The sequence below is a fragment of the Colossoma macropomum genome, unplaced genomic scaffold (assembly GCF_904425465.1).
Source record: "Colossoma macropomum unplaced genomic scaffold, Colossoma_macropomum, whole genome shotgun sequence".
NCBI lineage: Eukaryota > Metazoa > Chordata > Actinopteri > Characiformes > Serrasalmidae > Colossoma > Colossoma macropomum.
In genome coordinates, this window is record NW_023495855.1 from 49,419 (window position 1) to 121,507 (window position 72,089).

A 72,089-nucleotide genomic window follows, 5' to 3' on the forward strand; every position below is an offset into this window, starting at 1 on the left:
TTATTTAATGTGTAAATACTTTTGGAAAAGTTTTGCAATAGTAGCAGAACCCATTTTGGTGCTATATAGGACCATTTTCAAAAAGGTTCTATATAGAACCATATACAACACATTCTCCATCAATCTGAAGAACGATTTCACCATACAATGAGCCATTTAAGCATGGAATGGTTCTATATAGAACTTATGGTTCTGAACAGAACCATTCACTTGAAGAACCATTATTTTAAAGGGTGTACACTCTCCTCTCTGATGTCCTGCTAACAGAGGAACAGTTCATCTACAGTTTTTATACATTTTAAAAGCTAAACAGTCATTCAGTAAAACTTTTCTGGCCTAAAATTAAACAAGAAACAACATTTGAAACATTAAAGATCCGCTGAAACAGCGCATTCCATCCGGGTCATTTAGTGTCCTGATAAACATTGTTCGAGGTCAGCAGGGCGACCCGAGCCCGACTGAATATCAGATAAACATGTTTTTCCTGGACAGCAGCTGCTCGGGTTGGGCTGGATTTAAATCAGTGACTTTTACGCACACTGTAAGAACTAATTTGGAGTTAGTAAAAACTATCCATCCATCCATCCATCATCTAAACCGCTTATCCTTCTGGGTCACGGTGGGGTGCTGAAGCCTATCCCAGCTGTCATTGGGCAGATAGTAAAAACTAGGTAAAATTAAAAAAAAAAAAATCACCTGTTTTACAGAAATTTCAGGCACTCGTGGATTTTTTACATTGTAATCTCATAGCTTTCTCTCTCTCTCTCTTTCTCTCTCTCTCTCTCTCTCACTATCGCACCAAGAGTGAGAGAGAGTGTGTGTGTGTGAGAGGTAGAGTGAGAGAGAAAAGCACAATCACAGGGCTAGAACTGCACTTCACCCACTTTAACAAATGAATACATGTAGATTTTATCAATTTATCATTCTTTGTCACACACACACGCACACACACACACACACACATGCACACACACACACACACACACGCACACACACATGCACGCACACGCACACATACATGCACACACACACACACACACACGCACACACACACACACACACGCACACATACATGCACGCACACGCACACACACACGCACCCTTCCTGTAACATTTTCATCTCTTTTATTTCTTATTTATTATTTATATGCTACACTGAAATAACCAAGATTGCTAGCTAGTGATGAAATGCTACAGGCTATTGTTAGCTAAGTAAAGTAATTTCTTACTGCCCACCTGCTCGGATATGTCCTCATCCTCCTTTAGTGTCTTTTTCATCCTGGTATTCTCCATGTCCCCTTGTTTTTTTGTTGTTCTTGGGATTGTCCATCTTCAGGATTCACAAATGAAAATCGCTGTATTGGTAATAAAAGAAAGGAATGAACTCTGTAGAGCTGCCTGTCTGTCAGCCAGCACCGGATTCACAACGTCACACTGAATTTGATATGCTAATGTTAGCTTCTCATTTGAATTTCCCTCAATCTTATATAGAGCAGCAGTTCTACGCTAGTGCCAGTACAGGCATCTCAATGTAATACTGCATCATTTAAGGTGGAGCAAGAAAGAGAATAAGAACAGGTCGCTCATTTTTAACCATCATTATCAGTGCTGAACATTAGAAAAGGCTCAGTGTGCTACAGTAAAGGAACATGAACGGTGCTAACTGTATACAGACTGCATTTCTCATGAGTCTGTGCGCAGGGACAGTTGAAAAGGATATGACTTGATTGAATTATTTCAGAGGAAAAAAATGCTAATTGAGTAAAGGGGACAACATCGTTATTTTTCCTACTTTTGACATTCAAAGACTGATGACCTGAAAACAGAAGATGAGTGATGTGGCAACGTTCTTCATCAATGCTTAATGCATTATGCTTTTGTAATCTGAACCCCACTGTGTGTACAGCACAGTTGTCAATCATGAAAGATTTAAATGTTCAAATGACTTTGTAACAATAAAGGCAATAATGTTACTTTGCATTTTTTTATTCACAGTGTTTATTTTTTTAACAAATGAATTTTAAAACCAGAATCTTTTTATTACACAGAGCTTAAAATAGGACATCAGATAAGTCCCAAAATCCCTGAAGTAAAAGAAAGGTTAATTCTCAAAACAAATGAAAAAAAAAGCTGATTTAATATCTATTGACACAATAATCATAATAACTTCATAAATGTCTTTGCTTGTTTTGCACCATAAGAAGTGGAGTGAGTCTAATGAATGTAGTTGTTCTTCAATAAACAAGGTAACCTTACAGCCTCTGCTTTGTGCAACAAGTTGGCACAGAAAAAATAGAGAGAATCAACAGAGAGGTCTCTTTTTTGCAGTCATGTTTAGATTTTATTTATTTTACATCTGATGTCTTCATGTGCAGTATGATAGAGATGATTATTAATTCCATAAATAAAACGTTTTATTACAAACTTCTATAACCTAAGAAGAGCTAAGCCAGTTTGCACTGAAGTCTCTGCAGTTGTGAAATAATAAGCCGTAGTATGTAATAAGCCTGTGATTTTAAGGAGTTAAACCTCTCTTTAAAAACATTGATTAACAGGATGTAAAGTAAAAACAGCTTTTTTTTTTACATTAATCTTAATGAATATATATGCATTTATTGTGCTTTAAATTGCCAGCTAACCATCTGAAGACATGTAGCTGAGAAATAATCTGCCGTTGTAGTCTCTGTTCCTGCATGCATGAACAGAAAGTAAGTTTTATGGAAATATCGTTGATGTTCGGCTTTGACACCTGTTCTCTGAGTTGATCAAAATATAGCATCTTGCTTTTCAGGCTCTCTTTCACTTCCTGTTTGTGCTCACAGCAGCAGAACAGATCAGTTTACGACTTTTCTAGAAAGGCCGCACCCGTTTTCTTGCCTTTAAAAAGTATGAAGTGATACAATTCATTGAGAAGTACAGTCATATGCTAAAGTTTGATAACCCCTCTCAAATTATATGCTTTGTTAATATGCTAAGTGAAAATAAGTTAACATATCCTCTGCAGGGAATTTGTTTGGGAGTTTGAAAAACAAAATGTAGCATAACTTTTGCATGGGCCACATTTCATGTTATATTTTCCCCACGTTATGCTGAATTTCAGTACATAAAAAATAATTTTACATAAAAATGTGCAGAAGTGTGTTATCTGTAGAGGATGTGAAAACTTATTTGCACTTAGATAATTAAAAAAAAAAGTACATTGACCAGAGCCACCCAAACTTCCTATATAACTGTTTATTTTACATTTAGATTAAATTTGTAATGTTTTTTTTACCTCATTATAATATTTTCTTATGTTAACCTATAACATCACAACTATAATCATTACAAATAATTTCATTTTCTATTTAGCAAATTAAACATTATCCTGTTAAACTAAAATTGAAATTGAATTCAAACAAAAGTTTCAAACATTTTCTCGAATAAAAAAAAAAAGGTGTTTAATTCATAAATAAGTTATGTTATTTTTTTATTGAGATTGAACATCATCAAATGGTCTGATTGTGCCTTAACTTGGAACAACTATATACTACAACTACAACAACTATATATTTAACTATTGGAAAAAAATAAAACATAAAATATAAAATGTGCCTTAACTCTTGTACAGACCACATTTTATGTTTAATTTTTTCCCAATATATTTCAGCTAAATAAACAGGGGTGCCCTAACTTTTACATAGGACTTTATGTCAGGTTTACTTTCCTCTGGTTTGTATTTATCTGTTTTATATATATATATATATATATATATATATATATATATATATATATATATATATATATATGATAAATTCAGTATTATCCATGAATATTTTATCGCTTTACTGAATCAATGCAAAAAAAGTTATTTTATATGCCATTTGTTTTATTCTTAAATTAGGATGAAAGGAAACACACTTTTCACACATTTAAAAACAGAAAAGATCAGCAGAAAACAGACAGAGTTTAGGAAATATGGAAGACAACATTCACTGAATTTCTTCATTTGTACATCATTCTTCATCTTTATTTTATCTGAAAAACATAGATAAGAAAGATGGACGTTACACACATGCAGTGGACACTTCAACTATTTAATCACCAGCAACCTTTAATGAAGTTCTTGAGGTTACTTTATAAAAGCGTTTAACAGAATGATGTTGATGGGATGGTGAACTCAGAAAGCAGTTTTGATGCAAACATATTAAGATGAATCATTATTTCGACAGAGCTGGTCACTTAAAGCGATACTTAATAAACATTTCCAGAAAATAAGTCCATATTTGCAGACACAAAGTCATACAGCCCCTGTACACATAATAAGTACACATCATTTTCTCAAAACATTATGACTGTCTTTACCTTAGAGAGGCTGAGGACAGTGCTGTAGACGAGAGAGAAGAGGAAGAGGAAGATAAAGGACGAGGCGGTGGACCACAAGCTGTTGTACTCATCCTCCTCCAAATTATCATTATTGCATTGAATATACAATCCTGGATCTGGCTTTGGAAGCTCATTTGAAACACACACCTTCTTCTCTGAAACACACAGCTCCTCTGAAACACACACATATTGGTAAAGGGTTCATCACATGACAACACTTTTACTTAAAGATAATAAACATGAAGGAGAAGGTGACAACATTAAAAAATAAACTAACAGGTATTGCACAAATACATCAGCATGTATGTAATGTGTTACTGAATGTTGTTTATGACTAGTGCCTATGACAGTATATAAAACGGTACAAGACAAACACTGGCTTATTTGGTGTGTTTAGTTCATGAGTGTCAGATCTGAGACATAGTAATGCTGGTGTGGTCAGATACCAGATAATATGGAACATTTTAATGTTCTAAAATGTTTTTTTCATGTTTTCTAAAAACAAACTGCACTCCTGTCCTTGTCTTAATGTTTATGCACCAGAAAAGTAGCCCGAACATGTGTTATTGTACTGACTCCTGTATATGTATAATGGCAAAGTTAAATTGAATTGAATACAAGTGAAATTTGTCATTTTGCTGTCTAATTCCTCTAGCCTGCCCACTCTAAGCTCACAACCTTCCATTTACTCTCCTCTCTTACTGCTCTAATAATGCTGATCTACATAGTCATATATGGATTGTTACATGAATGGATTCTTCTATGTTGCAAGATTTCCATCACAAAAGAATTTAAGTGAGAAATCAAGGCTTATAAAACTGTTTTAAATGAAAGATTATATTATGATTATATTATGTCAAATGCAATTATGCTGATTTATTGTTTCAAATGTTGCAATAATAATAATGATAGTAATATATGCAAATGTGAAAATAAGCTCTTATTTCCAAGGATCAATCCTGATCAACTAACAATTCTACATACACATTTCATAGCATTTAATCTTATTTAATCTAAATGCTTTACGCATATGTGAGCACTTAACATTGAACACAAGCAGATCATGAACAAAAACAGAGAAAGCAAAAGACAGAGCAGAACAATGACCATTCAAGACACAGAACACAGTGAAACATGCAGAGGCCAGGATGTAATGTATAAAGACAGATTTTATATATTTTTTTTTCAATCATTTTCAGTGTTGCATAATAGTCATGTGAACATGTGAATAATAACAGCATTTTAGGACTGATGGGATTAAGAACATGGCCCATGCAACAACGTACTGCAAACAAAAAGCACAAAAAAGAGTAAACACAGAGATACAAAACACAAAGAAGGCATCACAACAAACAGCATCTCAGACCATTCAGGTGCACTAGAGGAAGCATCTCAATCAGCCAGATACAGCTGCAGTGATGCTTCCTGACCATCTCAGTCTGAGAGGATGCTCAGCGACAATCAGGTGAAGGACATGGGGGACAATTGTTTTTACTCTTAGATGTTGAGACTTGTTTCGGCTGGGTGTCACTCGGCGTGTTGGCAACTTTGGCTGCACAAGTGAATGCTGCACTGTCATAATCCTTTCCAGGCACAGTTAAGTAGCTGAGGACAATTGATGTGCTGTCCTTTTTGAAGGTGGCTGTGCTGTTGCCTTCTGCGTACTGACCACTGTTCACTTGCCACATGATGTAGACATCCCCGAGATCAGGGCTGCCAACCTCACAAATCAGGGACACCTTGTCAGTGTCAGCCATATCAGGCTTGTAAATGATAAGAGACTGGGGTTCGTCTACATGAGAAAAGATCATATTTAAATTAGACGATACAAGAAAAAAAAAAAAACATTTCAGAAGAAGTGTTTTAATATGGTCTAAGAAGATTTGACTCCAGCAATAAAAGACTCACCTCCTTTTGTATATCTAATATTCTTTTGGTCTTTTGAGGTGGAGCAAATCACTTCTGTACCTGAAAACCAGGCGGACTCTTCAAGGGTCAGTGTGCTAGTTTTGGTAAATGATGATCCTGCCTGTTTAACACCACCATCATGAACGCCACTAGTTGGTCGGCTCCCTCCAACTGTCCATGACACCGTTGCTCCTTCCACCTGCTTCCTATTATCACCACTTATGACACATTTGATTACTGCTTTTCTGTTTACAAAAAGTTCCTTTGCTTGAGGTTGATTGATATTCAGAGTGAGCTGACCTACATAAAAAAGAGAACCAGACATTATTATCAATCATAATAAAAGCAAAATTAAATAGAATTATAGATCAATTGACTGTGTATTGATATCTGTACATATTGATGCACAAAAATAAGTTGCCTAATTTAACTGTTGTTAAACTCCAAGGATAAATAATTCAAAACTTGCACTTATTGCAGGAAATTCTTTCAGAAATATTCACTGCTGTGTCATCTATTCTGCATGTGTTTCTTCACTTTTTCACAGCAATGTGGCTAATTTTAAATCTGTTGTAATCTCCAGTTTTGTACAGCAGGATAACAAACAGTACTTTATTATTGATACACGATGTATAGTGCAGACCTTGGCCTAGAGCTCCATATCAACTCCCTACTCTAATAGAAGGTACAGGGGTAACACTTTACTTGAACTCTGCTACATAACATTGACATAACCATGCCAGAAACATGTCATGGAAGACGTTATATCCTGTCATGAGTTGTCAAGACAGATTTTCTTCAGTAATATAACAGTGTCATGTTATTATTACCGGTAATTGTTCTGACAGATGCTAAAATGTTTGATGTGTTTATGCAATGAATGTATCTTAGTAATGTTTCCTCTGTGCTGCAGTTACCTGTTATTACATCAAACATTATTACATTTGTTATGACAATTATCAGTAATGGTAACAAGACACTGTTTAATGACAACTAACCTGGTTCTGTAAATTTTAGTAAAGTGCATGTACACCAATAGCAGGCTTTTGAAAAAGACTATCACTGCTTAGATGTTGTGTTGTGTAACCCTCTCTGTTAAAATTGCAGACTACAAAAGTATTTACTATTGTTGATTATTAACTATTAATCAAAATTATTTATGTTATGATTGACTGCATGTGTAAAATCAAGGAAAATGGCCATATTGTAACAACTGATACACCATAAATGTGAAAAGATGAGATTTTCACTGTAGATTACTTTTTTTTTTTCAGGCAGCCCTGACTTTTGCCATTTGTAAAACATGTCCAATACTATTAAATCATGATGTATAAACCAAAAAGAAACATTCCTTTTCTTTATGACAAACATATAAAAAGTTTGCAAAATACCTTGGCTAGAAGTTCGCCGAGGTGGAACTGTGACAGGGTCAGGTTGTCTTGGTTGAGTCGGTTCTAGAGAAAATAGAGTAAAAAAAAAAGTTGTTCTCTTGGGTAATGTCACAATCTAGCTAAAGTTAGAGAGTTAGAATGACCTATTTGTGTAAGATGAGATCTTTGGCTTGCTTTTACTTTCACTCAGTGGACAAGACAAAGGAACCACTTGATGCCCCAACAAAAATAGCAGCATTCTATTTTAAATAGTGAATAAAACCCTGTGCTTGATTATACCACAGATTTTAACTGTTGTGAGCTCAAAATTTCAAGGCAACATGATTTATTTTGATTTTTGAGTTTGCTCAGCAGCTGCTTTGTGGTCATCTGTACTCAATTTCATGTGTTCAACCAATTTAGAACCTCCAATTTTAATAAATGCAGATTTGCATCTTTCTCTTCCTCACATCTTAACAGTTAACAAGTTATTTATGCTGTTTTTAGGTTAAAACAACAAATAATATCAAATCTACAGAAGTATTTATTGTTTTTGATTATAAACAATTAATTAAAATTATTTACATTCTGATTGATGATATGTGTAAAATTAAGCAAAAGGGTCATGTAATAACAATAAACCATAACTGTGAAAAATCAATATTTCACTGGAAATTACTTAATGTTTGTGAAAGTCATGATGTTTAAACCAAATAGATTTTTTGTGTTATAAAACTTGACAAATTGGCAAGTACTAGGAGTTCGCTGTGGTGGTGCTGTGATGATCTCAGGTGGTGGTGGTGGTGTTTGTACTGAAGGTCCTAGGGAAGATAAGAAAAAAAAGTTGTAAAAAAAAGCTTTGCTCTTAAGTAATGTCACAATCTAGCTAAAGTTAGAGTAAGAATGACTTGTTGTGTGAGATTAGATCTTTAGGTTGCTGTTTCTCTCTCAGTAGAAAAGAGAGCGAGAGAGGAACCATTTGATGCCGCAATAAAAATGGAAGGACACTAGTCTATTTTTTAATAGTAAATAAAGCGTTTTGATCATACAAAATATTTTAACTGTTGAAAGAAAAAAATTGAGCAAAATGATGCATTAAAATTTGCAGAAATGTCATATTTGAGTGTGTTATGTGTTCACTTAGTTTCACTTAGACTATCAACAAAACATTTGACCGCGGCGATTGAAACACTTGTGTCCATACAGTGCTGATCTCTGACCCCTACATGCACCTACTTTGCTTTTGCAAGGTGCTCTTAGTGGGTGTTGAACTTCCCGGATGTTCAGCCTGACACGTGAACGGCTTCTCCGCGTCCCAGTCAGTGGCCTTGACGCGCCCGTGGCTCACCGCTGTATAGGTGCCACCCTGCTGTACAGCCGGGTACTGCACCATGTCAGTGACGCCGCCGGTCCACTTGAACTTGAGCGGCTCGGCGGGAGAGAAACCGCTCGCGACGCAGCCGACAGTGAGGAAGCCATCAGAGGAGGGGGCGCACGCAGACACACTGAAGAGAGATTTGGGAGGGGTCGGAGTACCTGTAAAACACACACACAAAAAATGCTTTTGTTAACGTACTAAAAAGTAGTATACATACATACATACATACATACATTCATAACCCAGTGACAATAAGCATTTTAAATTAGGTGAAGGCAAAATAAATATGAATATGTCTTGTAAAAACTGAATGTAATATATTTCAATTGTTTCGTTTAAAAATCGTCGTCAGTCCAACATCTTTAAGATCCAGAAATTTAGTCTTTAAAAGTGATTTTGCAGAAAATGGAGCTAGGATGTGGTTTTCGGACGCTACAAGCGAATCTGTCCGAATCTAATGGTACATTTACAATAGTGCAATAAAACAGCAGAGCTATTTTAGATTTAGGTCTTTTACCCGCTCACTCAATCCTGACGACTGATCTTTATGTTAGAAACTAACATTAAAACGCAAAACAGATATTATAAGAAATGCAAACACTGCATAAAAAGATATCATTAGTTATTAGTTATGCGTGTCATATGCAAAAGTTTGGGCAACCCAATCATCACACCATGTAAATATATACAGCGCTGTTTTCTGGACATGTAAAAATCCGGGGGTCAGTCCAGTTCATTGTAGAACTGTTTTGGGAATCGCCCCCCAGAATTTTTTAGTGAACCTGTAAAATGTGCAGCTGCTACTTTTTTATTTAATGTGATGATTCACACATCAACAACAGCAGTGCTGTTTGGCGTGTCTTATAAACACAATCATAAAAAAGAAAATGAAAAGAATGAATCACTGTTTGTAACAGAAAATTAAAAATGTGTCTAAACCGCAATTTTTCCCCAATAATGACTTTATTGAAGTGCTCTGCTCATTTTCTCTCTCCACATCAGTCTATTCTACACTCTCCTCTCTGATGTCCTGCTAACAGAGGAACAGTTCATCTACAGTTTTTATACATTTTAAAAACTGAACAGTCATTCAGTAAAACTTTTCTGGCCTAAAATTAAACAAGAAACAACATTTGAAACATTAAAGATCCGCTGAAACAGCGCATTCCATCCGGGTCATTTAGTGTCCTGATAAACATTGTTCGAGGTCAGCAGGGCGACCCGAGCCCGACTGAATATCAGATAAACATGTTTTTCCCGGACAGCAGCTGCTCGGGTTGGGCTGGATTTAAATCGGTGAATTTTATGCAGACTGTAAAAACTAATTTGGAGTTAGTAAAATAAAATAAGTGACCTGCTGCCTTAAACTTTTCAATATGACTGAACTACAAATAATGAGTTCAGAGAAAATAACACACAGTAACGTTTCTGTTAACTGACTATTAGAGGTTCAATGAACTTTAACATTTAAAACCACCAGTTTACTCACTATTTTCTCACGTTAAAATGACTTTGTTGTTTTTTGTTTTGTTTTGTTTTGTTTTACAGTGGAGCAGATTTGCCTTTTTAAAAGAAATTTCGCGCACTCAGGCACATTCCCTTTCTTGTAAGAAGTGGGAGAACGTGCCCCTGTGTAACGCGAGAAGGTTCGGGGCTGGTTGAAAAAATATAATAAAAAATATCATATATTATTAATATTTTGAATAGTAGTCTGTTGGCATTCATAGGAAAAGAAAATGTTTACAGGACTAACCATCAAATAAGAAAAAAAAATGACTATAATATATATATATATATATATATATATATATATATATATATATATATATATATATATATATATATGTGAAGTTTAAGGCTTTCTGTAGTCGATATATATAGACTACAGAAAGCCTTCAACCGCCTAAACACAAAATTTACATCATTTATATAAAAAAAAAATTAGACCGTCGGACGAAAAACAATCAGTTATGTAAAATTTTAGATAACCTGAGGCCTTTTTATCAGTCCCTGTAGGTTTAGGCTGATATTTAACAATATAATATTCCCAAAAGCAGCACATAGCGAGGCGTGAACGAGCGGCTTTTTAAGCGGCGTTATTATGAATATTTTTCTTTTTTGTTTTTCAACATTAGTAAGTTTGATTTAAGGATCATTTTACCGCACTGCTCCCATCAGTAGAGTTACAATATACTAAATCTAGAAAGTCTTAGTTTAGTTTTCTGTTTGCACTCTGGTCGGTCTACATTTATGTTCGTTCTAAAAATAAAATACGCACACTTAAAAAAAAAATCATATTATTGCGTAAAGTGGTTGCACATAAAGAAACATGTTACAGCAACACAACTGCTTTCTTTAAATTAGCTTGTTTGGCATTTTATGCAATTCGTGTACTACATGTTATTCATGTGCAAACACGACACATTTGATCATATCGTTTCAGTTAAAAACATTTTGCAGCGCAGCGGCAGTTTAAAGAATCAATAACCTTTTAAAAACATCGAAATAATGAATGAATCTACAATTTTGCTGTACGGAATGAATAAGATGTTTTCTTACCAGATGAGACGGTGACCATCGTTCCTTTACCCCAGTAGTCAAAAGCACCGTCACATTGACTGATCACTATTCTAACATCGAACACAAACACTCGACAACGCCTGATCATCTATCACGATCTGATTAGGTTCAAATATTCTACACTTACATTAATATTTAATGCGAGTAACTTTCATTCACTCTATGAAATGAAGCAGAAGTTAACCCCAGCGTTACAAAATCATTTTATAAGGACCGTAATGCTGATCTGTGTTGATCTTAAGACGGTTCATTTTTTAATAACTTTAACTGTATAATTATTAATAATTAATTAAACTTTTTTTTGCGAACGAACCAGAAAGAAGCCTGGGCTCAGCGATATTATATACAATAAATAACACCAGCGATACAAAAACATCTTTATGAGGACCGTAATGCTGATCTGTGTTGATCTTCAGAGCGTTTCATTTTTAATAGTTTACTGTACTAATATGTTTATTGAATTTCTTAGTTGTAATTTGAGTTGTAGTTCACGTTAAACACAGTCACTGATCTTCATATTAATGTATCGTTTTGACTGCATTTTAAAGCGAAGACTGACAAACTAGGCTTAAACATTTAAAGTGCGATAGTCGCAAAATTACAAGATTGGATTGTTAGCGATTTGGATCATTTCTTACCTGAAGTCACGGTCACCGAGGTTCCTTTTCCCCAGTAGTCAAAAGCCCAGTCACAGTGACAAACTACCCAGCATTACCCGCACAATAAGCGCATACAGCAAAGTTCCGAGCTTTGCCTAATGTCCCATATAACTGTGCGTTTCTTGCACAAAATAAAGCAGTTTAAAAGCTGTGATTTAGACGTGTAGCGTCTGTTTCTACTGAATTCGCTCTTACCTGAAGAGACGGTCACCGAGGTTCCTTTTCCCCAGTAGTCAAAGTAGTAATCACTGTGAATAAACTAACCAATTCACTGTGCAAAAACGTGCAGAGATCGTAGTTTCTCGCAGGATAATATCTTTTTTGGTGGACTAGTGCAGTCTTTTCATACATTATTGCTCCCGCATCGAAATGAATTCTTGATTAAGGCGTTGATTAACTGATTTAGTGCAATAGGTCTATTAACGCAGAGAAATGATAAACTGGACTTACTTCCGAGAGGTAACAGTGAACTGAGCTGCTTTGCCACATTCAGAGATGTATTTTTCATAATAACCGTCTGGCAAGAAAATTTTAGGCGACGCAAGGAAAAAATAGACGATCTATTTCATGTGGCCTACTAAATGTGGAAACCTAAGACCATCTGACAAGAATATTGATTTATGGAAAAATGACGATTTGGCGACAAGTACAACTACAAAACTAAACGTTTTCGTTCCCTTTGTGCCTTTCCACATTGGTCAGGCTAGCTTTTGGCTCATCTTATAAATATAATACAGCAAGTGATGATATTTAAAATAATGAATCTACATTTTTGCTGAACGGAATGAATAAGATGTTTTCTTACCAGATGAGACGGTGACCATCGTTCCTTTACCCCAGTAGTCAAAAGCACCGTCACAGTGACAGACAACAACTCTAACATCGAGCACAAACACTGAACAACGCCTCATCATCTATCACGATATGATTAGGTTCGAATGTTTTATACTTACATTAACATTACACGCTCAGAACTTCCATTCACTGTATTAAATGAAGTAGAAGTTATTAATGAACGATCCTGAAAGGAGTCTGCTCACAGATAGTATATTAAATACGAAAATGAATATCAGCAGCATCTTTATGAAGACCGTAATGCTGCTGATTCATCTTCAGAGCGTTTCATTCTTAACTAGTTTAACGTGCGATTGTTGTAAAGTTGCCAAAATTGCAAAGTTGACATATTAGCGTTTAATGGAATTCGGATCAGTTTATTTCTTACCTGAGGTCACGGTCACTGAGGTCCCTTTACCCCAGTAGTCAAAACGACCGTCACAGTGACAGACAACAACTCTAACATCGAGCAAAAAGACTCGATAACGCCTGATCATCTATCACGATCTGATAACCTTCAAATATTCTACTTACATTAATATTTAATGCGAATAACATTCACGGTATGGAATGAAGTAGAATTATTTTTTTGCTAGCGAACCAAAAAGAAGCCTGCACACAGCGAAATTAAATACAACAAATAACACTGGCGTAACAAAAAACATCCTTAATGCTGACCTATGTTGGTCTTCAGAGCGTTTCATTTTTAATAGTTTAATGTTCTGATACGTATTTTTTGTTGTAATTTCAATTCAAGTTGACTGAGTATCACGTTAAACACACTTCAGTCACTGAACTTCATTTTAATATATCGTTTTGACTGCATTTTAAAGCGAAGACGGACAAACTAGGCTTAAACATTTAAAGTGCGATAGTCGCAAAATTACAAGATTGAATTATTAGCGATTTGGATCATTTCTTACCTGAACTCACGGTCACCATTGTTCCTTTTCCCCAGTAGTCAAAAGCGTAGTCACAGTGACAAACTATCCCGCACTGCCCGCACAATATACTGTTCTATAGAGCTGCAGCGCATTGACTAAAGTAGACTACAGCTTTGCGTTTTGGCGCAAAGAAATAGAATTCTGATTTATTGATTTTGCCGTTTATTGTCTGTTTCTAATAAAAGTGCCTTCTTACCTGAACTCACGGTCACCATTGTTCCTTTTCCCCAGTAGGCAAAAGCCTCGTCACAGTGGAAAACTACCCAGCATTACCCGCACAATAAGCTCATACAACAGAGTCCCGATCTTCGCCTAATATCACATATAACTGTACAATTATTGCGCAAAATAAAGCAGTTTGAACGTTTAAACGTGTAGCGTCTGTTTCTAATTATTTCTAACGGTCTTACCTGAAGTCACGGTCACCGATGTTCCTTTTCCCCAGTAGTCAAAGTAGACATCACTGTGAGTAACTGACCAATTCGCTGTACAATAACGCCCCAAGACGAAGTTTCTCGTAGAACAATAGTTTTTTGGTGGACTAGCGCAGCATTGTAGTTCGTTATAGCCTGTTCACGCAGAAATATGATGTACCAGACATACTTACCAGAGGTAACGGTGACCTGCGTTCCTTTCCCCCAGTAGTCAAAGTAGCCATAGCACGTTGGTTGATACTGCGGAGCAACCGAGCAAAAACTATGCAGAAATGTGGAATTTTCAATGATGTGGAATCTAACGGTGATGAAGCAGACAGGTGTTAGCTTAACTTACCAAAATCATCAGTTAGAGAATGTCATCAGTTAATATTGTCATAAAGTCGGCTTTTAAAATGATTATTCTACGATATTCACAACGTACGATTTCGTACAGTGTTCGTTCAGACAAATTTGAAAGGAGGAACAATCACCATCTTGAAAGTGAAATATTCTTTTTATATAAATTTCATATTCCATTGCAGTCATTTTACACGCATGTCACAATTATACAAGTACACCTGTAACACCATAGCAACTTCCTGGGACACCATATCAACCACCTGGCAACATCCTAGCAGCAAGTTAGAATAAAATGTGAATTGCTTAGCAACACAGCTAACATTCTGGATGTGTTGGATGGGGTTTGACTCTGTGTGAGTCATTTGAGTTCTTCTACACCAAACTGAGCAAACTGTTATTTGATGGACCTTCCATCACTGCATGCTTTTATCCATGTATAGGTCAATTTGACTTCACATGATTTTTTTTTTAAATATTTTGTTGTTGTCTTTCTAATTTGTTTTCAATAATTTACATGATGATGCTTGCAAGGGTGGAAATTTGTCAAAAAGTTGAATTGCTGGGTTCATACTTGACTCTTGAGTGTTGCTTATTACTTCTGGAATTTGGCTTGTAACCAGTATACTCACGTTTAGCAGGCTGGAGATTCTGCACAAAAAGTTCTATTTTTGTTATTCTGACCATGCAAAATGTTTCCAATGGGCAATCCATGCATATCTTGGCATTTGATGACTACAGAAGCTTTTACGGGTAGTTTCCAAAAGGTTTTTGCATGGAGTGCATCATTAAAAGAGAGGAAACTGACATGAGCCTACCCAAGCAGTACTTTATGAATGCCCTATGTTTGCAGTCCAATGTTATAGTCCTTAGTGTTCTTATAGTCCAAGTGTAATAAGGTCAAGTGGATGGCAGTAGTTATGGTGTCCTCAGTTGAACAGTTTTACCTGCAGACATATTGCTTATACACCAATAATATTAAAACCACCTCCTTGTATCTACACTATTGTCCATTTTATCAGCTCCACTTTACCATATAGGAGCATATATAGTTCTACAATTACAGACTGTAGTCCATCTGTTTCTCTGCATACTTTGTTAGCCCCCATTTACCCTCTTCCTCAAAGGTTTGGACCCCCACAGGACCACCACAGAGCAGGTATTATTAAGGTGGTGAATCATTCTCAGCACTGCAGTAACACTGTGTGTGTGTTGGGCTGGTATGAGTGGATCAGACAGAGCAGTGCTGCTGGAGTTTTTAAACACTGTGTCCACTCACTGTCCACTCTATTAGTCAGTTCTACATTTTAGTCCTTGTAGATACCACCCACAGGGCGCTGCCCACAGGATCCTGCCCACAGGATGCTGTTGGCTGGATACTTTTCGTTGGTGGACTATTCTCAGTCCAGCAGTGATATGGGGATTTATAAAAACAACATCACACTGGTGTGGTCTGAGAGTCCAAGGTGGGGGTGGGGGGCAGTTTTGTGTTACTAAGTTGAAGAAACAATACCAGTAACCATAAAAACCTAAGAGATGAGATCAGGAGGATCTCATTTTCTCAAATGTCCACTGGATCTTGTTTTATTTTTTATTTTTGCCTATTAATACAGTGAAATGAGTTACTTAAAATGATATGCTATTACATGATTAAAGGATGCATTATCACTGTTTTGACTGGCTGTTTCATGAAAATTATTTCATGAAGTTGAGAAGCTTGCAACTGTTTTGTCTGAGGATTCTTTACATTTACATAATTATACACTTACACTTTGCCAATTGCTTGTTCTCAAGAGCCATTTACAATGTTATCATGTGACAGAAGTAAGAGAATGCAGCATTAGAGTCTTTACAAAGGACTCTATTGGTATAGCATGGTATGCTTGCCTAAGCAGGGAATCGCAGTCTAGTCTGTGGGGTAGACATGTTACCCACTATGCTATAACAGCCATTTAACATGCAGCAACTCAAGTGAAATATAGTTTCTTGCAAGTTTCAAGCAACTAAACTAAACTAAATCAACATAAGAATTAGGTAACAAATAATATATATTACAAAGGTAATTTTATCCTTGGACTGAGGGTGTCAGTTATTCTGGTAAATATAGTTTCAGTTACTTTACAGCTTCAGACTTGTGGAATGTAGAGATGCGCTAAAGCTTCACCAGGAAACAGCTGCATCATTCACATCATGGGTGTGAATGAGTCTAAACACAGGGGAATACTCTGGATACATTTCAAACAATGAAGTCAGTTGGATGAGTTGTGAAATGTTGTTACACCACAAGTCCACAAGTCAATACTCTTTGAGTCTACTGCATAGTGTACAGTGTTAAACTACACTCAAAAACATATACTAAACTACTTAAACATAAATCAAACAAATATTTGCCATCATCATTGATATTTCATAATGCTTAGTCAGTATGCTCTGTGCTTCTCCTCCTGGTGTATACTAATGTGTATATTGTGCATATATATTTAGAGTCTAATCCATATATATATATGGGTCAGGCATAACATTATGACCACTTCCTTGTTTCTACACTCATTGTCTATTTTATCAGCTCCACTTACTGCATAGGTGCACTTTGTAGTTCTACAATTACAGACTGTAGTCCATCTGTTTCTCTGCATACTTTGTTAGCCCCCTTTAACTCTGTTCTTCAGTGGTCAGGAACCCCATGGACCCTCACAGAGCAGGAACTATTTGGGTGGCGGATCATTCTCACTGGTATGCTCCAGTAACAAATATAAAAATTCAAGCACAATTCATTAGTCTGTAGTTCTTCAGTCTTATAAGTAGGTTTTTGTAATGGCGTGACCTCCCAGCCCACGTACACAGTGACACATGCACTGACAAAAACAACTTCCTACACCAAGAATAACTGCAGCTCTATATTCAGTCTAATGACATGGAAACCATGATGTTCATGCATTATTTAACATTCTATTGAGTCTCTCTTTAGGACATGGTGATACGTACAGCATAGTGGATAACACTACTGGCCTGTGCGCTTGAGGCTGCGGTTTAATAACCACAGGAATAAACAATGTACAATATCAATAAAAGTTATTGGGCAAAACTCCCAGGTCCACATTCCTCTACTTCTATAGCATGATGAAAATTTTAAAACTCATTTAGACAGCAGTGTACACACACACTGGATTACACAAACACTGATAGGGACTGCAGTACATGAAAAAGAACATGTGTAATAGGCTTACCTACAATATTATTCCTTATGTACATAAATACCACCTTCTCTTTTGTGCAAATAGGTTCGTACGTGTTGTGGTAGTACATCTGTGTTCAGTATTATATTTGTCATTTTTACATTTACTTTTCTAAATTAAAACTAATAAGTTTGCTTATATTTATCTGAACGTCCTAGAAAGATCATTCACTTTTTCCCTGTTTTCTTTCTTTTCTGTTCTTTCAGTTGATCAGAACTTAGCAGGTGTGAGCGTCTTGCTTTTCAGGCTCTGTTTCACTTCCTGTTTGTGTTTACTGTAGCAGAACAGATCCATGTATGAAGTTTCCTGAAAGATCTCTGACTTCAGCACCTGATTTTACAGCATGTATGGAGTGTAGAAGAAAAGTTGTTGCCCAAAACTGAAACAGTGCTCATTATTATTGAGCCTGTAGTCAGAGATATCACAGTTTAGAGTGTTCATTACATCCCAAATAGAGAAATACGTTGTTACAGTTTCATAAGTAATATGCTCACTAATAATTTAAGATAAGGTGAAATAACTTTGATAGAAGTAAAGAGAATATAACACTGTACTACAGAGTTTAGAGTTGTGGAAAAATGTGGAAGAAATACTTCCAAGTTTCCTGAAAAGAATGGATGCTGTAATAAAGGCAAAGGGTGGACACGCTACATAGCTTACTGAAAAAATGTTATTATGGTTTTGGATATTACATTTAGATGCTACATTGTGATTTTTTAATGATCTCAAAAGCTATGCGTGTTTACCATTAAATTATATTATAAAATAAGGCATACAAAAGTGTAATTTATTTAATAATAAATTAATATATATGTTCTGTTTTTAAAGGATTTTTCAACCTATGTGGTGTACTGTTTTTAAACAGTACACCACATTTTAGCAGTAAATTTACAGAAAATATTCAGTTTTGAAAAATACAAACTAATTGTTAAATTATGGAAATGTTCCAGGTAATGAAACTGCCAGCAAGATTGCTCATGATTTCATCTGAAAAACAAATACAAGCCTGAGATTAAAAGCAAAGTTCCAAGAGCTGACAATAGAAAGAAACAAATAAAAATTAAAATTCACCAAATATCTGAGGACAGTGCTGAAGATGTGAGAGAAAAGAATGTGATAGATAAAGGACAAGGTGATGGCCCACAAGCTGTTGAACTCACTGTAGAATTTGTCCTTATCTAGTCATATACGACGTTCATGTATAATTTTCTTTATATATTTGTGTTTGTGTATTAAATTGTGTATTCATTTGTACTAATATGTGTTTTGTAGGTATAAAAATAAATTTTTACCATTTTCTTGTCTTTATGTATCAAATTGTAAATTTCTTTGTACTGATATTTCTTTTTTTGGTATACCAAATGTAACATCTCCAGCTCAATTCATTAGTCTTAGTCTTAATTCATTAGTACTTCAGTCTCAACGGCAGGTTTTTGTAATGGTTTAAATCACTATGGCTGCCGTAGGGTGCACAGTGACACATGCAATGACAAAAACAGCTTCCTGCATAAAGAGGAAATGTTGCATTATTTAACATTCTATTGAATCTCTTTTTCGGATATGGTGATAAATGTAGTATACTGGTGCACTAAAAACAGCAGTTAGGCCCTGTTCAGGAATAAACACTGAGCGGTATCATTAAACGTTCATAGGCAAGACTCCCAGTTCTACATTGCTCTAGTTCTGATTAAACTGTGAGCAAATAAGAACAATAAATTGAACTGATGCATTGTAAAAAGTAACTTCCCACATTCAAATGATTTTGTTTCCTGATAGATGTGAAAAACATTAATAATCGAAATGTATTCATTCAGGCATGGAAAAAATTTGGCACCCCTGTTCCAATGACACATTTTTAAATTTTCTACTGAAAATAATTTTAAAAAGTGCATTTTAGTGTGCAAATAGTGTTCATTTGTACTGTTTATGTGGCCTGTGCAAAGGTAATGGTACATACTAGATTTCATATTTTAGTTTTTTTTCCAATTTTTATGTAAAATTCAGCAAATAAACAGAAAATGTGCTTAAAATGTGTAGTAAATGCTTTTTTTAGTTAGTAAAATAGCAAAGCAAGGTATATATGGTGTCCAAGTATAAAGACTAATTTAAACATGATTTCAATTTCATGTATAATTTTCATGTGTTCATGTATCAGATTTTTTATTTCTCTATACTGATATTGTTTATATTGTTTTAATGCTTCGATAACAAATATAATAATTCAAGCTCCGTTCATTAGTCTGTAGTGGTTCAGTCTCTACAGCAGGTTTTTGTAATGGCGTAAATCACTGTGGTTCCCCAGTCAGTCACGTACACAGTGATACATGCAATGATAAAAACAACTTCCTGCACCAGAAGAACTGCAGCTCTATATTCAATCTAAAGGCACAGTAACCATGATGTTCATGCATTATTTAACATTCTATTGAATCTCTTTAGGATATGGCTGAAGAATGTACAGCATAGTGGATAACACCAGTGTCCTGTGCAGTGGAGACTGCAGTTTAATAACCATGGGAATAAACAATATGTAATATCAAAAAATAAATAAATAAATAATAATAATAATAATAATAATAATAATAATAATTGGGCAATACTCCTGATTCTACACTGCTCTACTTCTGGTTGAATTATAAGTGAGTTAGAGCACTGAATTTAATTGATACAACAAAAAGTAACAATACATACAGCTCCAAAAACAGCATTTTTAAATCTAAATAAATAAATGAATAAATAAATAAATAATAAACCGTAGCCTGTAACACACACATTGGTTTACACAAACACTGGACTGCAGTGCATAAAAAAGAGCTCTATATTGTAAAGTACAGTAGGCCTGCCTGCAAAATTGTTTGTTATTTACATAAAAATACCCAATTGCAAAAAAGTGACGGCCTATATTGCCATCACAATATTGCATTTATTCATTAACTTTTTAAATTTAAAAATAATAAAATTGCCCAGAATCTGAACTTCTTAGAAAGGTCCTTCACGTCTGCCCTGCTTTTCTTTTCTGTTCTTTCAGTTGAGCAAAATTTAGTATGTGCGAGCGTCTTACTTTTCAGGCTCTGTTTCACTTCCTGTTTGTGCTCATGGTAGCAGAACAGATCCGTTTATTAGCCCTCTGTGCTCATTATTATTGAGCCTGTAGTCAGAGATGTCAGAGTTTAGAGCTCAGTGTATAACTGATGTTATTTTATTGCTCCAGTAACAAATATAACAATTCAAGCACAATTCAATAGACTAGAGTACTTCAGTCCCAAAAGCAGGTTTTTGTAATGGCTTAAATCACTGTGCAATCCAGCTACCCATGTACACAGTGACACAAGCTATGACAAAAACAACGTCCTACACCAAGACCTGCAGCTCTATATTCATTCTAATGGCACAGTCACCATGATGGTCAAGCTTTATTTAACATTCTATAAAATCTCTGTTTAGGATATCATGGTATGTATAGCATAGTGGATAACACCACTGGCCTGTGTGCTGGAGACTACATTGTATATGGACTTTAATCAATTAACATTTGATGCAAACTATCTTGTTTCTTGATAGCTGGGTAAACCCCTGCTAGTGTAATCGGAAAGAAAGAAAGAAAGAAAGAAAGAAAGAAAGAAAGAAAGACAGAAAGAAAGAAAGAAAGAAAGAAAGAAAGAAAGAAAGAAAGAAAAGAAATTTAGATTGTAGCCTGTAGTGTACACAAGCACTGACATAGACCACAGAACATGAAAAAGAACTTTATCTTGGAAGCAACTACACGTTCAGTAGACTTGCCTGCAATATTGTTCTTATCTACGTAAATATTAGATAAATCTGTGCAAACTTTTATTAAATAATTCTGAATATTTTATTGAATGAATAGTGAGGTGTTAATGTGTCATTATGTACAGTGTTATTAGTGTTGTGATAGTACAGCAGTGGTCAGTGATATTTTTGTCACTATGTGAATTACTGTGCTCCCCCCACACAGTGACACACACCTCACACATCTATTTTAAATGAGGCAATCAGGTTTGACTAATTAATAATAATTAAAAAAAATGTTTTTATGCCACTAAATTGTTTTATAAGGTTTAGGAGAAATCTATATTTTAAATATATTTTAACTAAAGAAATCTTTTCTGAAGTGATTCAGTTTGGAGCTATTTATTCCATATTTTTACAGTCATCACTGTAATTTTAGTTTATTTTGCAATTGTTATTTGTTTACAATAAATGTGCTCACTTTTGGACAACTGTAAAAAAGGGACTATAAGAAATGATTGAAGACAGTAGTGTTAGTGCTTCTTAGTGTGTGATGATCATGTTTCTGTGAATAATAGTTTGCATTTGTCTATTTATTTACTTTTAATTGATGATATTGCCCAGAATCTGAACCTCTTGGAGAGATCCTGAACTACTACTGTTTTTCTTTTCTGTTCTTTCAGTTGATCAACATTTAGCAAATGTGAACGTCTTGCTTTTCAGGCTCTGTTTCACTTCCTGTTTATGCTCACAGTTGCAGAACAGATCTGTTTATGAACATTCTGTGCTCATTATTATTGAGTCTGTAGTCAGAGATGTCAGAGTTTAGAGTGTGTTCATTAAACCCTGCATAAAGAAACAAATTAATGTAACTTTCTTTGTAATATGTTCAGTAATATTTTAAGCTAAGATGAAATAACTTTGATTACAAGTGAAGAGGATACAACACTGTAGTGCATTGGAGTTTGGAGTTGTGGAGAAATGTGGAACAAATTTACTTGGAAAAACTATAAGTGAGTCTCCTGAAAAGAATGGAAACTGTAATAAAGGCAACGATTGGACACATTAAAGTTTACTGACAAGAAAATATCACATTTTGATATTATGCACGTTACTTATTTTATATTTCTTTATCAATGATGTCTGTGTTTAATATTTCATTATGTTCATAAAATAAGTAAAAGATAATTAAGTTCAACAAAAATTTGAAATGAAAGACAAGTTAAGTATAGTCCAGTGTGACCAAAGAATCTGTAATGATGCATTAAATGTATGATTTATTTGTGTTATACAAAGCAATTAAATATAGTTGAAGGAAGTACAAGAAAAAAAAAAAGAAACAGAAAGAGAATAAAGGAAAAAAAAAACATTTTAGAAGTAAACTTTTAGTTGTAAAGGCTACACGACCTGGAAGAAGACTCAGCCAAGGGGCTTTACTTGAGATAATGCCATTCAGAGTCACATCTCAAAATTATACAGGTGAGTGAAAGGTTAAAAGGAATTTTTTTTCCCAAAATATCTGCATAGAAGACCTTTTATTTCATTTTGATTATTATATTGCCATCATTAGTATTACATATAAGGGCTCAGAAGACATGTTCATGTTCACTGGTGGCTACATTTGCATTACAGATATCACAACCACTGGTTCCTATCAGCACTTCAATCACTTCATTTTTGTTCATGATTTCATCTGAAAAGCACAAATAAGATCTTTTAACACAACAAACAAAGCTACAAAGAAAGAAATAAAAAGTCTACCAAATATCTTCACCTTAGAGAGGCTGAGGACAGTGTTAAGAGGAGAGAGAAGAGGAAGAGGAAGAGGAAAGATGAGGCAGAGGATCACAAGCTGTTGAACTCGTCCTCTTCCAAGGTATCTTTATCACATTGTATCTGCAACAGGTTTTTGTAATGGCTTAAATCACTGTGGCCCCAGCCACCAAACATAGTGATACATACAATGACAAAAACAGCTGCAGCAAGAAGACTTTTAGCTTGAAATTCAGTCTAATGGCACAGTCACCATGATGTTCCTGCATTATTTAATGTTCTTTTGAATATACACCAATCAGGCATAACATTATGGCCACTACGCTCATTGTCCATTTTATCAGCTCCACTTACTATATAGGTGCACTTTGTAGTTCTACAGTTACAGACTGTAGTCCATCTGTTTCTCTGAATACTTTGTTAGCCCCCTTTTACCCTGTTCTTCAGTGGTCAGGACACCCATGGACCCTCACAGAGGAGGTACTATTTGGATGGTGGATCATTCTCAGCACTGCAGTAACACTGACATGGTGGTGGTGTGTTAGTGTGTGTTGTGCTGGTACAAGTGGATCAGACGCAGCAGTGCTACTGGAGTTTTTAAACACCTCAGTGTCACTGCAGGACTGAGAATAGTCCACCAACCAAAAATATCCAGCCAACAGCACCCTGTGGGCAGCGTCCTGTGACCACTGATGAAGGACTAGAGGATGACCAACAGAAACTGTGCCGCAGCAGATGAGCTATCGTCTCTGACTTTACATCTACAAGGTGGACTGACAAGGTAGGAGTGTCTAATAGAGTGGACAGTGAGTGGGCACAGTGTTTAGGATGACTGTCCTGCCATACATACAGATTAAACAAACTATAAAACAATTACTTAGTCATATAAAAGCCTAAAATGATTTTATCTGCCAAGAAAATTGATCATTGGAAAAGTTACATCAGAAACTACATCAGGGGGCACAACCTGCATCATAAAGAAGACCCCATGTGACCTTCTTGGTGCAATGCCAATATTAAATAAATGATCAGTTTTTAATTTGTGGTTAGGCCTTTCAGTTTACCAAGTCAGGTGGTGCATCTCCAGAAAAATATGAGCATATATTATTATTATTATTATTATTATTATTATTATTATTATTATTATTATTATAATTATAATTATTATTATTATTTGTTTTAAATTTGTTAACAATTGCATGCAGCAGGCTGGGCACCCCTTGTCAAATGATATGTTTTTCTTAATTTTCTAAGTGAAAATAAGTTAAAATGAATGCATTTTAATGCACAATGACTATTAATTTCTTAATTCAACATATCACAAAAAATAATAAAATGTGGCCTGTGCAAAAGTTATGGTACATAATGGTGTTTTCTGCAGAAAAAGCACATTTTTATTTACTTAGTAAATTAACAAAACCTGTAATTTAACCAGGAGTGTTTAAACTTTTGCACACAAATGTGTAACCTTAAGCTCAAGCACATAGGTATTGATGAGTGTTCAAGTATGAAGAGTAGTTTATACATGATTTTGATTTCATATATAATTTTCATGTGTTTATAAATCAGTTGTGTATTTCTCTGGTCTGATGTTGTTTAATGCTCCAGTAACAAATGCAACAATTCAAGCTCAATTTACTGGTCTATAGTACTTCAGCCTCAACAGCAGGTTTTTGTAATGGCCTAAATCACTGCAACCCCCCCATCCTGGTACACAGTGACACAAGCAATGACAGAAACAACGTCTTGCCCCAAGACGACCCGCAGCTCTATATTCAAGCTAGTGACATGGTCACCATGATGTTCATGCATTATTTCACATTCTATTTTATCTCTTTAGGATATGGAGGTATGGGTAGTGTAGTGAACAACAGCACTGCCCTGTGCACTGGAGACAGCAGTTTAATAGCAAAAGGAATGAACACTTTGTAATAATAATAAAAGTTATTGGGCAAAACTCCCAATTCTGCTCTGCTCTACTTCTATAACATAATGAAATTTTAAGTAACTCTTAACAAAAGCAATGAGTTTAAATAATACAAAGTATCTTAACACTTTGCCAGTGAGTCTTGTTTTTGCTGATAGAAGTATAAAGCATTGATAGTCTATCAGCAAACTGCAAAAGAGCTCTGTATTCACAAACTCCCCCAGTTCAACAGCATCCACACACTATGTTACACAAACACTGGACTGCAGTACTTGAAAATGAAGCTTATCTTGGAAAAACTCCAGTAGGCTTGCCTGCAATATTGTTCATTATCTACATAAATATTATATAATTCTGAATGAATGAACGGTGAAGTATGACTTTGTGTCATCATGTACAGTGTTATCAGTGCTGTGATAGTAAAGCAGTGTTCAGTGATTTTTTTGTCACTGTGTGAATCACTGTGCTCCCCTCACACTGTAACACACACCACACCAAAAACATTCAGCTCCTAATCAGCTTCACTGAGTCTGTCTCCTTTCTCTGAGTTGGTCTGCATTAATATATGAATTTTACCCAAAATAACAAATACCAAAAAAAAATCACCTAATTAAATATACAGATTATTGTCTTCTTATTCAGTTCTTCTATCAGAAAAAATGTACATTTTATGTTCATGTTCCCTTTATATTCAACGTTGTATTTTTAAATAAATAAATAAATAAATATTACTTTTTCCCTTTAAAAGTTGCTCACCACAAAAATTGACTGCTTACTTTTTTTAACAGTGAGAAATGACCAAGGACACTTTTCTGCATATTATAAGTAACAAATTTCTGACCCAATTTTTCAGTTTCACTTCTTGTTTTTGCTCATAACAGCTGAACAGACCCATGTATGAACTTTCTAGAAAGATCTCTGAGCTCAGCTCCTGTGTTTACTGCGTATAGAGGGTGTAGGAAACTGAAACAGGGCTCTTTATTGTTTAGCCTTTAGACTGTGTTTATTAGTCCCTGCACAGAGAGATGTTTTATAGCAAATCATAACCGTAATATGTTCCCTAATAATTTAAGCTAAAATTAAATAACTTTGGTAAGAAGTGAAGAGGATACAGTACTGAAAAAAGAGCTTTGGGGTTTGGATTTGAGGAAAAATGTGGAAGAAATTTATCTGGAAAAATTGAAAGTGAGTCTCTTGAGAATGGAAACTGTAATAAAGGGAGTGGACACACTATATAGCTTACTGAATAAAGTTATATTATTTTTTTTAGATGTTACATGTAGATGCTACATTAATATTTTTAATGATCTCAGAAGATCTTTGTTTAAAAATTAAATTATTTTTGTAAAATAAGCAAAAGATCGTTGAATTATATAAATATTAATATAGATTTATTAGTTTAATATTAAAATGAAAGACACGTGAAGTATAGTCCAGTTTGACCAAGCAGCAACTTTTTAAAATGTGTCATTTATTTATGTAATACAGACATTTCCAATATAATTAAAACCAAAGCTAGAAAAAAAAAATACAACAAACACAAAGAAAATAAAGGAGTGAAATAATCATTTTAATTGTAAATAAAAACAAAACTCCAAGAGCTGCAAAACAAAGAAACAAAAACAAAAAAAGACATTTACCAAATATATTTAAGAGACTGAGGACAGTCCTGTAGATGAGAGACAAGAGGAAGAGGAAGATGAAGGATGAAGCTGTTGAACTCATTGTTGAACTTCTCTTCCTCCAATATAATGTATAAATTGATACAATTTTATCATGTAGTGTGTTTGTAATATATTGTGAATTCCTCTATACTGATATTGCTTTTGTAGTTATGCTAAAGTAACAAATATGACAACTCAGACTCAGTTCATTAGTCTACAGTACTTCAGTCTCAACAGCAGGTTTTTGTAATGGCTTAAACCACTGTGGCTGCTATAGTAAGTACCATCATAGTAATACACAGTGATACATGCAGTGACAAAAACAACATCCTTCACCAAGAAGAACTGCAGTTCTATATTCAGTCTAATGGTACAGTGACTATGATTCTCATGCTCTATTTTCTATTAAATCTTAATGAATTAATTAATTAATTATTTAATAATCTAACACACTTACTTTGTCCACCTATATCTGCACTTTCTAGAAAGCTTGCACTTCTACTCTATTTTTCTTTTTCTTTTCCTTCTTTTTAGTTCTTTCAGTTGATCAACATTAAGCACGTGTGAGCATGTTGTTTCCCAGGCTCTGTTTCACTTCTTTTTTTTGCTCATAATAGCGGAACAGATCTGTGTATGAACTTTCTAGGAAGATCTCTGAGCTCAGCACCTGTTTTTACTGCATATAGAGAGTGTAGGAGAAAAGCTGTCACCCAAAACTGAAAGTTCAGAGTGTGTTATTTGGACCCTGCATAGTTTATACGGTTTTACTTATAATATATTCACTAAATAATTTAAGAAGAAATAACTCCGAAAAGACCAGGAGATGGTCTTTATAGATTAAAGTACTCCTGAGTTTCCAAAGAATGGAAACTGTAATAAAGGGAGTGGACACACTACACAGCTTACTGGATAAAGTTGTATTATATTTTTAGATGTTACATGTAGATGCTACATTAATATGTTTAAAGATCTCAGGAGCTCTTTATGTTTAAAAATTAAATTATTTTTGTAAAATAAGCAAAAGATCGATAAATCATATAAATATTAATGCAGATTCATTAATTAAATATTAAAATGAAAGACACATGAAGTATAGTCCAGTTTGACCATCAGCAATGTTTTTAAATGTATTATTTATTTAGGTAATACTGAGATTTCTGATATAATTAAAACCCAAACTAGAAAAAAAATACAACAAACACAAAGAAAATAAAGGAGAGAAATAATGATTTTTGGTTGACAAAACTGAAACCAGTTTGTCTTCATTTTGCTCATCTGAAAAACACAAATAAGAAGAATCTTAAATACAACAAACAAGCCTGTGAATAAAAGCAAAACTCCAAAAGCTGCAAAAAAAGACATTTACCAAATATATTTAAGAGACTGTAGACAGTCCTGTAGATGAGAGACAAGAGGAAGAGGAAGATGAAGGATGAGGTGATGGAACACAAGCTGCTGAACTCACTGTTGAACTTGTCCTCCTTTAATATATTGTGTAAATTTCATGTATAATTTTATCATATGAGTGTGTTTGTATGATATTGTGAATTCCATCCATCCATCCATCATCTAAACCGCTTATCCTTCTGGGTCGCGGTGGGGTGCTGGAGCCCATCCCAGCCGTCATTGGGCGGAAGGCACATTGTGAAGGCATATTGTGAATTCCTCTATACTGATATTACTTTTGTAGTTATGCTAAAGTAACAAATATGACAACTCAGACTCAGTTCATTAGTCTACAGTACTTCAGTCTCAACAACAGGTTTTGTAATGGCTTAAAACACTGTGGCTGCCATAACTACCATAGTACACAGTGATACATGCAGTGACAAAAACAACATCCTTCACCAAGAAGAACTGCAGCTCTACATTCAATCGAATGGTACAGTGACTAAGATGCTCATGCTCTATTTTCTATTAAATCTTAATTAATTAATTATTTCATAATCTAAAGCACTACATCACCTACATCTGAACTTTCTAGACAGCTTTCACTTCTACCCTGTTTTTATTTTTCTTTTCTTTCTTTTCAGTTCTTTCAGTTGATCAACATTAAGCACGTGTGAGCATCTTGCTTCTCAGGCTCTGTTTCACTTCTTGTTTTTGCTCATAATAGCAGAACCAGATCTGTGTATGAACTTTCTAGAAAGACCTCTGAGCTCAGCACCTGTTTTTACTGCATACAGAGAGTGTAGGAGAAAAGCTGTCACCCAAAACTGAAAGTTTAGGATGTGTTATTTGGGCCCTGCATAGTTTATATGGTTTTACTTGTAATATGTTCACTAAATAATTTCAGGAGAAATAACTCTGAAAAGACCAGGAGATGGTCTTTGGAATTTGAAGTTCTCCTGAGTTTCCAAAGAACGGAAACAGTAATAAAGGGAGTGGACACACTGTATAGCTTACTGAATAAAGTTATATTATATTTTTAGATGTTACATGTAGATGCTACATTATATGTTTAATGATCTCAGAAGATCTTGATGTTTAAAAATTAAATTGTTTTTGTAAAATAAGCAAAAGATGGTTAAATCATATAAATATTAATACAGATTCATTAATTAAATATTAAAATGAAAGACACATGAAGTATAGTCCAGTTTGAACAATCAGTAATATTTTTAAATGTATCATTTATTTAGGTAATACAAAGATTTCTGATATAATTAAAACCAAAACTACAAGAAATACAACAAACACAAAGAAAATAAAGGAGAGAAATAATCATTTTTTTGTTGACAAAACTGAAACCAGATTGTCTTCATTTTGCTCATCTGAAAAACACAAATAAGAAGAATCTTTAATACAACAAAGAAACAAAAACAAAACAAAAAAAAGACATTTACCAAATATATTTAAGAGACTGAGGACAGTCCTGTAGATGAGAGACAAGAGGAAGAGGAAGATGAAGGATGAGGTGATGAAACACAAGCTGTTGAACTCACTGTTGAACTTCTCCTCCTGCAATATATTGTGTAAATTTCATGTATAATTTTATCATATGAGTGTGTTTGAATGACATTGTGAATTTCTCTATACTGATATTGCTTTTGTAGTTATGCTAAAGTAACAAATACGACAGCTCAGGCACATTTCATTAGTTTACAGTACTTCAGTCTCAACAGCAGGTTTTTGTAATAGCTTAAAACACTGTGGTTGCCATAACTATAATAGTACACAGTGATACATGCAGTGACAAAAACAACATCCTTCACCAAGAAGAACTGCAGCTCTACATTCAATCTAATGGTACAGTGACTAAGATGCTCATGCTCTATTTTCTATTAAATATTTATTAAGTAATGAATTAATTAATTAATAATCCAAAGCACTTACTGTGTCCACCTACATCTAAACATTCTAGAAAGCTTTCACTTCTGCCTTGTTTTTATTTTCCTTCTTTTTAGTTCTTTTAGTTGATCAACATTTAACACGTGTGAGCATCTTGTTTCTCAGGCTCTGTTTCACTTCTTGTTTTTGCTCATAATAGCAGAACAGATCCATGAGTGAACTTTTTTAAAAGACCTCTGAGCTCAGAACCTGTTTTTACTGCATATAGAGAGTGTAGGAAAAAAGGTGTCGCCTAAAACTGAAAGTTCAGAGTTTGTTATTTGGACCCTGCATAGTTTATATGGTTTTACTTGCAATATATTCACTAAATAATTTCAGAAGAAATAACTTTGAAAAGAAGAGGAGATGGAAGCTTTAATAAAAGCAACGAGTAGAAACATTACAAAGCTTACAGAAAAAAAAAAATTACAATGTTAATTTTTTTTGATATTACATTTGGAAGTTTCCAAAGCTTTTCCATACAATTATATTACAAAATCACACACATATATATATATATATATATATATATATATATATATATATATATATATATATATATATATATATATATACCCACACAGATATGTGTATACATATGTATTACTTATTTTATTATATATATAAATAATGCATTCATTTATGTAACACAAAGTGTTTCAATATAGGTAAACCAAGAAACAAGCCAAAAAAAAAAAAATAAATAAAAATAAAAAAAAATAAAGAGAGAAAAAAACATTTTACATAGCCTTTTAGTAATAAAGGCTACTTGACATGTAGTTTAACCTGGAAAATGACTCGGCCAACTTGGATGCCATTCACAGTCACATCTTTAGAAATATTCAGCAAGAAGTAAAGGGTTAACTGGAACTTCCCCCCAGATATTCCCCTAGTCTCAAATTGTCTGCATAATTAAATGATTAACACATAAACAAAGTTATTTAGAGTAGTTTGACTTTAAATACTCTGTTTGGGAGAAACTCCCTTGCTGAGAAAAACAGTATTGACCACCATGAATTCCATGCTGGTCTAGTGCTGGTTTATGCTGGTCTAGTGCTGGTTTAGCTGGTCATCCAGCATAGCCACACTGGTTGACTATCATTCCAAGCACAACATCTGCTCGTTTTGCTGTGGAGCCCCCATGCTGGTCTATGCTGTTTTTTCCAGCAGGGTTACTGACGATTTCTTCACAGTGGTGGTGATAGGAACCAGACATCCCACACAGTCAATGCTTGGTGCATTTATACCCGTAGTTCAGTTCTCTTGGTCTGCACCAGAGCAGAAAATGATCCTCTTTTGCATTTTAGTTCTGGTTTGCTTAGAGTTCACACTGACATATTTAACATCGAAACAAAAGATGTGAACACATATCATATCAAAAACAAGGTCACAACATATTGGGCAGATTTTATGATGCACAATAACTGTGATAATGTCCACTGAACTTGCTGAATCATGCTGTTCACTGTTCTATCTAGGCTCATTGGTTTCACTGATATTAGACCAATAAGCCACAGAAGGCCAGGTAAAGAACCCACTGATAATATATTTTTTAAAACAACTGATAATTAGTAATCTTATTGAAAAGGTCTTAGGATAGTTTTGCTGAAGTAGAAACTGAACCAGAGTTATTCTTCAGCTAATGCCTTGTTAAGATCGCAGAGGGCATCAGCTTGCTCTTGAAGCTCATCAATATTACAGTGCACATCAAATAAGTTGCCAAAATTAAAAAGCAGATGTCACTGTCCATCAAATTTATGTAATGATAATGCTTTTTGGGACACGTATGGCTGGATTATTAGATTAACTATTGTGGTGTGTGGTTAGATTATAGATTTAAAGTAGAGAGTAGTTTGATGTGAAATACTCTTTTGGGAGAAACTTCCCTGCTGAAACAAACAGTATTAACCACCATGAATTCCATGCTAGTTTAAGCTGGTTTATGCTGATCTAATGTTCCAAAATTCTAAATCGTTACATCATTAAAATCATTTAAAACTTTTTGGAGTAACCTTTTGGTGCCCCTGGGTATTGGGTTCCCTGGGCAGTCACCCAAGTCAACCATATGGTAGATCTGGCCATGAAGCCAATAGACTCCCTGCATTAGCATGGGTTTACACAATGCAGGGGTGAAATCCCAGTAACACAGCCATTAGAGGCTTACTGCTGTTATATAGCGGGAAACTTTCGGCACCTCAATGCATAATATAATTAATTGTGCAGTCAAATGTGTATATTGAGTATTTTAGAATTCTAACATGCCTCAGTCTTGCTTTAAAACACAAACTATCCATTCTATAATTACCAGTTCAGAGCTTAGAAAGAGACAATAAAGCACATGCATGTGCCAAAACTGCATAAACGACAGTTCTGCAGTGAGGAGATATAAAAAACAATAATGACTGTACACTGACTGGCCACTTCAACACGTACACCTCCTTATATCTACACTCACTGTCCACTTTATCAGCACCACTAACCATATAAGCATATAAGAGCAGTTTGTAGTTCTACAATTACAGACTGTCGTCCATCTGTTTCTCTGCATACTTTGTTAGCCCCCTTTTTACCCTGTTCTTCAGTGGTCAGGACTCCCATGGACCCTCACAGAGCAGGTACTATTTGGGTGGTGGATCGTTCTCAGCAGTGCAGTGACACTGACATGGTGGTGTGTTAGTGTGTGTTGTGCTGGTCTGAGTGGATCAGACACAGCAGTGCTGCTGGAGTTTTTAAACACCTCAGTGTCACTGCTGGACTGAGAATTGTCCACCAACCAAATATCCAGCCAACAGCATCCTGAGACCACTGAATAAGGACTAAAGAATGACCAGCATAAACTGTGCATCTACGAATGACCTGTCGTCTCTGACTTTACATCTATAAGGTGGACCAAGAAGGTAGGAGTGTCTAATAGAGTGGACAGTGAGTGGATACAGTGTTTAAAATTCCAGCAGCACTGCTGTGTCTGATCTCCTATTTTACCACCATCAGCATTACACATAAAGATTGCATAATTGGTTCCTATCACCACCACTATAAAGAAATCTGAGCTGATAAGTTTCTCTACAATGAACCATTTCATGTCAAACCACTGTGAAAGACTTTATATCAGTGACTGAACTGCACAGAAATTCTAAGACATTCTGAAATATCTTTTAAGATGAAATCACACATCCACAAAACTATTGATAGGCAATTCAATGACTTAAATCACTGAAAAACTTGTAATAGACAAGAATATCACTGGAAATCCAAAATACAGACCAGTTAGTCCTCATTTTCGATCATTATTTCATCTGAAAAACACAGATAAGAAGCATCTTTTAACACAACAAACAACCCTGTGATGAGAAGCAAAATTCCAAGAGCTGCAAAACAAAGAAACAACATAAAAAATAAAACCATATATTTTTACCTTGGAGAGGCTGAGGACAGTGCTGTAGAGGAGAGAGAAGAGGAACAGGAAGATGAAGGAGGAGGCAGTGGACCACAAGCTGTTGTACTCGTCCTCCTCTGAAGTCACCTCATCACATTGTACATACAATCCTGAATCTGGAATCTCACCTAAAACACACAATAAATTAGTTATAAATATTTGAAACAGATCTATATGTAGCATAATGGCAGATTATATATAGCAAATAAAAATGAAATCAATAAAATAATTATTAAAATATACTGATTGAAATATAGACCTTGAAAATGGTTCCACTGCTTGTTACTAGAGTTCCACCAATTTTTCAAAATGTCTACATAATTAACTAGATATGTTTTGGTGGTTAAGAGTGGTTTGATGTGAACTTCTTTGTTCCATAGAAACTTATCAACTCAGAATTGTTCACAGTGATGTTGATGGGAACCAGATGTCTGAAGAGATTAATGCCTCTTGATGCTTGAGAATTTATTTTTTATTAATTTTACGAAGATTTAAGCCTAAAACATATTTCTAATGCTTGGACTTTGCTTACATCTTAACCATTATAAAATACAAATGTTTTGAAAAATTGGTGAAATTTCCCATTTAAGATCCCAAAGTTTAACAAGAGTTAGTTGTTTACAAGAACAAGAAAAGCTTACAATCTTAATTCCACAAAGTGTTCTCAGCATGACAACATAAGATCCCATATTTTGACTTTTGGTTTCCTGAAAGACCTTTAATTCTTTGAAGAATCATTTTGTGAAATGAGACAAAATGCAAGTGGAAAGAAGCTTTGTAAAGTTTAAAGAACCTCCACATAATGTAAAAGTCCTAAGAAGGAACTCTAAGTTGGTATAGAACCTTTACAAAGTTGTTTGAAAGGTTCATCACATTCTTAAATCTCTTTTTCAAACATGGATCATTAGGGAACCAAAAGTGGCCCATTTATGGTGCCTCTTGTAGAACATTGTGGTATTGAATAGTGCAGAACAAGACCAGCAAAAAAGGAAAACAGAAAAACAGCTCATGTTACTGCTAAATAAATGAATATAACAGAAACAGTAACTTTCACATCTAATACAGTGCTGTTTAAAAGTCTGAGACCCCCTTCACTGATTTTATTTCCAGTCAACAAGGCCGCCAAGTTGATCCACTTGCATGTGGAAGGGAAAAGTCAAAGAAAAAGAAGCCTTTCCAAAACTGGAGCACAAAAATAATTAACAGATGAGGGAAATAGAAAAGAAGAAAATTTGTAAAGCAAGCAAAGATGCTGCTGATATTCTCAGAACAATCGACTGACCACTCCAGAGTCCAGGCCTCAATGTCATGGAATGTGTTTGGGATTATTTGGATTGTGAGAAACAGAAAGTGCCAAACCAATTTCTAAGACTGAACTTTGGGGGTGTGGCTGCAGATTTCTTTGAGAAACTGAAAGTTAGGTGTAATAAAGGTAAAGAATGACCCACTGAATACTGAAAAATAATATTATTTTTGATTGTTGAGGCTTCTGTGTTATTGTCTGCTGTTTTATACTTTTTTCCTGATGAAAAATTAATAACTTTTATTTAATGGCCATTTTATTAGAAATTGAATAAATGAAGGATGGTCCCTTACTTTTGCACAGCAAATTATGTTTCTCAACTCTTTTCAATGCAAATGGCTATTTTTAATGTAAACATTAGATAGAGTGATTAAATTTTACATTATATTGATTCACACATTTCAGTTTGCTTTGAAGAATATATGACCAGTATTCATGATTCAGGACTATATGTTGTCAAATGCTGTGCCAATTTATTATTTCAAGCATTACAAAAACGAGAGATATAACTCATATCACAAAGACTGGTAACCTTTCCAGAAAAGCTCTTAAAATATTTTCAATCTAAATCTAATTTTACTTCTATGCAAGCACACAAAAGTTAACATGAGCAGATCATAAACAGAAACAGAGAAAGCTTAAGACAGAGCAGAACAACGTCCATCCAAGACATGTAACATGAAACATGCAGAGGCCAGTATGTAAAGTATATGGAATGTTCTTATTTTCATACTGAATTGCTATAATATCATTGTGAATAGTAACAGTTGAAGTTTAGGTTTGTTTTTTGGATGATTGGATTTACATGATGGCCCATGCAACATAATAATACAAACAGAAAACACTGAATGAGTGAACACAGAGATACATAACATCACGACAAACAGCATCTCAGACCATTCAGGTGAACTAGATGAAGCATCTCAATCAGCCAGATACAGCTGCAGTGATGCTTCCTGACCATCTTGGTCTGAGAGGACACTCAGCGACGATCAGGTGAAGGACATGTAGGACAGTTGTCATTACTCTTAGATGTTGTTGTCTTTAACGGTGTGCTATGATTCTTCATATTGGCATGCTTGACCGCACAAGTGAAGACCATTTCACTGTTGTACTCCTTTCCAGTCACTGTAAAAATGCTTAAAACAGACATGGGAGTTCCGTTTTTGTAGATGGGAGCTGTGATGCTGCCTTCTTCAAAAGGATCATTAGGATTTTGGCCCTTTTGCCACATGATGTAAACATCCCCAAGACGAGAGCTGTTGACCTCACACACCAGAGAGATTTTCTCAGTGTCGAGAACAGCTTTCTTAGGTTCATAGATCTGAAGAGAGCAGCTGTTGTCTAAGAGAAAACACCAAATGCAAAATGTAATGAACATGTCAGAGCAAAGTATATTTCCTGGAGGGAATACAGTGCTGACAATGCCAAATATTGTATGGAATAACAGTTATGAGTAATGAGTGACAGATTACAAATGGAACAAAATAAGAAAGAAAGAAAGAAAGAAAGAAAGAAAGAAAGAAAGGACACAATTAAGGAAGAAAAAAAATAATGAAAGAACTGAAAAAGGAAGGAAGAAAGGAAATGGATGCAAGTAAGCAAATAAGAAAAGAAAGAAGAAAAAAGGCAGAAGGTAGGAAGGAAGAAATTAAGTAAGGAATGAAATGAGGAAGAACATAAGCATAGAAGAAAATAAAAAATGAAAAAGAAGAAAGAAAGAAAGAAAGAAAGAAAGAATGTAAAAATAAATAAAGGAAAGAAGAACAAAATAAAGGTAGAAGAAATAAATGAATTAAGGAAGGATTGAAGAAAATGGAAGGAAAGAAAGAAAATAAAAAAAGAAAGAAAGAAAGAAAGAAAGAAAGGACAAAATGAAGGAAGAAAACAGAAAGAAACAAAGACAGAAAGAAAGAAAAGGAGGAATTAAAGAGAAAATAACTTGTTGCAATAATTGATGAAAAGCAAGAAACCTATTGAGCTGAAATTCTGCACATTTTAGATTAAAGAGAAAGAAAGACAGAAGGAAGAGAGAAAGATGAGGAAAAAAGAAAGATGAAGGAGAACAAAGTCAGAACAAAGGAGGAAAAAAGAAAGAAACAGTTAAAAGGTAATAAGATAAACACTTTACCTCCTTCTGTTAGGCTGATGGAGTCAGAGAATGTATCTTTGTCTCTGATAGTGGAGCATTTCACTGCTGTGCCTGCAAACCAGACGGACTCATCAATGGTCAGCGTGCTGGTTTTAACATACAGCTCTTCTTTAGGTTCAACCACACCATCAGTGATTTTTGTCTTTTCAGCTTCGTTGCCTCCAACTGTCCATGACACTTTTGCTGCTTCCACCTCCACCTTATTACTTCCACTGATAACACACTCTATATTTGCTTTGTTATGTATAAACAGGTCTTTTGCTCCAGGTGGTTTGATTTTCACACTGAATTTACCTAAATAGAGGAATACAAACCAGCATGTTGTTCATCAGGAAATAGAACATAAACAGGCTTGAAATCTTATTAAATATGTACATAACATTTTACTATTAGGCACCTAAATTTTCATACTAATAGATTCATTAATTTATTCATAGTATCACACTGAAATGCATGTACATCCTAACTATATCACCATCAAGACTCTACCTGTGAAAGATCGAGATTGTGTGTAGATGTTGTTCTGATGGGTTACTTCACAGCTGTACTTTGCGTTCTTCCACGATGCCTTACTGACTTTAAGAAGGCTGCTGGCTGTATACAAGCCTGAAGTACTGCGCATGGCTGGCCAGGTCAGACCAGCAACTTCCTGACCATCCTCTTTCAGCTTGAGGGTGAAGTCCTTTGGGAAGAAATCCTCAGTGACGCACATGATGGATTCACCATCAGAAACTTTCACCAGATTAACACTTGGTTTTTTGTCCGCTGTAAAAACGAAAACAGAAAAAATCATATTCTGTAGAACAATGAATACTCAAAGAACCAGTTACATGCTTGAATGGTTCTGTCCATAGTAAAAATGTTCTTCAGATTGATGGAGAATGTGATGTATATGGTTCTATATAGCACAAGAAGGGTTGTCAAGTTTGTAACCATAGCAGAACCCTTTTAGGCGCTATATGCAAATGGTTCTTTGAACGTTCATGGTTTTATAGAAAACCATTGTCTTTGCTCAATAAACCTTCAAGAACCATCTTTTTAAAGGGGAATAGCTATAAGCAGTATAAGCAGTCTTTTAGGCCTCTTATCAGCCAATCATAAATTTGGTACAGCAAACTTTTGAGCACCTTATAGTCAAATGACACATTTTATTGGTTTTCTAAATGAGATGAAGTTCACATCCTCTACAGAGAACAGACGTCTGCACATTTTACCACTCAATTCCGATTTATTTGCTGAAATTAACATACTGAAAACTCTTTTGCATGTGCTGATACATTTACATATATGATACATCTTTGTCTCTGTTTTTTTGCAAATCTGTTAAACTCATCAAATAAATAGATTTTATACACTAAAATTAGCAGAAAAATGAAAAATTTTTCATTTTAAACCAAACATGTAATTTGACTGGAAGTGTTCAAGCTTTGGTACTGCAAATATAATATTTTGCTTTCAGGTAATAATTATGCAAAAGTGAAGCAGATGCATTGAAGTGTATCTGCTTATTTATTATGTGAATTACTTCACTTGTTGTACATTAACATTTACTGTGCATTTATTCAAAATGAATGAAATATCATTTCATTTTCATTTTTACATGCAAAATAGCGTTACTGGGATTGGTGGGACCGCTTATGACCACAAAATATGTAGTAGAAACGGCTCTAAAATAGTCGATTTGATTAGTTTTTAAAAATGTTGTTATCTGTATTTGTTTATTTATGTACTTATTTATTTATTTTTACCTGGTATGTTGAGTGTCTCGTTGCCCACTTTGCATGTGAATCGTTTCCCTTTGTCCCAGTCATCCCTCGCCACGCTAATGACGCTCACTTTAGCGTACGCTCCGTCTCTCGGTAGAGCAGCGTACTGAATGAAGTTAGTCAGCTTGTTTTTATCGTTATCTAACCACTCAAAGGACGAGTCTGTTTGAAGCCCAGTGGAGATGCAGCCAAGCTGGAAATGACTGGCACTGGAGCACTCCTTCACAGGGAGAATCGACACTGGCATTTCCTTACCTGAAATAGAGCTCAGTTAAACGTTGAGTACTCAAATCACAGAAAAGAGAAAAGATTAAAAAATAGTAAAATAGTAAATAACATTCCTGTTATCGTTGGAATCAGTTTAAAGGTTTAACCCCATTCGATGTTTATAAGTACCTGATATGTATATACAGAGTATTTGACGCAGTTAGATAACAATTTTATATGTTGTTTTTCTGGAGGGTTAAAGATGTTAGTAAATTTGTTCATCATTGTTTATTATGCATTTTTGAACTACTCTGTTAAAACTACTCAGATTACTTCATGTAGTAACAAGCAACCAGTTTTATTCAACTCAAAAAAATTACATTGAAAGAATCGTTCATTCCAGTATATTTAATCTGGTTGGAAAACACTAGTTAATTTACTTGTAACCACATGAAATAATTTTTTTAGATTAAATTGGTGATTTTTTACAGTGTAAACATTTTTGTCATTGCCCGTCTTTTTATAATCAAAGTGTATGTGGTTTACAGACAATACACACTGTAAAATCGCTCGTTAGATCAACGTCAAAAAATTACTTCATATAATAACAAAAGCAATTATAAAAAAAAAATACTCCTGAAGCAACAAGTAAAATAACTAGTTTTATTCGACCGAAATAAATATTTTGAATGAACGATTCTTTCAAACAATGTAGTTTTTTGAGCTGAATAAAACGAGTTAAATTGCTTGTTACTACATGAAGTCGTTTTTAAGGAGATCTGAAGAGCCAATTTTTACAGTGTATTTTTCAGGCAAAACTTCAAAATTATCTTCTTCCTTTAATGATAGTGTCTATAATCGATGCATCTATTTAATTAATACTATAGTTTACGATAGTTCTGCTGGGCGATGTTCACACAGCAGTCGCTAAACATCTAAACATCGCGTTCTTATTATTACATTTTAAAAGGTGTCTCGTCAGATCTGATTAAAAAATGACTTCATGTGGTAATAAGTAAAATAACTAGTTTTATTCGACCTTAATAAATACTTTGAATGAACGATTCTTTTAATCAAAGTAATTTTTTATTTGAATAAAACTAGTTTAACTGCTTGTTACCATATGAAGTAATTTTAAGAAGATCTGACGAGACACTTTTTACATCGTACATTAACGATTTTTTTTTATGATACTAAGAACAAAATACTGTTGGTAAAAAGTCTAGTCTATAAAAATTTAAGTAAAAACTACTAGTCTTACTTTGTCTTGACACATTTTTGCCGATTTGCTGAAAGAATGTTTGCCAATTTTCATAGTAATGTAATTTAATACAAAATTGTAAAATATTTTTTCCGCATCTATCGCGGGAACCAAATGTAAGAAAATTAGAAGCAATGGTTTAGACTTTTATCACCATATTTATCACCAAAGTAAACTGTTATTTATAATATAAAATGACTCATCAACTCAAATGACTTATTCAACTCAAAAAATTACATTGAAAGAATCGTTATCATTCGGTTTTCATTCACTACTGCCACAACAACAACCTAATTATTATTATTATTATTATTATTATTATTATTAATAATAATAATAATAGCAATTATAATTGTGAATTTTAAACATAGAATTAAATCATGCTTCGGAATAAAGGCGTTACATATTCCCTCCTTAGTGTTTAATATCAGTTATGCATACATATATGAGCTCGATTATTCCCAACAACTTCGATCAAATAGTTCCAAATGACCTTTTATGTTTTTAAAGCGTAAAAGTGTTTGAAAAGTTTAACACGGAATAACTTTAGGGTGTCGATTATTAAGGCATTTGCGATATTAGTACATTCTGAAAAGGATGTATTAAATAATAACGCACTTGTGTTACGTGTTATAACATTTTTCGCTCCATATTATTTTTTGTATTGTCTTGTTTTATACATATTGTTACATATATTTTTATGCTTTACGCGTGTAATGAACTGAATGAGCCAATGTTTCATGCACGCAAGAAGACCTTTGTAAGTTTATGGACGATGGTTTGATTCTGCCGCTGTGCTATAATTCAGTTTCCAGACAGCGGCACGTTTGTACAGTTAATACAAAACGTTACGTTATAGCTAAATGTTTTTCAATCATTATTCAGTTCACGAAGCATATTTAGTAGCCAAATATAAATGTATGAGCTGATTAGACGACGTTACAACATCAAATACTGAAGCTCTACTGTCGTAATTTAGTAAACGTCAGATTTATGATATAACTTGCGTTCATCTATATTTCTACCAATGTTTACCTCAGTTAACCTGAAACGGACAAAGAAAATGAGCCAAAAATTACCCATATACATTTAGAATAAGTCGCGAAGACTATATTAGCCCATATTTATGAAAAGAAGACTTACCCAAAACGGTGACTTGGGTTCCTTTTCCCCAGTAGTCGAAAGCATCACAGTGATCTTTGTTTTGCTAGCAGCTGTACAAAAACCACCACAGAAGAAGAGATAGCGCTCCAACACTGTACAAACCACTGTACACACGACTACCAGCATAAACCACTGTTCGACTACCAGCATAAACCACTGTATACACGAATACCAGCCTAAACTACTGTACACACAACTACCAGCACAAACCACTGTAAACACGACTACCAGCACAAACCGCTGTACGCAGGACTACCAGCATAAACCACTGTACGCACGACTACCAGCATAAACCGCTGTACACACGACTACCAGCCTAAACTACTGTACACACGACTACCAGTACAAAACACTGTATGCACGACTACCAGTACAAACCACTGTATGCACGACTACCAGCACTAATCACTGTACGCACGACTACCAACACAAACCACTGTACGCACGACTACCAGCATAAACCACTGTACGCACGACTACCAGCATAAACCACTGTATGACTACCAGCATAAACTACTGTACACATGACTACCAGCACAAACCACTGTACGACTACCAGCACAAACCACTGTACGCACGACTACCAGCATAAACCACTGTACGCACGACTACCAGCACAAACCACTGTATGCACGACTACCAGCATAAACCACTGTACACACGAATACCAGCATAAACCACTGTACACACGACTACCAGTACAAACCACTGTACGACTACCAGCATAAACCACTGTACACAAGACTACCAGAATAAACCACTGTGCACACAACTACCAGCATAAACCACTGTACACACGACTACCAGCATAACCCACTGTACGACTACCAGCATAAACCACTGTGCACACGACTACCAGCATAAACCACTGTGCACACGACTACCAGCATAAAGCACTGTACACATGATTACAGCACAAACCACTGTACACACAACTACCAGCATAAACCGCTGTTCAACTACCAGCACAAACCACTGTACGCACGACTACCAGCATAAACCACTGTACACACGATTACAGCACAAACCACTGTACACAAAACTACCAGCATAAACCGCTGTACGACTACCAGCACAAACCACTGTACACACGACTACCAGCACAAACCACTGTACACACGACTACCAGCATAAACCACTGTACGCACGACTACCAGCACTAATCACTGTACGCACGACTACCAGCATAAACCACTGTTCGACTACCAGCACAAACCACTGCACGCACGACTACCAGCACTAATCACTGTACGCACGACTACCAACACAAACCACTGTACACACGACTACCAGCATAAACCACTGTACGCACGACTACCAGCATAAACCGCTGTTCGACTACCAGCATAAACCACTGTATACACGACTACCAGCATAAACCACTGTACACACAACTACCAGCATAAACCACTGTACGCACGACTACCAGCATAAACCACTGAACACACGACTACCAGCATAAACCGCTGTTCGACTACCAGCACAAACCACTGTATACACGACTACCAGCATAAACCACTGTACACCCGACTACCAGCATAAACCACTGTACACACGACTACCAGCATAAACCACTGTACGAACGACTACCAGCATAAACCACTGTACACACGACTACCAGCATAAACCAGTGTACGCACGACTACCAGCATAAACCACTGTATGCACGACTACCAGCATAAACCACTGTATGACTACCAGCACAAACCACTGTTCACACGATTACCAGCATAAACCACTGTACACATGACTACCAGCATAAACCGCTGTACGACTACCAGCATAATCCACTGTACGCACGACTACCAGCAGCATAAACCAGTGTACGCACAACTACCAGCACAAACCACTCTTCGCACGACTACCAGCATAAACCACTGTACACACGACTACCAGCATAAACCACTGTACACAAAACTACCAGCATAAACCGCTGTACGACTACCAGCACAAACCACTGTAAGCACGACTACCAGAATAAACCACTGTACACACGACTACCAGCACAAACCGCTGTACGACTACCAGCACAAACCACTGTACACACGACTACCAGCACAAACCACTGTACACACGACTACCAGCATAAACCACTGTACGCACGACTACCAGTACAAACCACTGTATGCACGACTATCAGCACTAATCACTGTACGCACGACTACCAACACAAACCACTGTACACACAACTACCAGCATAAACCACTGTACGCACGACTACCAGCATAAACCGCTGTTCGACTACCAGCACAAACCACTGTATACAAGACTACCAGCATAAACCATTGTACACACGACTACCAGTACAAACCACTGTATGCACGACTACCAGCACAAACCACTGTACGCACGACTACCAGCATAAACCACTGTACACACGACTACCAGCATAACCCACTGTACGACTACCAGCATAAACCACTGTGCACACGACTACCAGCATAAACCACTATGCACACGACTACCAGCATAAACCACTGTACACATAATTACAGCACAAACCACTGTACACACAACTACCAGCATAAACCGCTGTTCAACTACCAGCACAAACCACTGTACGCACGACTACCAGCATAAACCACTGTACACACGATTACAGCACAAACCACTGTACACAAAACTACCAGCATAAACCGCTGTACGACTACCAGCATAAACCACTGTACACACGACTACCAGCACAAACCACTGTACACACGACTACCAGCATAAACCACTGTACGCACGACTACCAGCACTAATCACTGTACGCACGAATACCAGCATAAACCACTGTTCGACTACCAGCACAAACCACTGTATACACGACTACCAGCATAAACCACTGTACACACAACTACCAGCATAAACCACTGTACGCACGACTACCAGCATAAACCACTGTACGCACGACTACCAGCATAAACCACTGTACGCACGACTACCATCATAAACCGCTGTTCGACTACCAGCACAAACCACTGTATACACGACTACCAGCATAAACCACTGTACACCCGACTACCAGCATAAACCACTGTACACACGACTACCAGCATAAACCACTGTGCACACGACTACCAGCATAAACCACTGTATGAACGACTACCAGCATAAACCACTGTACACACGACTACCAGCATAAACCAGTGTACGCACGACTACCAGCATAAACCACTGTATGCACGACTACCAGCATAAACCACTGTACGACTACCAGCACAAACCACTATTCACACGATTACCAGCATAAACCACTGTACACATGACTACCAGCATAAACCGCTGTACGACTACCAGCATAATCCACTGTACGCACGACTACCAGCAGCATAAACCAGTGTACGCATAACTACCAGCACAAACCACTCTTCGCACGACTACCAGCATAAACCACTGTACACACGACTACCAGCATAAACCACTGTACACACAACTACCAGCATAAACCGCTGTACGACTACCAGCACAAACCACTGTAAGCACGACTACCAGAATAAACCACTGTACACACGACTACCAGCACAAACCGCTGTACGACTACCAGCACAAACCACTGTACACACGACTACCAGCACAAACCACTGTACACACGACTACCAGCATAAACCACTGTACGCACGACTACCAGTACAAACCACTGTATGCACGACTATCAGCACTAATCACTGTACGCACGACTACCAACACAAACCACTGTACACACAACTACCAGCATAAACCACTGTACGCACGACTACCAGCATAAACCGCTGTTCGACTACCAGCACAAACCACTGTATACAAGACTACCAGCATAAACCATTGTACACACGACTACCAGTACAAACCACTGTATGCACGACTACCAGCACAAACCACTGTACGCACGACTACCAGCATAAACCACTGTACACAAAACTACCAGCACAAACCACTGTACACACGACTACCAGCACAAACCACTGTACGCACGACTACCAGCACAAACCACTGTACACACGACTACCAGCACAAACCACTGTGCACACGACTACCAGCATAAACCACTGTGCACACGACTACTAGCATAAACCACTGTGCACACGACTACCAGCATAAACCACTGTACACACAACTACCAGCATAAACCACTGTCCGATTACCAGCATAAACCACTGTACACACGACTACCAGCACAAACCACTGTACACACGACTACCAGCATAAACCACTGTACGCACGACTACCAGCATAAACCACTGTACGATTACCAGCATAAACCACTGTACACACGACTACCAGCACAAACCACTGTACACACGACTACCAGCATAAACCGCTGTACAACTACTAGCATAAACCACTGTACACACGAAAACCAGCACAAACCACTGTACACACGACTACCAGCATAAACCACTGTACACACAACTACCAGCATAAACCACTGTACGCACGACTACCAGCATAAACCACTGTACGCACGACTACCAGCATAAACCACTGTACGCACGACTACCAGCATAAACCGCTGTTCGACTACCAGCACAAACCACTGTATACACGACTACCAGCATAAACCACTGTACACCCGACTACCAGCATAAACCACTGTACACACGACTACCAGCACAAACCACTGTGCACACGACTACCAGCATAAACCACTGTACGAACGACTACCAGCATAAACCACTGTACACACGACTACCAGCATAAACCAGTGTACGCACGACTACCAGCATAAACCACTGTATGCACGACTACCAGCATAAACCACTGTACGACTACCAGCACAAACCACTGTTCACACGATTACCAGCATAAACCACTGTACACATGACTACCAGCATAAACCGCTGTACGACTACAAGCATAATCCACTGTACGCACGACTACCAGCAGCATAAACCAGTGTACGCACAACTACCAGCACAAACCACTGTACGCACGACTACCAGCATAAACCACTGTACACACGACTACCAGCATAAACCACTGTACACACAACTACCAGCATAAACCGCTGTACGACTACCAGCACAAACCACTGTAAGCACGACTACCAGAATAAACCACTGTACACACGACTACCAGCACAAACCGCTGTACGACTACCAGCACAAACCACTGTACACACGACTACCAGCACAAACCACTGTACACACGACTACCAGCATAAAGCACTATGCGCACGACTACCAGTACAAACCACTGTATGCACGACTATCAGCACTAATCACTGTACGCACGACTACCAACACAAACCACTGTACACACAACTACCAGCATAAACCACTGTACGCACGACTTCCAGCATAAACCGCTGTTCGACTACCAGCACAAACCACTGTATACAAGACTACCAGCATAAACCATTGTACACACGACTACCAGTACAAACCACTGTACGCACGACTACCAGCATAAACCACTGTACACAAAACTACCAGCACAAACCACTGTACACACGACTACCAGCACAAACCATTGTACGCACGACTACCAGCATAAACCACTGTACACACGACTACCAGCACAAACCACTGTGCACACGACTACCAGCATAAACCACTGTGCACACGACTACTAGCATAAACCACTGTGCACACGACTACCAGCATAAACCACTGTACACACAACTACCAGCATAAACCACTGTACGATTACCAGCATAAACCACTGTACACACGACTACCAGCACAAACCACTGTACACACGACTACCAGCATAAACCACTGTACGCACGACTACCAGCATAAACCGCTGTTCGACTACCAGCATAAACCACTGTACGCACGACTACCAGCATAAACCGCTGTTCGACTACCAGCACAAACCACTGTATACACGACTACCAGCATAAACCACTGTACACACGACTACCAGCATAAACCACTGTACGCACGACTACCAGCATAAACCACTGTACGCACGACTACCAGCATAAACCGCTGTTCGACTACCAGCACAAACCACTGTATACACGACTACCAGCATAAACCACTGTACACACAACTTCCAGCATAAACCACTGTATGCACGACTACCAGCATAAACCACTGTACACACAACTACCAGCATAAACCACTGTACGCACGACTACCAGCATAAACCACTTTACGCATGACTACCAGCACAAACCACTGTACACATGACTACCAGCATAAACCACTGTACACAAGACTACCAGCATAAACCACTGTGCACACAACTACCAGCTTAAACCACTGTACACACGACTACCAGCATAACCCACTGTACGATTACCAGCATAAACCACTGTACGCACGACTACCAGCATAAACCACTGTACACCCGACTACCAGCATAAACCACTGTACGCACGACTACCAGCATAAACCACTGTACACACGACTACCAGCACAAATCACTGTATCCACGACTACCAGCACAAACCACTGTACACACGAATACCAGCATAAACCACTGTACACACGACTGCCAGCATAAACCGCTGTTCGACTACCAGCACAAACCACTGTATACACGACTACCAGCATAAACCACTGTACACACGATTACCAGCACAAACCACTGTATACACGACTACCAGCATAAACCACTGTATACACGAGTACCAGCACAAACCACTGTACACACGATTACCAGCACAAGCCACTGTGCACATGACTACCAGCATAAACTACTGTACACACGACTACCAGCATAAACTACTGTACACACAACTACCAGCATAAACTACTGTACACACGACTACCAGCATAAACTACTGTACACACGACTACCAGCAAAAAAATAATTTGCACCAGATTATTTGCGTTTAGCAAAAAGCACTATGTTAAAAATAATCTATTAAAATAACTGATTTGGTCACGGAGAAGGACAGTGACCACTAATGTTGCTCTCCATTGTTTGCAATGACTAACAGGATTTTTCATTAAGGACTGTATCTCTGTGCCACCCCGGTATCACCGTGATACACTAGAAGACAAAAAACTGCAGCATTTGATTTCAGCGTTATGGTGCTGAATCAGCATTATTAGCGTTTTATTTAGAGCTGTTTTTAAGTTTAAAGGCCATTTCTGTATAATGACAAACATTCTTTATTTGTTTTTCAGCATTTTATTGCAGTGCCTTTATTTTTGATATTTAAATGTTGCTCCTATTTTAAATATGGTTTAAAGCATGTGATGCTTTAACTGTTAGACAATATGGGCATATTTGTGAAGGCAAGCATCCTTTTTTTTCTACTTTGCTGACCTGAATACAAATACCAGTAAATGCATTCAGGCATCATCGTCACAGTAAACTCTTCCTCGTTCATTTCCAAACTGAAATACTTTTAAACACCTTTACAAAAAAGCCTCGCTGAGGTTTTTGTACAGTGTTTTTTCACTGTGCGCCCCAGTCATACACCATGTTCATTACCCCTGCAAAAACCTCACAGCCTGTTTCACCTTTGCTTAGCTCAATTGATAGAAAAGCGCTTAATTGCCATACATACACACTCCACGTTCACATCACTATTAGTCCTCATTACCGCAAGACACACTGTTCACAACAATTTAAAATATTAATTTGGGACAGTCTTGTGGAAATTAATCTCATGGCACATACTGTATTAAGATTCCCAGAACCTTTGAAGGTAAAACTGCCCCATGACATCACAGATACATTACAGTGGGCACATTTTTTTGTATGACTTTGACCAAACTATTTCCAGTATTTAATGCCAAAAATCTTCTTCTTCTTCTTCTTCTTCTTCTTCTTCTTCTTCTTCTTCTTATTATTATTATTATTATTATTATTATTATTATTATTATTTGTTTCCTGTAACACCCATCACCCTTCACTGGAACTAAGGAACCCAAAACCTGAAAAAACAGCCCCAGCCCATTATCCCTCCTCCATCAAACTTTACTGTTAGCAAGCATTTTGGTATGTATTGTTCTCCCAGCATCCACCAAACCCAGATTCATCCATCAGACTGCTAGATAGAGAAATGTGATTTATCACTCCAGAGAACATGTTTCCACTGCTCCAGAGTCCAGTGGCAGTGTGCTTTACACCACTTCAGCCAACACTTGGCATTGCATATAATGATTTAGGCTTGTGTGCAGCTGCTTGGCCATGGAGCTCCATTCCATGAAGCTCCTGGAACTCTGTAGTGAGTGATACAACAGACAAAAGGCAATTTTAATGCACTACATGGTTCAACACTTGGCAACCTCACTCTGTGAGTTTGCGTGGTGTACCACATCATAGCCAAGCTGTTGTTCCCTGTAGATGCTTCCTTTTCACAATAATAGCACTTACAATTGACCAGGGCGGAGCTAGGAGGTTAGAAATTACACACTGACTTGTGGGAAAGGTGACATCCTATAACAGTGGCACGTTTAAAGTCAGCAAGTTTTTCAGTATGAACCATTCTACAACCATTTGTCTATAGAGATTACATGGCCTTGTTCTTCATTTTATTCTCCTCTTAGCAGTACGTGTGGCTTAAATACCTGAATTCCATAATTAAGAGGGGTGTCCACAAATATTTGGTCACATAGTATATTTTATTGATTTGAATACATTCATTGGACTTTTTCTTTTTCAGTCTGGTTCCTCAAACAAATTGTCTTATTGATATTTTGCGTTACCTGATCCAAATTGGTTACCTGGAAGAATATTGGCATGGAGTACCTTTTCTCACTGTAAGCGGCACGTTGTCCCCGTCAAATCTTGAGAATACCAGAGAAGTTTTTTTGTTTTTCATGTATAGAAATATGGGCAACAAAACTGAATTTGTGCCAGAAAGACTCACGAGTCAAGAGTGAAGAAGGACATTTTTTTTTAAATATCCTTGATGGAATTTTACAAGTTGAAAGATAACAATGCAGTAGAAATGAAATAGTCTTTGGCATAGGCCCCGTCTTCAGTCCAGGTCTGGGAGCGCTGAGACCCTCACTGATCCTGCTGGATAGAGATGGCAGAGCCTACCCCTGGATAACCAGATAGGGACCCAACTGGTGGTGGTGGGGAGGAAGGAGGGGAACATCAAAACATCGGCACCTGAAAGCAGCAGAATAGGTATGTAAGTCGAGTCATATTAAAGACAGGTGTAGGCCCGTGATTGGTCAGGAGTAATGAATAAATGAATGACGTAGCATTAGAATCTTCCTGGCAGAACTTTGGCCAAAGCTTCCATTGAATTGAAATGCAGATTTACAGCAATTGTACATGATGCTTAGCTTATTCTGTCAAAGCACCATGAGTCCACAGAAGACCACATCTCAACCTCCTCTTCTGTAATCATTTTCATCATTTCAAAGAAATCTCTGCTCTTGCAACCATTGTAGCTGAGGACAGTTTGCATTTACATTTACACTCATGCATTTGGCAGACACCTTTTATACAGAGCCACTTACAATGTATTCATGTTACACAGGGAAATGCAGAGTTACAGGAGTCCAGATTTAGGACTGCCTGAGAGGGAAATCAAAACCTGTGGGGTAGACCTATTTCCCACTATGCTATACCAGCGAGGATTCATGAAGCCAAGACCCACCAAGACCAACATGGTTTTTGGTAACCAGGGAGGGGATATTCATTCCCCCTTAAACAAACAACAGAGACTTGAGCCCTTTTCACACAAGTGAGAAATTCTGGCCATTTCACCAAACTTTCGCAATTGTCTTTAGTATTTGAGCCTAAACAGTCATTTTTCTGATGAGCTAATTTTAAGAAATTTTGTTGTATTTTGAATTTGTTCAGACAGCTGCCCAGTCTGTCTGCACAGGCTACTGTTCTTGCCCTGGGAAACAGGCGCAGGACAAAGCTGCTAACATGAGACAGAAGCAGACAGGAACTGTAACCCTTTTTGCCCTGTTCACTTGAACAGGCATGCACCATCTCAGTTTACCTTAAATGTAATCATTGGCTAAACCAACTGCTTTAATAGCAAAAGGAATGAACACTGTGTAACAATAATAAAAGTTATTGGGCAAAACTCCCAATTCTGCTCTGCTCTACTTCTATAACATAATGAAATTTTAAGTAACTCTGAACAAAAGCAATGAGTTTAAATAATAGAAAGTATCTTAACACTTTGCCAGCGAGTCTTGTTTTTGCTGATAGAAGTATAAAGCATTGATAGTCTATCAGCAAACTGCAAAAGAGCTCTGTATTCACAAACTCCCCCAGTTCAACAGCATCCACACACTATGTTACACAAACACTGGACTGCAGTACTTGAAAATGAAGCTTATCTTGGAAAAAACTCCAGTAGGCTTGCCTGCAATATTGTTCATTATCTACATAAATATTATATAATTCTGAATGAATGAACGGTGAAGTATGACTTTGTGTCATCATGTACAGTGTTATTAGTGTTGTGATAGTAAAGCAGTGTTCAGTGATTTATTGGTCACTGTGTGAATCACTGTGCTCCCCTCACACTGTAACACACACCACACCAAAAACATTCAGCTCCTAATCAGCTTCACTGAGTCTGTCTCCTTTCTCTGAGTTGGTCTGCATTAATATATGAATTTTACCCAAAATAACAAATACCAAAAAAAAATCACCTAATTAAATATACAGATTATTGTCTTCTTATTCAGTTCTTCTATCAGAAAAAATGTACATTTTATGTTCATGTTCCCTTTATATTCAACGTTGTATTTTTAAATAAATAAATAAATAAATATTACTTTTTCCCTTTAAAAGTTGCTCACCACAAAAATTGACTGCTTACTTTTTTTAACAGTGAGAAATGACCAAGGACACTTTTCTGCATATTATAAGTAACAAATTTCTGACCCAATTTTTCAGTTTCACTTCTTGTTTTTGCTCATAACAGCTGAACAGACCCATGTATGAACTTTCTAGAAAGATCTCTACTGCGTATAGAGAGTGTAGGAAACTGAAACAGGGCTCTTTATTGTTTAGCCTTTAGACTGTGTTTATTAGTCCCTGCACAGAGAGATGTTTTATAGCAAATCATAACCGTAATATGTTCACTAATAATTTAAGCTAAAATAAAATAACTTTGGTAAGAAGTGAAGAGGATACAGTACTGAAAAAAGAGCTTTGGGGTTTGGATTTGAGGAAAAATGTGGAAGAAATTTATCTGGAAAAATTGAAAGTGAGTCTCTTGAAGAGAATGGAAACTGTAATAAAGGGAGTGGACACACTATATAGCTTACTGAATAAAGTTATATTATTTTTTTTAGATGTTACATGTAGATGCTACATTAATGTTTTTAATGATCTCAGAAGATCTTTGTTTAAAAATTAAATTATTTTTGTAAAATAAGCAAAAGATCGTTGAATTATACAAATATTAATATAGATTTATTAGTTTAATATTAAAATGAAAGACACGTGAAGTATAGTCCAGTTTGACCAAGCAGCAACTTTTTAAAATGTGTCATTTATTTATGTAATACAGACATTTCCAATATAATTAAAACCAAAGCTAGAAAAAAAAATACAACAAACACAAAGAAAATAAAGGAGTGAAATAATCATTTTTGGTTGACAAGATGAAGAGAAACTGAAACCAGTTTGTCTTCATTTTACTCAACTGAAAAACACAAATAAGAAGAATCTTTAATACAACAAACAAGCCTGTAAATAAAAACAAAACTCCAAGAGCTGCAAAACAAAGAAATAAAAACAAAAAAAGACATTTACCAAATATATTTAAGAGACTGAGGACAGTCCTGTAGATGAGAGACAAGAGGAAGAGGAAGATGAAGGATGAAGCTGTTGAACTCATTGTTGAACTTCTCTTCCTCCAATATAATGTATAAATTGATACAATTTTATCATGTAATGTGTTTGTATGATATTGTGAATTCCTCTATACTGATATTGCTTTTGTAGTTATGCTAAAGTAACAAATATGACAACTCAGACTCAGTTCATTAGTCTACAGTACGTCAGTCTCAACAGCAGGTTTTTGTAATGGCTTAAAACACTGTGGCTGACATAGTAAGTACCATCATAGTAATACACAGTGATACATGCAGTGACAAAAACAACATCCTTCACCAAGAAGAACTGCAGTTCTATATTCAGTCTAATGGTACAGTGACTATGATTCTCATGCTCTATTTTCTATTAAATCTTAATGAATTAATTAATTAATTATTTAATAATCTAACACACTTACTTTGTCCACCTATATCTGCACTTTCTAGAAAGCTTGCACTTCTACTCCATTTTTCTTTTTCTTTTCCTTCTTTTTAGTTCTTTCAGTTGATCAACATTTAACACGTGCAAGCATCTTGTTTCCCAGGCTCTGTTTCACTTCTTGTTTTTGCTCATAATAGCAGAACAGATCTGTGTATGAACTTTCTAGGAAGATCTCTGAGCTCAGCACCTGTTTTTACTGCATATAGAGAGTGTAGGAGAAAAGCTGTCACCCAAAACTGAAAGTTTAGGATGTGTTATTTGGACCCTGCATAGTTTATACGGTTTTACTTGCAATATATTCACTAAATAATTTAAGAAGAAATAACTCCGAAAAGACCAGGAGATGGTCTTTATAGATTAAAGTACTCCTGAGTTTCCAAAGAATGGAAACAGTAATAAAGGGAGTGGACACACTACACAGCTTACTGGATAAAGTTGTATTATATATTTTTAGATGTTACATGTAGATGCTACATTAATATTTTTAATGATCTCAGAAGCTCTTTATGTTTAAAAATTAAATTATTTTTGTAAAATAAGCAAAAGATCGATAAATCATATAAATATTAATGCAGATTCATTAATTAAATATTAAAATGAAAGACACATGAAGTATAGTCCGGTTTGACCAATCATTAATGTTTTTAAATGTATAATTTATTTAGGTAATACTGAGATTTCTGATATAATTAAAACCCAAGCTAGAAAAAAAAATACAACAAACACAAAGAAAATAAAGGAGTGAAATAATGATTTCTGGTTGACAAAACTGAAACCAGTTTGTCTTCATTTTGCTCATCTGAAAAACACAAATAAGAAGAATCTTTAATACAACAAACAAGCCTGTGAATAAAAACAAAACTCCAAGAGCTGCAAAACAAAGAAACAAAAACAAAAAAAGACATTTACCAAATATATTTAAGAGACTGAGGACAGTCCTGTAGATAAGAGACAAGAGGAAGAGGAAGATGAAGGATGAGGTGATGAAACACAAGCTGTTGAACTCACTGTTGAACTTCTCCTCTAATATCATGTCTAAATTTCATGTATAATTGTATCATATGAGTGTGTTTGAATGAAATTATGAATTGCTATATACTGATAATTGTTTTGTAGTTATGCTAAAGTAACAAATATGAGAACTCAGACTCAGTTCATTAGTCTACAGTACTTCAGTCTTAACACCAGGTTTTTGTAATGGCTTAAACCACTGTGGCTGCTATAACCACTAGAGTAGTAATACACAGTGATACATGCAGTGACAAAAACAACATCCTTCACCAAGAAGAACTGCAGCTCTACATTCAATCTAATGGTACAATGACTATGATGCTCATGCTCTATTTTCTATTAAATATTTGTTAATTAATGAATGAATTAATTAATAATCCAAAGCAGTTACTGTGTCCACCTACATCTAAACATTCTAGAAAGCTTTCACTTCTGCCTTGTTTTTATTTTCCTTCTTTTTATTTTTTTCAGTTGATCAACATTAAGCACGTGTGAGCATCTTGCTTCTCAGACTCCGTTTCACTTTTTGTTTGTGCTCATAATAGCCAACCAGATCCGTGTATGAACTTTCTAGAAAGACCTCTGAGCTCAGCACCTGTTTTTTTACTGCACATAGAGAGTGTAGGAGAAAAGTTTTGTCGCCTAAAACTGAAAGTTCAGAGTGTGTTATTTGGACCCTGCATAGTTTATACGGTTTTACTTGTAATATATTCACTACTTTTGATGTTACATTTGCAAGAAATTTATCTGGAAAAACTGAAAGTGAGTCTCCTGAAAAGAACGGAAACTGTAATAAAGGGAGTGGACACACTATATAGCTTACTGAATAAAATTATGTTATATTTTTTAGATGTTACATGTAGATGCTACATTAATATGTTTAATGATCTCAGAAGCTCTTTATGTTTAAAATTAAATTGTTTTTGTAAAATAAGCAAAAGATTGTTAAATTATAAAAATATTAATACAGATTCATTAATTAAATATTAAAATGAAAGACACATGAAGTATAGTCCAGTTTGAACAATCAGGAATGTTTTTAAATGTATAATTTATTTAGGTAATACAGAGATTTCTGATATAATTAAAACCCAAGCTAGAAAAAAAAAATACAACAAACACAAAGAAAATAAAGGAGAGAAATAATGATTTTTGGTTGACAAAACTGAAACCAATTTATCTTCATTTTGCTCATCTGAAAAACACAAATAAGAAGAATCTTTAATACAACAAACAAGCCTGAACAAATGCAAAAAATATACATTTACCAAATATATTTAAGAGACTGAGGACAGTCCTGTAGATGAGAGACAAGAGGAAGAGGAAGATGAAGGATGAGGTGATGAAACACAAGCTGTTGAACTCACTGTTGAACTTCTCCTCCTGCAATATATTGTGTAAATTTCATGTATAATTTTATCATATGAGTGTGTTTGAAGGAAATTGTTAATTCCTCTATACTGGTATTACTTTTGTAGTTATGCTAAAGTAACAAATATGACAGCTCAGGCACATTTCTTTAGTCTACAGTACTTCAGTCTCAACAGCAGGTTTTTGTAATGGCTTAAAACACTGTGGCTGCTATAGTACCCACTGTACACGGTGATACATGCAGTGACAAAAACAACATCCTTCACCAAGAAGAAGTGCAGCTCTACATTCAATCTAATGGTACAGTGACTATGAAGCTCATGCTCTATTTTCTATTAAATCTTAATGAATTAATTATTTCATAACCTAAAGCACTTTCTGTGTTCACCTACATCTGAACCTTCTAGACAGCTTTCACTTCTACCCTGTTTTTATTTTTCTTTTCTTTCTTTTCAGTTCTTTCAGTTGATCAACATTAAGCACGTGTGAGCATCTTGCTTCTCAGGCTCTGTTTCACTTCTTGTTTTTGCTCATAATAGCCAACCAGATCCGTGTATGAACTTTCTAGAAAGACCTCTGAGCTCAGCACCTGTTTTTACCGCATACAGAGAGTGTAGGAGAAAAGCTGTCACCCAAAACTGAAAGTTTAGGATGTGTTATTTGGGCCCTGCATAGTTTATATGGTTTTACTTGTAATATGTTCACTAAATAATTTCAGAAGAAATAACTCTGAAAAGAAGAGGAGATGGTCTTTGGAATTTGAAGTTCTCCTGAGTTTCCAAAGAATGGAAACTGTAATAAAGGGAGTGGACACACTGTATAGCTTACTGAATAAAGTTATATTATATATTTTTAGATGTTACATGTAGATGCTACATTAATATGTTTAATGATCTCAGAAGCTCTTTATGTTTAAAAATTAAATTATTTTTGTAAAATAAGCAAAAGATGGTTAAATCATATAAATATTAATACAGATTCATTAATTAAATATTAAAATGAAAGACACATGAAGTATAGTCCAGTTTGACCAATCATTAATGTTTTTAAATGTATAATTTATTTAGGTAATACAGAGATTTCAGATATAATTAAAACCAAAACTACAAGAAATACAACAAACACAAAGAAAATAAAGGAGAGAAATAATGATTTTTGGTTGACAAAACTGAAACCAGATTGTCTTCATTTTGCTCATCTGAAAAACACAAATAAGAAGAATCTTTAATACAACAAAGAAACAAAAACAAAAAAAAAAGACATTTACCAAATATATTTAAGAGACTGTGGACAGTCCTGTAGATGAGAGACAAGAGGAAGAGGAAGATGAAGGATGAGGTGATGGAACACAAGCTGTTGAACTCACTGTTGAACTTCTCCTCCTGCAATATATTGTGTAAATTTCATGTATAATTTTATCATATGAGTGTGTTTGAATGACATTGTGAATTTCTCTATACTGATATTGCTTTTGTAGTTATGCTAAAGTAACAAATACGACAGCTCAGGCACATTTCATTAGTTTACAGTACTTCAGTCTTAACAGCAGGTTTTTGTAATGGCTTAAAACACTGTGGTTGCCATAACTATAATAGTACACAGTGATACATGCAGTGACAAAAACAACATCCTTCACCAAGAAGAACTGCAGCTCTACATTCAATCTAATGGTACAGTGACTAAGATGCTCATGCTCTATTTTCTATTAAATATTTATTAAGTAATGAATGAATTAATTAATAATCCAAAGCACTTACTGTGTCCACCTACATCTAAACATTCTAGAAAGCTTTCACTTCTGCCTTGTTTTTATTTTCCTTCTTTTTAGTTCTTTTAGTTGATCAACATTTAACACGTGCAAGCATCTTGTTTCTCAGGCTCTGTTTCACTTCTTGTTTTTGCTCATAATAGCAGAACAGATCCATGAGTGAACTTTTTAAAAAGACCTCTGAGCTCAGCACCTGTTTTTACTGCATATAGAGAGTGTAGGAAAAAAGGTGTCGCCTAAAACTGAAAGTTTAGGATGTGTTATTTGGACCCTGCATAGTTTATACGGTTTTACTTGCAATATATTCACTAAATAATTTCAGAAGAAATAACTTTGAAAAGAAGAGCAGATGGTCTTTGGAGTTTGAAGTTGTAGGAATAAATATTTTTGGAAAAACTGAAAGCAAGACTTCTGAAAAAATGGAAGCTTTAATAAAAGCAACAAGTAGAAACATTACAAAGCTTACAGAAAAAAAAATTACAATGTTACATTTTTTTGATATTACATTTGGAAGTTTCCAAAGCTTTTCCATACAATTATATTACAAAATTATATATATATATATATATAATATATATATATATATATATATATATATATATATATATATATATATATATACCCACACAGATATGTGTATACATATTTATTACTTATTTTATTATATATATAAATAATGCATTCATTTATGTAACGCAAAGTGTTTCAATATAGGTAAACCAAGAAACAGCCAAAACTCAAAAAAAATAAAGAGAGAAAAAAACATTTTACATAGCCTTTTAGTAATAAAGGCTACTTGACATGTAGTTTAACCTGGAAAATGACTTGGCCAACTTGGATGCCATTCACAGTCACATCTTTAGAAATATTCAGCAAGAAGTAAAGGGTTAACTGGAACTTCCCCCCAGATATTCCCCTAGTCTTTTTTTTTTTTTTTCAAATTGTCTGCATAATTAAATGATTAACACATAAACAAAGTTATTTAGAGTAGTTTGACTTTAAATACTCTGTTTGGGAGAAACTCCCTTGCTGAGAAAAACAGTATTGACCACCATGAATTCCATGCTGGTCTAGTGCTGGTTTATGCTGGTCTAGTGCTGGTTTAGCTGGTCATCCAGCATAGCCACGCTGGTTGACTATCATTCCAAGCACAACATCTGCTCGTTTTGCTGTGGAGCCCCCATGCTGGTCTATGTTGTTTTTTCCAGCAGGGTTACTGACGATTTCTTCACAGTGGTGGTGATAGGAACCAGACATCCCACACAGTCAATGCTTGGTGCATTTATACCCGTAGTTCAGTTCTCTTGGTCTGCACCAGAGCAGAAAATGATCCTCTTTTGCATTTTAGTTCTGGTTTGCTTAGAGTTCACACTGACATAATTAACATCGAAACAAAAGATGTGAACACATATCATATCAAAAACAAGGTCACAACATATTGGGCAGATTTTATGATGCACAATAACTGTGATAATGTCCACTGAACTTGCTGAATCATGCTGTTCACTGTTCTATCTAGGCTCATTGGTTTCACTGATATTAGACCAATAAGCCACAGAAGGCCAGGTAAAGAACCCACTGATAATATATTTTTTAAAACAACTGATAATTAGTAATCTTATTGAAAAGGTCTTAGGATAGTTTTGCTGAAGTAGAAACTGAACCAGAGTTATTCTTCAGCTAATGCCTTGTTAAGATCGCAGAGGGCATCAGCTTGCTCTTGAAGCTCATCAATATTACAGTGCACATCAAATAAGTTGCCAAAATTAAAAAGCAGATGTCACTGTCCATCAAATTTATGTAATGATAATGCTTTTTGGGACACGTATGGCTGGTTTATTAGATTAACTATTGTGGTGTGTGGTTAGATTATAGATTTAAATTAGAGAGTAGTTTGATGTGAAATACTCTTTTGGGAGAAACCTCCCTGCTGAAACAAACCACCATGAATTCCATGCTAGTTTAAGCTGGTTTATGCTGATCTAATGTTCCAAAATTCTAAATCGTTACATCATTAAAATCATTTAAAACTTTTTGGAGTAACCTTTTGGTGCCCCTGGGTATTGGGTGCCCTGGGCAGTCACCCAAGTCAACCATATGGTAGATCTGGCCATGAAGCCAATAGACTCCCTGCATTAGCATGGGTTTACACAATGCAGGGGTGAAATCCCAGTAACACAGCCATTAGAGGCTTACTGCTGTTATATAGCGGGAAACTTTCGGCACCTCAATGCATAATATAATTAATTGTGCAGTCAAATGTGTATATTGAGTATTTTAGAATTCTAACATGCCTCAGTCTTGCTTTAAAACACAAACTAACCATTCTATAATTACCAGTTCAGAGCTTAGAAAGAGACAATAAAGCACATGCATGTGCCAAAACTGCATAAACGACAGTTCTGCAGTGAGGAGATATAAAAAACAATAATGACTGTACACTGACTGGCCACTTCAACACGTACACCTCCTTATATCTACACTCACTGTCCACTTTATCAGCACCACTAACCATATAAGCATATAAGAGCAGTTTGTAGTTCTACAATTACAGACTGTCGTCCATCTGTTTCTCTGCATACTTTGTTAGCCCCCTTTTTACCCTGTTCTTCAGTGGTCAGGACTCCCATGGACCCTCACAGAGCAGGTACTATTTGGGTGGTGGGTCGTTCTCAGCAGTGCAGTGACACTGACATGGTGGTGTGTTAGTGTGTGTTGTGCTGGTCTGAGTGGATCAGACACAGCAGTGCTGCTGGAGTTTTTAAACACCTCAGTGTCACTGCTGGACTGAGAATTGTCCACCAACCAAATATCCAGCCAACAGCATCCTGAGACCACTGAATAAGGACTAAAGAATGACCAGCATAAACTGTGCATCTACGAATGACCTGTCGTCTCTGACTTTACATCTATAAGGTGGACCAAGAAGGTAGGAGTGTCTAATAGAGTGGACAGTGAGTGGACACAGTGTTTAAAATTCCAGCAGCACTGCTGTGTCTGATCTCCTATTTTACCACCATCAGCATTACACATAAAGATTGCATAATTTGTTCCTATCACCACCACTATAAAGAAATCTGAGCTGATAAGTTTCTCTACAATGAACCATTTTATGTCAAACCACTGTGAAAGACTTTATATCAGTGACTGAACTGCACAGAAATTCTAAGACATTCTGAAATATCTTTTAAGATGAAATCACACATCCACAAAACTATTGATAGGCAATTCAATGACTTAAATCACTAAAAACTTGTAATAGACAAGAATATCACTGGAAATCCAAAATACAGACCAGTTAGTCCTCATTTTCGATCATTATTTCATCTGAAAAACACAGATAAGAAGCATCTTTTAGCACAACAAACAACCCTGTGATGAGAAGCAAAATTCCAAGAGCTGCAAAACAAAGAAACAACATAAAAAATAAAACCATATATTTTTACCTTGGAGAGGCTGAGGACAGTGCTGTAGAGGAGAGAGAAGAGGAACAGGAAGATGAAGGAGGAGGCAGTGGACCACAAGCTGTTGAACTCATCCTCCTCTGAAGTCACCTCATCACATTGTACATACAATCCTGAATCTGGAATCTCACCTAAAACACACAATAAAATAGTTATAAATATTTGAAACAGATCTATATGTGGCATAATGGCAGATTATATATAGCAAATAAAAATGAAATCAATAAAATAATTATTAAAATATACTGATTGAAATATAGACCTTGAAAATGGTTCCACTGCTTGTTACTAGAGTTCCACCAATTTTTCAAAATGTCTACATAATTAACTAGATAAGTTTTGGTGGTTAAGAGTGGTTTGATGTGAACTTCTTTGTTCCATAGAAACTTATCAACTCAGAATTGTTCACAGTGATGTTGATGGGAACCAGATGTCTGAACGGATTAATGCCTCTTGATGCTTGAGAATTTATTTTTTATTAATTTTACGAAGATTTAATCTTAAAACATATTTCTAATGCTTGGACTTTGCTTACATCTTAACCATTATAAAATACAAATGTTTTGAAAAATTGGTGAAATTTCCCATTTAAGATCCCAAAGTTTAACAAGAGTTAGTTGTTTACAAGAACAAGAAAAGCTTACAATCTTAATTCCACAAAGTGTTCTCAGCATGACAACATAAGATCCCATATTTTGACTTTTGGTTTCCTGAAAGACCTTTAATTCTTTGAAGAATCGTTTTGTGAAATGAGACAAAATGCAAGTGGAAAGAAGCTTTGTAAAGTTTAAAGAACCTCCACATAATGTAAAAGTCCTAAGAAGGAACTCTAAGTTGGTATAGAACCTTTACAAAGTTGTTTGAAAGGTTCATCACATTCTTAAATCTCTTTTTCAAACATGGATCATTAGGGAACCAAAAGTGGTCCATTTATGGTGCCTCTTGTAGAACATTGTGGTATTGAATAGTGCAGAACAAGACCAGCAAAAAAGGAAAACAGAAAAAACAGCTCATGTTACTGCTAAATAAATGAATATAACAGAAACAGTAACTTTCACATCTAATGCAGTGCTGTTTAAAAGTCTGAGACCCCCTTCACTGATTTTATTTCCAGTCAACAAGGCCGCCAAGTTGATCCACTTGCATGTGGAAGGGAAAAGTCAAAGAAAAAGAAGCCTTTCCAAAACTGGAGCACAAAAATAATTAACAGATGAGGGAAATAGAAAAGAAGAAAATTTGTAAAGCAAGCAAAGATGCTGCTGATATTCTCAGAACAATCGACTGACCACTCCAGAGTCCAGGCCTCAATGTCATGGAATGTGTTTGGGATTATTTGGATTGTGAGAAACAGAAAGTGCCAAACCAATTTCTAAGACTGAACTTTGGGGGTGTGGCTGCAGATTTCTTTGAGAAACTGAAAGTTAGGTGTAATAAAGCTAAAGAATGACACACTGAATACTGAAAAATAATATTATTTTTGATTGTTGAGGCTTCTGTGTTATTTTCTGCTGTTTTATACTTTTTTCCTGGTGAAAAATTAATAACTTTTATTTAATGGCCATTTTACTAGAAATTGAATAAATGAAGGATGGTCCCTTACTTTTGCACAGCACTGTATACCGATGGAAAATGATGTTTCTCAACTCTTTTCAATGCAAATGGCTATTTTTAATGTAAACATTTGATAGAGTGATTAAATTTTACATTATATTGATTCACACATTTCAGTTTGCTTTGAAGAAAATATGACCAGTATTCATGATTCAGGACTATATGTTGTCAAATGCTGTGCCGATTTATTATTTCAAGCATTACAAAAAAGAGAAATATAACTCGTATCACAAAGACAGGTAACCTTTCCAGAAAAGCTCTTAAAATATTTTAAATCTTAATCTAATTCTACTTTTATGCAAGCACACAAAAGTTAACATGAGCAGATCATAAACAAAAACACAGAAAGCTTAAGACAGAGCAGAACAATGTCCATCCAAGACATGTAACATGAAACATGCAGAGGCCAGTATGTAAAGTATATGGAATGTTCTTATTTTCATACTGAATTGCTATAATATCATTGTGAATAGTAACAGTTGATGTTCAAGTTTGTTTTTTTGACTGGATTTACATGATGGCCCATGCAACATAATAATACACTGAATGAGTGAACACAGAGGTACATGACACAAAGGAGGCATCATGACAAACAGCATCTCAGACCATTCAAGTGAGGAAGCATCTCAATCAGCCAGATACAGCTGCAGTGATGCTTCCTGACCATCTCAGTCTGAGAAGACGCTCAGCGACAATCTGACACATCATAACGAGGACAGTTGTCATTACTGTTAGATGCTGTTGTCTTTAACGGTGTGCTATGATTCTTCATATTGGCATGCTTGACCGCACAAGTGAAGACCATTTCACTGTTGTACTCCTTTCCAGTCACTGTAAAAACGCTTAAAACAGACATGGGAGATCCGTTTTTGTAGATGGGAGCTGTGATGCTGCCTTCTTCAAAAGGATCATTAGGATTTTGGCCCTTTTGCCACATGATGTAAACATCCCCAAGACGAGAGCTGTTGACCTCACACACCAGAGAGATTTTCTCAGTGTCGAGAACAGCTTTCTTAGGTACATAGATCTGAAGAGAGCAGCTGTCGTCTAAGAGAAAACACCAAATGAAAAATGTAATGAACATGTCAGAGCAAAGTATATTTCCTGGAGGGAATACAGTGCTGACAATGCCAAATATTATATGAAATAACAGTTATGAGTAATGAGTGACAGATTCCAAATGGAATGAAATAAGAAAGAAAGAAAGAAAGAAAGAAAGAAAGAAAGAAAGAAAGAAAGGACACAATTAAGGAAGAAAAGAAATAATGAAAGAAATGAAAAAGGAAGGAAGAAAGGAAATGGATGCAAGTAAGCAAATAAAAAAAGAAAGAAGAAAAAAGGCAGAAGGTAGAAAGGAAGAAATTAAGTAAGGAATGAAATGAGGAAGAACATACGCATAGAAGAACATAAAAAATGAAAAAGAAAAAAGAAAGAATAAAGAAAGAAAGAAAGAAAGAAAGAAAGAAAGAAAGAAAGAATGTAAAAATAAATAAAGAAAAGAAGAACAAAATAAAGGTAGAAAAAATAAATAAATTAAGGAAGGATTAAAGAAAATGGAAGGAAAGAAAGAAATAAAAGAAGGAAAGAAAGACAGAAAGAAAGAAAGGACAAAATGAAGGAAGAAAACTAGAAGAAACAAAGACAGAAAGAAAGAAAAGGAGGAATTAAAGAGAAAATAACTTGTTGCAATAATTGATGAAAAGCAAGAAACCTATTGAGTTGAAATGCTGCACATTTTAATAGATGAAATGTGTTAGGAAAACTATTCTTGCATTTCCTGAAAGAAACTTGAAGGAGCTTGAAGGAGAAAGAAAGACAGAAGGAAGAGAGAAGATGAGGAAAAAAGAAAGACGAAAGAGAACAAAGTCAGAACAAAGGAGGAAAAAAGAAAGAAACAATTAAAAGGTAATAAGATAAACACTTTACCTCCTTCTGTTAAGCTAATGGTGTCAGAGAATGTATCTTTGTCTCTGGTAGTGGAGCATTTCACTGCTGTGCCTGCAAACCAGACGGACTCATCAATGGTCAGCGTGCTGGTCTTCATATGCAGCTCTTCTTCAGGTTCAACCACACCATCAATGATGTTCCTCTTTTCAGCTTCGTTGCCTCCAACTGTCCACAACACTTTTGCTGCTTCCACCTCCACCTTATTACTTCCACTGATAACACACTCTATTTTTGCTTTGTTATGTATAAACAGGTCTTTTGCTCCAGGTGGTTTGATTTCCACAGTGAATTTACCTAAATAGAGGAATACAAACCAGCATGTTGTTCATCAGGAAATAGAACATAAACAGGCTTAAAATCTTATTAAATATGTACATAACATTTTACTATTAGGCACCTAAATTTTCATACTAATAGATTCATTAATTTATTCATAGTATCACACTGAAATGCATGTATATCCTAACTATATCACCATCAAGACTCTACCTGTGAAAGATCGAGATTGTGTGTAGATGTTGTTCTGATGGGTTACTTCACAGCTGTACTTTGCGTTCTTCCATGATGCCTTATTGACTTTAAGAAGGCTGCCGGCTGTATACAAGCCTGAAGTACTGCGCATGGCTGGCCAGTTCAGACCAGCAACCTCCTGACCATCCTCTTTCAGCTTAAGGGTGAAGTCCTTTGGGAAGAAGTCCTCAGTGACGCACATGATGGATTCACCATCAGAAACTTTCACCAGATTGACGCTTGGTTTTTTGTCCTCTGTAAAAACAATAAGATTGATGGAGAACATTGATGGTGTTGTATATGGTTCTATTTAGCACCAAAAAGGGTTGTCAAGCTTGTAACCATAGCAAAACCCTTTTTGGCACTATATGCAAATAGTGCTTTGAGTGTTCATGGTTCTATAGAAAACCATTGTTTTTACTCAAGAAACCTTGAAGAACCATATTTTTTAAGTTGGGTTGCTGAAAGTAGTATAAGCAGTCTTTTTAGGCCTCTTAAAAGCCAATCATAAATTGGTACATTCTTATGCAAACCTTTGGGCGCCTTATAGTCAAATGACAGGTTGTATTGATTTTCTAAATGAGATTAAGTTCACATCCTCTAGAGAGAACACACGTCTGCACATTTTACCACTCAGTTATGATTTATTTCCTGAAATTAACATATTGAAAACACTTTTGCACGTGCCAAAGTTAAGGTACATTTACTATGTTGTGTTTGTTTCTTTTTCAAATCTGTTAAATTCAGCAAATACATAGATTTTGTACATTAAAATTAGCAGAAAATGACATATTTGAGAGGATGTGCTACCGTATTTTCATTTTAAACCAAACATATAATTTGACTGTAAGTGTTCAAACTTTTGCATGTGACTGTATACATAATATTTTGCTTTGAGATCATAATTATCTATTGAAGTGTGTCTGCATATTTATTACATTAATTATTTCACCTGTGGTACATTAACATTTATTCTGCATTTATTCAAAATGAATGAAATATTATGGTGGTCCCGCTTAGGACCACAAAATATGTAGTAGAAACGACTCTAAAACAGTCGACTTGATCAGTTTTTAAAAGTGTAGTTATGTGTTTTACCTGGTATGTTGAGTGTCTCGTTGCCCACTTTGCATGTGAATCGTTTCCCTTTGTCCCAGTCATCCTTCGCCACGCTAATGACGCTCACTTTAGCGTACGCTCCGTCTCTCGGTAGAGCAGCGTACTGAATGAAGTTAGTCAGCTTGTTTTTATTGTTATCTAACCACTCAAAGGACGAGTCTGTTTGAAGCCCAGTGGAGATGCAGCCAAGCTGGAAGTGACTGGCACTGGAGCACTCCTTCACAGGGAGAATCGACACTGGCATTTCCTTTCCTGAAATAGAGCTCAGTTAAACGAGTACTGAAACCACAGAAAAGATAACAGATTTAAAAATAGAAAAATTGTAAATAACAATCCTGTTATCGGTGGAGTCAGTTTAAAGGTTTAACCCCATTCGATGTTTATAAGTACCTGATATGTATATACAGAGTATTTGACGCAGTTAGGTAACAATTTTATATGTTGTTTTTCTGGAGGGTTAAAGATGTTAGTAAATTTGTTCATCATTGTTTATTATGCATTTTTGAACTACTCTGTTAAAACTACTCAGATTACTTCATGTAGTAACAAATTAAACCAGTTTTATTCAACTCAAAAAATTACATTGATTGAAAGAATCGTTCATTCCAGTATATTTAATCTGGTTGGAAAACACTAGTTAATTTACTTGTAACCACATGAAATATTTTTTTAGATTAAATTGGCGATTTTTTACAGTGCAAACCTTTTTTGTCATTGCCAGTCTCTTTATAATCGAAGTGTATGTGGTTTACAGACAATACACACTGTAAAATCGCTCGTTAGATCAACGTCAAAAAATTACTTCATGTAATAACAAGCAATTGAGTTTTATTCAACTCAAAAAATTACATTGAAAAAAAATCGTTCATTTAAATTATTTATTAGGGTTAAATTAAACTAGTTAATTTACTTGTCACCACGTAAAGTATTTTTTAGATTGAGTTGGCGAGTCTTTTACCGTGTATACCAAGCGATCGTCGGTCTTGTTTGTATAATTGAAATCGTTCTATTTTATTTTGTGAAAATTCTGCTTTAATTACGCAACGATGAAAACTCTTTATTATAATTTTCTGTCTGTCATATAAAGATCATAATTGCTTTAAATCGACGGCGATTATTGCATGTGTAGCTGCAGAATCAGTGTAAAAAATAGAATCAGTCTAAACAAAATGACTTCCTGAAGTAACAAGTAAAATAACTAGTTTTATTCGACTTAAATAAATATTTTGAATGAACGATTCTTTCAATCAAAGTAAGTTTTTGATTTGAATAAAACTAGTTAATTTACTTGCCATAAGAAGTAATTTTAAGCAGATTTGACGAGCCACTTTTTACATCGTACATTAAGGATTTTTTTTCTGATACTGAGAAAAAAATACGGTTGGTAAAAACGTCCAGTCTATAAAAATTTAAGTAAAAACTGCTAGTCTTACTTTGTCTTGACACATTATTGCGGGAACCAAATGTAAGAAAATTAGGAACAATGATTTAGACTTTTATCACCATGTTTATATTGTAAAAATGACTCATCAACTCAATTACATTGAAAGAATCGTTCATTCAACGTATTTATTTAGGTTGAATAAAACTAGTTAATTTACTTCTTACCACATAATTTTTTTTAAGTTTAACTGACGTCATTTTTTACAATGTACAGAGCTGTGCTTAACAATTTGGCTTGACAGCGCATTTATTATAATTTTTTCTTTTGCCTCATTACCATTCGGTTTTCATTCACTACTGCCACAACAACAACCTAATAAATAATAATAATAATAATAATAATAATAATAATAATAATAATAATAATAATAAGAATAAGAATAAATAGCAATTGTAATTGCAAATTCTAAACATATAATTAAATCTTGCTTCGGAATAAAGGCGTTACATATTCCCTCCTTAGTGTATAATATCACTTATGCATAAATATATGAGCTCGATTATTCCCAATAACTTCGATCAAATTTTTCCAAATGACCTTTTATGTTTTTAAAGTTTGAAAGTGTTTGAAAAGTTTAACACGGAATAACTTTAGGGTGTCGATTATTAAGGCATTTGCGATATTAGTACATTCTGAAAAGGATGTATTAAATAATAACGCACTTGTGGTACGTGTTATAACATTTTTCGCTCCATATTATTTTATGTATTGCATTGTTTTATATGTATTGTTACATATATTTTTACACTTTAAGCGTGTAATGAACTGAATGAACCAATGTTTCGTGCACGCAAGAAGGCTTTTGTAAATATATCGACGAAGTTTTGATTCTGCCGCTGTGCTATAATTCAGTTTCCAGACAGCGGCACGTTTGTACAATTTTCATATAACATTACGTTATAGCTAAATGTTTTTCAATCATTATTCAGTTCACGAAGCATATTTAGTAGCTAAATATACATATATGAGCTGATTAGACGGCAAATACTGAAGCTCTACTGTCGTAATTTAGTAAACGTCAGATTTATGATATAACTTGCGTTCATCTATATTTCTACCAATGTTTACCTCAGTTAACCTGAAACGGACAAAGAAAATGAGCCAAAAATACCCATATACATTTAGAATAAGTCGAAGACTATATTAGCCCATATTTATGAAATGAAGACTTACCCAAAACGGTGACTTGGGTTCCTTTTCCCCAGTAGTCGAAAGCATCACAGCGATCTTTGCTTTGCTAGCAGCTGTACAAAAACCACCACAGAAGAAGAGATAGCGCTCCAACACTGTACAAACCACTGTACACACGACTACCAGCATAAACCACACATGACTACCGGCAAAAACCACACACGACTACTAGCATAAACCACTGTACACATGACTACCAGCACAAACCACTGTACGCATGACTGCCAGCACAAACCACTGTATACACGACTACCAGCACAGACCACTGTACACACGACTACTAGCATAAACCACTGAACACACGACTACCAGCGACTACCAGCACAAACCAGTGTACACACGACTACTAGCACAAACCACTGTACGCACGACTACTAGCACAAACCACTGTACGCACGACTACTAGCACAAACCACTGTACGCACGACTACTAGCACAAACCACTGTACGCACGACTACCAGCACAAACCACTGTACACACGACTACCAGTACAAACCACTGTACGCACGACTACCAGCACAAACCACTGTACGCACGACTACCAGCACAAACCACTGTACGCACGACTACCAGCACAAACCACTGTACTCACGACTACCAGCACAAACCACTGTACGCATGACTACCAGCACAAACCACTGAACACACGACTACCAGCACAAACCACTGTAAACATGACTACCAGCATAAACCACTGTACACATGACTACCAGCATAAACCACTGTACACATGACTACCAGCATAAACCACTGAACACATGAATACCAGCACAAACCACTGTACGCACGACTACCAGCATTAACCACTGTACACACGACTACCAGCACAAACCACTGAACACACGACTACCAGCACAAACCACTGTACACACGACTACCAGCGACTACCAGCACAAACCACTGTACACACGACTACCAGCACAAACCACTGTACACACGACTACTAGCATAAACCACTGTACACACGACTACCAGCACAAACCACTGTACGCACGACTACCAGCACAAACCACTGTACACACGACTACCAGCATTAACCACTGTACGCACGACTACCAGCATAAACCACTGTACACATGACTACCAGCACAAACCACTGTACACATGACTACCAGCATAACCTACTGTACGCAGGACTACCAGCATTAACCACTGTACGCACGACTACCAGCACAAACCACTGACGCACGACTACCAGCACAAACCACTGTACGCATGACTACCAGCACAAACCACTGTACGCACGACTACCAGCACAAACCACTGTACACACAACTACAAGCATAAACCACTGAACACACGACTACCAGCACAAACCACTGTACGCACGACTACCAGCACAAACCACTGTACGCACGACTATCAACAAGACTACTGTACGCATGACTACCAGCACAAACCACTGAACACACGACTACCAGCACAAACCACTGTACGCACGACTACCAGCACAAACCACTGTACGCACGACTATCAACAAGACTACTGTACGCACGACTACCAGCACAAACCACTGAACGCACGACTACCAGCACAAACCACTGGACGCACGACTACCAGCACAAACCACTGTACGCACGACTACCAGCACAAACCACTGTACACACAACTACCAGCATAAACCACTGAACACACGACTACCAGCACAAACCACTGCACGCACGACTACCAGCACAAACCACTGTACGCACGACTATCAACAAGACTACTGTACGCATGACTACCAGCACAAACCACTGAACGCACGACTACCAGCACAAACCACTGTACACACGACTACCAGCACAAACCACTGTACGCACAACTACCAGCATAAACCACTGAACACACGACTACCAGCATAAACCACTGAATACACGACTACCAGCACAAACCACTGTACGCACGACTACCACCACAAACCACTGTACGCACAACTACCAGCACAAACCACTGTACGCACGACTACCAGCATAAACCACTGAACACACGAGTACCAGCATAAACCACTGTACGCACGACTACCAGCATTAACCACTGTACGCACGACTACCAGCATAAACCACTGTACACATGACTACCAGCATAAACCACTGTACACACGACTACCAGCATAACCTACTGTACGCAGGACTACCAGCATTAACCACTGTACGCACGACTACCAGCACAAACCACTGAACACACGACTACCAGCACAAACCACTGAACACACGACTACCAGCATAAACCACTGTACACACGACTACCAGCACAAACTACTGTACACACGACTACCAGCACAAACCACTGAACACACGACTACCAGCATAAACCACTGAACACAACGACTACCGCACAACCACTGTAACGCACGACTACCAGCATTAACCACTGTACGCACGACTACCAGCATAAACCACTGTACGCACGACTACCAGCACAAACCACTGTACACATGACTACCAGAATAAACTACTGTACACACGACTACCAGCACAAACCACTGTACACATGACTACCAGCATAAACCACTGTACGCACGACTACCAGCACAAACCACTGTACACATGACTACTAGCATAAACTACTGTACACACGACTACCAGCACAAACCACTGAACACATGAATACCAGCACAAACCACTGAACACACGACTACCAGCACAAACCACTGTACGCACGACTACCAGCACAAAACACTGTACGCACGACTATCAACAAGACTACTGTACGCACGACTACCAGCACAAACCACTGAACGCACGACTACCAGCACAAACCAATGAACACACGA

At 36.1% G+C, this 72,089-nt stretch overlaps 2 gene segments (V, D, J or C); both read right to left on the minus strand.

Moving 5' to 3' along the window:
- Window positions 1-3,847: 3,847 nt before the first annotated feature.
- Window positions 3,848-36,464, minus strand: LOC118803144. The segment is given in 13 exon segments: window positions 3,848-4,017; window positions 4,345-4,538; window positions 5,861-6,157; window positions 6,274-6,573; window positions 7,665-7,727; window positions 8,880-9,179; window positions 12,456-12,508; window positions 12,711-12,777; window positions 14,235-14,297; window positions 14,449-14,523; window positions 14,646-14,712; window positions 33,907-34,055; window positions 36,257-36,464. Coding segments are annotated over 13 exon segments (1,845 nt in total).
- Window positions 36,465-61,365: 24,901 nt separating this feature from the next.
- On the minus strand, window positions 61,366-66,849 carry LOC118803145. The segment is given in 6 exon segments: window positions 61,366-61,374; window positions 61,494-61,684; window positions 63,852-64,169; window positions 65,049-65,363; window positions 65,559-65,834; window positions 66,678-66,849. Coding segments are annotated over 5 exon segments (1,056 nt in total).
- Between the last annotated feature and the right edge of the window lie 5,240 nt (window positions 66,850-72,089).